We start from the raw sequence: 70260 nt of genomic DNA on the forward strand, positions 1-70260 counted from the left end.
AGGCCATGCTCACAATAAACCGACTCATGAGAGTTTCTAGGGGTCAGCCCTGTCCCCCCCAACCGCGGCCATCACGGTTCCTCTCACGTAGGTAAGTCCTCAAAGGGTACTACAAGTGTTTATTTAATACCCCCCGCAATACACGCGTTGGACTTATTAAGAGTAAAACTCAGCCTAGCCAGCTGTATCATAAGAGCATCGTCATCATAGAGAAGGGGTAGTAGCAAATGCTACATAATGATATATAAATATATCTAAGTCGATGCTCCACACGAGAGTCACTTGTCCAGCTTGTTTCTACCACATTGAACCGACATTGGGACTACGTCTCCAAATAAGGGTTGGGTTGCCGCTGTCAGTGACCTCATCTATGGGCTTAACCCCATCTCCCTCGATGAATCCAGAACCACACTCCTGGATAATCCCTTAGTCAAAGGGTCATCAAGATTCTTTTCACAGACTTTACAAAGTCTAGAATCATAACTTTGCCTAGCAGGCGTTGTATTTATTTATCAAGTTCTTATTTTGTAATTAGTCCATCATATTGTTTAAAATTGATATTAGGTCATGATCTATGATCATAAAAGATCATAGTCTATGTCTGAAGAGATTGACCTTAATATCTGAACATTTCAAACTAATGTGGAACTAAAAATTCTGCAGTTATGCATATGCACATACATGAATGAAATTAATAATAGATACATGCAGAGCATAATAGGATTTCGTATCTTAAAAAAATATTTTTGTAGCTTAAAATATATTTCATACTTCATAATTCAAATGCATAAAATTTTTAAAATTGCTTACATGATTTCCAGGATACAGCAGCACCACCAAAAAGAAATACATATCCAGATGTAGACTTTACACTGTTGGAATCTGTGACCCAATTGGCGTCACTATACCCTTCTATAGCATCAGGGTAACCAGTGTAAGTCAAGCAATAGTCAATTGTGCCTTTTAGATATTTGAATACTCTTTCTAAGGCAGACCAATGATCTTTGCTAGGGTTGCTAGTATACCGACTCAGTCTCCCTACAGCATAAGCTATATCAGGTCTGGTTCGGTTGGATATGTAAAGAAGAGATCCAATCATCTGAGAATATTTTAGTTGGGAGACAGGTTCACCTTCATTCTTCTTCAAAGGTATAGAAGAATCATAAGGTGTGGAAACAGGTTTAGAGTTATGAAAGTTGAATTTGATTAGCATTTTATCAATGCTATGGGAAAGACTCAAAGATATCCCTCTAGTGTCTCTAGAGATTTTCATTCCAAGTATCATGTCTGCAAGACCTAAGTCTTTCATATCAAAATTTTTGGAAAGATAATCCTTAACCTTTGAAATTAATTCAAGTGTTGTTCCAAAGATAAGGATATCATCAACATAGAGACAGAGAATGACATAGTCATTGTTTATCACTTTAAAATAGACACATTTATCGTGTTCATTCACAGTGAAGCCATATTGTGCAATGACGTTGTCAAATTTCTGGTGCCATTGTTTAGGAGCTTGTTTAAGACCATACAAAGATTTAACAAGCTTACAGACTTTGTTTTCCTGACCCTTGGCAATGAGGCCTTCAGGTTGGTGCATATAGATTTCTTCATCTAAATCACCATTCAGGAAAGCAGTCTTGACATCCATCTGATGTATGATAAGCTTATGGATAGCAGCAAAGGCTAGTAATACTCGGATAGTTGATATTCGGGCTACAGGAGAATATGTATCAAAATAATCAATGCCCTTTTGTTGAGTAAAGCCTTTAGCTACTAATCTAGCTTTAAATTTATCTATGGAACCATCAGCTCTGAGTTTCTTCTTGAATATCCACTTACAACCAATAGGTTTACAACCTGGAGGTAAGTCGGTGAGTATCCAAGTATGGTTTTCCATGATAGATTTAATTTCATTATCAATGGCTTCTTTCCAGAAAGGAGATTCAGGTGAATCCATTGCTTCTTGGAATGAGCTTGGATCACCTTCAACAAGAAAGGTAAGAAAGTCTTCTCCAAAATCCTTTTCGATTCTACCTCTTTTGCTTCTTCGAGGTTCAATATCAAGAGGTTGAGAAGAACTGGAAGATGGAAGATCAGAAGGAATGGATGATCTGGGATTTTCTGAGATTTTAGATTTGAAAGGAAAGATGTTTTCAAAGTAGACTGCATCTCTTGCTTCAATGATGGTATTGTTGGATATGTCACTAATTTCAGATTTGATGACTAGAAATCTGTTAACATTGCTATCTAGTGCATATCCAATAAAAGCAACATCTACAGTCTTAGAACCAATTTTTCTCTTCTTAGGTTCGGGAATAGCTACTTTAGCCAAGCAACCCCAAACCCGGAAGAAATTCAGATTAGGAGATCTCCCCTTCCAATATTCATAAGGAGTTGTATCGGAATATTTCTGGGGAATCCTATTGAGAATGAAGCAAGCAGAAAGAAGAGCTTCACCCCAGAGATTTTCAGGTGCTCCTGAACTGAGTAACATACAGTTCACCATGTCCATTAGGGTTCTATTCTTTCGTTCAGCTACCCCGTTAGACTGTGGTGTATAGGGAGCAGTAACCTCATGAATAATACCGTGTTCTTGGCAATATTCAGTCATATGATTTGAGGTATACTCCCCCCCACGATCAGATCTTAGAATCTTGATCTTCCTGTCAAGTTGGTTCTCAGATTCAGCTTTGAACACCTTAAACCTATCTAAGACTTCATCTTTAGTTTTGAGAAGATAGGTGTAACAATATCTGGAGTGATCGTCTATAAAAGTCACAAAATATCTCCTACCCCCTCGGGTGAGAACTCGGTTAGAGTCACACACATCACTATGAATTAATTCGAGGGGTTCAGAGTTTCTAGTTATAGACTTGAAGGGTTTTTTAGTGTGTTTCCCTTGAACACAGATTTCACATTTAGATGAGGGATCATGAGAAGATTTAGGAATGAGGTTTAATTTACTCATTCTCTGCAAGGTATGGAAATTAACATGTCCAAGTCGTCCATGCCAAACATCACAAGACTCAACAATTTGAATAACAGAAGACTCAGAAATTTCATTAGAACTGGAATTGATTACATTGAGTTTGAAAAGGCCATTACAGATAAAACCTTTTCCTATGAAAACATTACTCTTTGTAATCACAAATTTATTGGATTCTTTTACAATCCTATAACCAGCTCTAAGAAGAAGAGATTCACTAATCAGATTGCGACGGAGAGAAGGAACATGATAAACGCCTTGCAGATGAAGAACTTTCCTTGCAGATGAAGAGATTTTCCAGAAGTCATGGAAAGCTCTATACTTTCACTTCCTATTATTGATTTAGTGGAGTCATCTGCTAAGCTTATGCTTCCTCCACGTGATTCCTGATAATTTGAAAACCAAGAGCGGTCATTACAGACGTGGATATTTGCTCCGGAATCCAAATACCAATCAGTGGAAGAAGTTAGAGAATTTACAAGATGAGATGAAGAGGCTAACCTGAAGGAGGTTGGATTCATTTCAATCATATTAACTTTGTTGGATCCATTTCCTTTAGGGGCAGGTTTGGCCGGTTCCTTCTTCCGAAAGAAACAGTTGTGAGCCATGTGGTTGGTTCTACCACAGACAAAGCAGAACTTCTCATCAGACTTATGGCTGGAAGAATTGGGATTTGGTTTGAAGGAGGATTTGTTGAAAGATTTATTGAAAGATTGTTGATTTTTCTTGAATTTCTTCCCTTTGGGTTTGAAATTCTTAGATTTAGGCTTATCCTCTACCAAGTTTACTTTAGCTTTTGTTTCATTCTTGGTATTGGAATTTTGCCTATGCTGGTCTTCAATACGAATAGCATTGAGGGCTTCAGTTAAGGTTAGATCTCCTTGCTTGTGTCGGAGATCTCCAGCAAATCTAGACCAGGAGGGAGGAAGTTTATCAATCAAACAGGAAACTTTATAATCGTCAGTAAAAGTGTTTCCTTTTGATTGGAGATGACGGAGGAAATCTAGGAATTCATGAATTTGTTCATTAATGGGCTTGTCATCAACCATCATGAACTTATTGAAGGAGGAGGAGGTGAAACGCAGAATTCCGGCATCATCATAGCCATATTCTGCTTCAAGAGCATTCCATAGTTCTTTTGCACTTTTGAACTCATAATATATGTCATAAAGGTTGTCTGCAAGTGCACTAAGAATCCTATGACAACATGTCCGCAAGTGCACTAAGAATCCTATGACAACAATGATAGTTGATTTCTTCTGGTTTCATAGAGCTAGAAAAGGAGCTAGCACCAGAACCAGAAGTAGAAGGAACAGGTTGAGCAGGATCAGGAGTCAAAGGTTGAGAACCACTAGTAGATGACTCAGAAGTATCAATAGCAGATAAAAGACCTAATGTAGTGAGCCAGTATTTCATCTGATTAGCCCACCGTTTATAGTTAACACTGGTGAACTTCTCAGGTTTGACACTTTTTGAATGATCAGGAATTGCCAGAAGTCCAATTTAAGTTTACTAGTCTAGGTAGATGTAATCTGATTGAAAAAGAATTTTGTCAATATTACTAAGACCAGAAACTTAATTAAACCTGCTTTAAATCAAAAACTCTTAAAGTGAAAAGATAAAAGTTTTACTCGGGTAGTTTGGCCAGGTAAGGATAGTACTAGAGGTTGATCAATGATCGATTAAGTACCTCGTTTCTTGCAGAGCGCTTTACGCAACCCTTAAACCTTTCCTTAGACACCAACTAATCCAAGAAAACTTGAACCGGTTCACTTAAAGATTTTTTGTTTATTTACTATGAAAATTGACAGATGCAGAAATTGAGTATAGAAGCTACAAAGATTTTTTTTATAGCTAATTTAGATGCAACAAATTAAAACAATTAACTAATACAACAAGAAATTATTAATATATAAAATTCGGGTGAACAGTAATCCCGATGAACAATAATATTTTTTTTTATTTATTTTTTATTTTACTAATTAACTTAACAGCAAGAATTCTTAATCTTCTAGATTGCTGTCAAAACAAAGATATAAAAAAATATAAAACAAATTTAAAAGTTAGAAAATTCAGGCCTGATTGGGAGCAGTCGTGATATCACTGCCCTAGAAGATTAAGGACCCGCCTATCGCCCTGGCGCAGTTTGTCCTCTCTCCCCTAGCGGTAAAAACCCCCGGAATCGGCCGGCCTCTGCACTCGGGCGTGAGTCACAGAGCTTATGCTCAGATGAAAACGGTTGCCCAGTAAAATGTAGCCGAAATTTCTTGGAGGTAAGAGAGTAGAGAAGAGAAGAGAGTTTAGAAAGTGTTCCTCTTCGTTTGTGTGTATCTGAATGAGCTCCAAGCCTCCTTTTATAGGTGATGAAAGTTGTAACCCCCGCTGAATCCAATGGACCGTTACGCACGGTTATTGCTTCCATTACCTGCATGCAGCCGTTACAAAATGTGTAAAACGTGCAAAAATGAAGGCTTGAGAAGCAAAAAGGTGTGCGGCGGCGGCGTGGCGAGGCGTGCGCGCGCGCGTGTGTGGTAGAAATGCAAGGCCCACAAAACCCAAAATACTATTCAAAGCCCAATAAGGAGAGAACCAATATATACCCTTTACTATTCATCTCATTTTCCGATGTGGGACTATCCACAAAGGCAAAATTGCCTTTTCATGAATAAAACTTCCAACAACCACAAGCTGCTGCATATCCACATAAAGATCCTTTCAAAGCTACACCAACTCCTGTGTTTGTTCCTGTTAAACTAGAACACATGAAAAAATGTCCAATCAGAAAGCAATGATTTTCAAGAACTCCCTTGTAGTTAGGAACCTATAGCTCAATTTAAACAACTCACAAGCTTGAGGCACTTATTAAGAAAACATTTGAAGCCATAGATGAGCAACTAGCTGCTATTGATATGACAAGAAAGAGAGACATTGGAGTATAATCTCGTTATTTTGGAACTGTTTTTGTAAATGTGTGTATTCTAGTGCATGACACATGTAATTTCTTTTTTTTTTTGGCTCATAGTGTATGCTATATGCAAATGAATGCCATAGGATGTATGAAACTTTAATGTATAGAATTTTACTGAACCCAACATTAGCATATTTTTATGAACTATGAAATATGGTGATGTTTAATAATGTATTTTGGTGTTCACGTGATCTTCAATGCAACAATGGAATTTGATTACATGCATATCTGTTTGATTTGTTGGTACTCACCAATTGTGTATATATTAGCATGTTAATACACACCTTGTCACTCTAATAGTTTGTGTGTGTGTCTATATATATATATATATATATATATTGTTTGATCTTAACCTTAGTTATCCTTTTGATCCTCGTTTCCTTCAGAACCATGGTGGGTACTCGCAGTAATGGTAACCCATCCAGTGGCAATGGTCAGATGCCTGCCTCCTGCTGTGCAAAGCTGACCGAAGCCGGCTATTCCTCCTTCCCCTCTCGCTGTGTAAACCCAACCGGAAGCTCAAAATCGTCAAGTAGTGGAGCCACCACCTCCATCTCGTCACCGCCCTCCCTCTATCTCGTGGTTTCAATTCAATCCATGGATTTTTTGGACTCTATCATTTTTGATCTCGCCGGCATGCTGAAGCCGATGGTTGGCGACGACCATGGTTTTGATTGGGTTCATGCTGGAGTTCATCTTCACTCAAAAAAATGCTGGCTGGATCATTCTTGCTTACTTGTTCATGGTAAATCCTTTATCTTATTTTTGAATTGAGCTTAATTTGGCTAAAAAGAGAGAGTTTATGTACACAAGCTAGATCAATAAGCACAATGATGGTTTATGTATCTCACTCTATTCTAATTTTTATGTAGTTTATATTCAGTTCTCAACTCTCAGATTAGATTTTATTTGGTTAGGTGTTTACATGTTGATGGTTCATGTTGAGGTCTCTTTTGTTCGGTGCCATCATGATTATATGCACATGTTGAGCTCAATCATGCGTACATGCTCAGTTGAGCATATTTTTAAAATTAAATTATACCATTTGGTTTTCTGAGTCATTTAGTTTTTGAGTTCCATTTTGTTAGGTTTTTACATGATTACTAGTATTTAGACCCGTGCAAAGCACGGTTTCTAGAAGATTTTCTGTAAATACTTAACGTGTTACCAAAATAAAGAATTCTACTTTAAATATGAAGTATAGTCGTGAAAGTGAACTGAATAATTAATAAACAGTTCCGTTATTATTCATCTAGATATTCGATCAAGTTTAATTCAATAGTTCATTTAGGACTAACCAAATAATATTTAGTGTTTGACTCATAAATGAATAGAATTTGACCAAAGGTATATTCGATTCGAAGCTTTACAGATTATTCATCCCGTGCTAAGCACGACATCTTTACAGATTATTTTTGTGCGTGATTTTTCCTCATCTCATTTTTTGTTTTGTCACGATAAATTTATCTTAATTATACTTATGGTCATTATAACAACTTAATATAGATAAGTATTTATGGACATTATAACAACTTAATTCAACTTAACTCAGATGGACAAAAAAAAGAGTCATAATCCAGTATTTATGGACATTATAACAACTTAATTCAACACGATAGATTTTAGAGAATATGAATTTGCTAATAGACTTACAATGATGACCTCCTCTCGGACTCTGAGATCTTGATAGATTTTTTTCTAGAAGGCGTTTAATCAATTACATGATAGTGTTGATAAATTCGTATTCCTATCTATTGTCAACTAAGAGCCATAATCAAAATTTATGAATTAAGCAAATATCTATGAATTAATCAAATAACAAACACGAAGATTCCAAATCAAAATTTATGGACAAAGAAAAGAGAGTCATAATCCATTATTTGTGGACTTATAACAACTTAATTCAACACAAAAAAGATTCTTAGAATATGAATTTACTAATAGACTTACAATGATGACCTCCTCTCGGGCTCTGAGATCTTGGTCAGTACTTTAAAAACATGATGTTGCACCGCAGAAAATCAGAAAATGCCCCTTAAATTCAAAATATCAAAACTATCATTTCGATATTTTAGTTGAAGATAATATAGTGTGTATACTAAAGTTGCATCAGCAAGTTGAACTGAGTTTCACATTTGAGAAAAAGAACAACCTTTTAGGCTAAACAATGAGAAAAAGAACAACCTTTTAGGCTAAACAATGAGAAAAAGAACAACCTTTTAGGCTAAGCTCCACCCAAAAGACTCTGAAAAACTGAAACCCAGATGCAAAATCCAAACACTGCTCCAAAAACAGAGAAGAGGCAGCCTTACTACCTACAGAATTCTACAGTTTGATTCAGTGAAGCAGCTGAAATCTTAATTACAGTCAAATTTCCATTGGCATTCTATACCCAAGAAGAAATCTAAGGTGAAAAAGCAACTTTTTTTCTCCCAAGATCCTCTCTTTTCGCCTCTTTAATCAATTTCTTAAATTTAAAAAAGAAGAGAACTTAAGAAAATGAGCTCTGTCAGTATTTGCTCGCTATATTCACATTATAGTTTAAGAATTTAAGTTAGAGCAACTCCAAAAGAAATCATCAATGTCATAGTACAATACACATAATATGTTATAATGCCTTTTGGATAAATATAGATATAAGACAATTTGGGTAAAGAATAAAATTTTGATACCTCTACATTCTTTATTAGGTAAAATCAAGATAACCCTACAATTTTTCATTCAAACACTTCACATGCATAGATAAAGATTATATCTTTCTCCACATTTCCCCCTAATCCATTCAAAAAAATCTAATCTTTTTTCAACAGATCAATGTGCACACATCAATGGCAGCAACCAAATCAAGTAAACTCGAAATAATACCTCAAAAATAAAAAATAAAAAAATAAAAAAACACAAAAAATTTACCCGCTCGACCATCTTATGCTTGAGGACTTGACTCTTGTCAAGAATCTTAAAAGACCACTCAGGTAAAGAAAAACTTAATTAAGATGTCATAGATATCATCTCTTAACTGTGTTAGCTTACAGAATTTACCGCACATTCTACCAATATGACCATTTCACCCAATAAATTCTTTTTTGAAAAAAGAGAGAAGGAAAACACTTACCGAATATTCAAACTCCTGCAATCCGAAAGCTTCAAAATTCGAAGATTCTGAAATCCCCCCAATTAAGCCATCCACTCAGCATCCACGATGCTCTCCCCACTCAAATCAACCTCTTCAACGCAATACTGGAAAAACATGAACAAAATAAAAAAAAAATCACAAATTCTAACAAAAAAGGTCCAAAATAAAAAAGTTAGGGTTAGGGTTTTGAACGGACTTGAGGAGGGATGGGTAGAGGAGGTGGCGGTGGCGGAGGCGGCGAAAGAGGGCGTCGGCGAGGTGGGAGGGGAGGCGCTCCAGGGTTCGATGCAGAGATCTGAGTTGGATTGCATCTGGGATCTGAGGTCTCGTTGTTCTCCCCTCTTCGCTTCGCGATCAGAGATGGGAGGAAAAGATGGGATCTGTATAGAGAGAGAGGGGAGAGATCTGGTTCATTTCCCCCCTTTTTCTTTTTGCGGTTGGAAAGAAGAAGAGAAGTCGACGTGGGTTTTTATTTGAGAGTGGAGGGAGACATCGTGTGGAGTGGAAAGTGGAATGATAGGAAAATGGACGGTTGTGGTTGAACTGAGAGTGGGTGAGACGGTGGTTATTTGAACCATTTTCATATTATTTTTAAATTAAAATATTTGAGCAATCTGATTGGCCTAACATAAGGTTACTGTTCATTAGAGGATTTCTATTGTTCTCCTTTAGTTAATAAGAAGTAGATAAGCTCATGTTGAGCTCAATCAGATTGAAGGCAACTATGTTCGGCTCATGAATGCTTATGTTGATTGGTATATGCTCAGGTTGAGCTCAATCAGATGGACGGTGTTTGGTTCATGGGAGCTAACTCTGAGTTGTTGACCTCTTTGAGTTTTCTTTTATTTACGGTTTTTGTGTTTACATCCACATGTTGGATCAATAAGTACAATGGTGGTTTATAGTTGGTACTTTATGCTAATTTTGGGTAGTTTATACTCAGTTCTCAGCTCTCAAATTTGATTTTATTTGGTTTGCTATTTTCATGTTGATTTCATGTTCAGTTCTCTTTTATTTGGTGTTTTCATGATTATATGCACAAGTTGAGCTCAATCATGCATTCATGCTCAGTTTGAGAATATTATTTGATGGAGCTATGCCATTTGGTTTTCTGAGTTGTTGAGCTTTTGAGTTCTCTTTTGTTAGGGTTTTACATGATTATAAGCTCATGTAGAGCTCATTCAGATTGAAGGCAATTATGTTCCGTTCATGAGTTCTTATTTTGAGAGGTATATGCTCAGGTTGAGCTCAGTCAGATGGATGGTGGGATATGCACAGCTATGATGATGGTCTTTTTTTAATGTATGCAGCCAAAACTTATACTAGTAATCAATTGGCGAGGCAATACATGCGGCCAACATTGCTGTTTTATATTTTATGGCGAAGCATATTATGACGACATAGACCAAAACTGTGAGCATAATGGAACCATTCTCTATAGAATTCAGGGCTCATGTTATGTCTTCAAAGTTAATTTTGAGTCCCCTAAGTCTTTAAAGTTTTTTTAAATTTTCCCTAAAATGTTCATATGTGGACATTTTTGCAAATTACTACCTCAAATCTTTAAATATTTTTTAAATTACTCCCTCATGTTGTTACATGATTTGAAATTTCTTCCTCAAATATTTATACTTTTGTGTGATGGAAAGCAAGTTGACCCCTCATTTTTTGTTGCCAATGATTTTGTCTTATGTGGGTGGTAATCACACCATAGTGACCACAATCAAATTTTCTTTATTTTTGTAGTTTGAAACAAACACTAAAAAATGAGGTAATCTACCCATACATCAACTACTTTCTTTTCTTTTTAAGTTGAAACAAACAAATGAAAGCGGTGGAAAGCAATTATTCTCCATATTTCTGACAAAACAAACACAAGAAATAACTTTCCATGAAAGTAAAGGAAACACCAAAAAATGAAGAAATGTTGGACTTGGAAAATGGAGGAAAACAACCAAACAACCTCTATAACGAAACTACCCTTAGGGGGTGTTTGTTTTGATTTTTTTTTTGGGATTTCAAAATGGGATTTGAAATCCATAAATGATGTGGTTTTTAGGATTTGAAATCCATAAAGGGGGTTGTGTTTGCTTCAACAATATTTTGGGATTTGGAATGCTAAAACTTGTAATATTTTGTTTGTTTCATCAATATTTTGGGATTTGGAATACTATAAATTATATATTATAATATTATATAAAATTTTAATAACATATATTATATAATATATATATATATATATATATAATATTATAGATATATTATATATTATATATAATATATAATATATATTGTAATATATAAATTATATATTATTTTATATAATTTATATAATTTATATTATATATATATATATATATATATTATATTATTCTATATATTATTTATAATTAATATAATCATTATATTAATATATATTATATATATAATATAATTTAATTATCTAATATATATAATAGTATGCTACGCAGTAATTTACTACAACTATTAGCTAACGAGCATGCAGCATTGATATTAATATATATGTTAATATCATACTAATATATAATAATATATATATATATATATCTATATATATATATATATATATATATATATATATATATTATATATATATATTAATATATTATATATGTTTATATTATATATTATATATTATATATTTATTATATATATATATAATTATATATAATATATATATATATATTATATATATTATATTATATACTAAAATTATTATTATTATATATAGATTATATATTATTGATGTATATTTATATATATATATAATATATATAATATTATATCATACATATTAATATGTATATAAATATAATTATATATAAATAATAATATTCATATATACATAATTATATATATAAATAATTATATTATAATTATATTTATATTATATTAATATATTAACATTATAATATATATATGCTATATATATTATATATATATACTATATATCTAGTTATATATGATATATTTATTTATATATATAATAATATAATATTATATATACTATTATATATATATATATATAATTTATAATATATTATATAATATATGGCTAGCAGTAATTTAGCTACAGCAGTGAACAGTGATATATAATTATATATATATTTGTATATTATATATATATATATTATATTATATATATATATATATATAATACAATATATATATATATATATATATATTATATTATATATATATATATTAAATTATATATATATATAGATGTATTATATTAAATATTATATTATTATAATATTATATATAATATATTAATTTTATATTAATCTTATATTATAAGCATTAATACATCAATATCCAACCCACATCCTCTCTCAAGTGTAGAATTTCACAAATGCCTAAATATAATAGTTTTTAATATTTTGGGATTTGATATCCCAAAATTGGTTTTGAAACAAACAAAGTTATTGATTTCTAAAACCTTATATCCCAAAAAAAAGATGGAAACAAGAGAGAGGATTTCACAAATCCTAATAAAATATTATTGTTTTATAATTTAGGGATTCAATATCCCAAAAAAAAAAGTGAAACAAACAAAGTTATGGATTTTTAAAACCACAAAAAAGCACTTTTTACATCCCAAAACTATCATATCCCAAAAAAAAACCAAAACAAACACCCCCTTAGTTAATATTGCATATCTGCCAGCCTAGAAAAGAGAGCATAATAAATTTGGAATGAAAAATATTTCTACATCAACTATCCCATGACTGGTGCCATATTTGGGTCTAAATGGAATTATTCATTTGTAATTTAGAACACCAAGATTGCATACATTTGTAATAGTATAATCGAGAAAAATAACGTATGTAAGAAATAAAAAAAAATTATGATTTTTATATTCTTTAAAAGCGAATAAAATAGAGAAAACAACATGCTTTATATCACATGCATTTGCACAAGTCAAAATTTTATATTATTTGAAACTAAAATGTCCTCATCCAACTTTGATTGTGATCTGAGATTAGTTTAAACCATACAGATGTACCAAAAAATTTATATCTTACCCAAAAAAAAAAAAGAAAAGAAAAAAAAGAAACCCACCCAAAAAAAATTATGATTTGCATAGATCACCACATTATACTTATGATTGGCGTAGATCACCGTGTTATATGGTGGATCTTCTGATTGAATTTTCACTTCACACAAACCAAATCATCATAAATGCATGTCATCCAAATTATTTTCAAGTGCATATAATAATGTAACAAATGGCGATCCAATCTCAAGATATATATACTCTTCTAATGTTCATTCAAAAAATTTCCGAATCACACATTTCTTTTCTCATAACAGCAAAAATTAAATACGTAAGCAGGTTCAAAGAGAATAACAAAGTTCGTAGTGTCACTTTTGGGCCAAAAAGAGCTCGCTGCGGTTCAGTGACCGGTACGCAAGCGTTGTACCCGGCCCAGCCTGGCATAAAGACCGACCGCCTCCCCTCAAACGAACATAATTTTGAATTCTCCTCAAAACCCCCCCTTTTCTCTCTGTCTCACACCCTCTCTCTCTCGAGAGCCGCAGGCGAGAGAAAGAAAATGGTTTCCTTCAAGGTCAGAGAAAGATAAAACCCTAGAAATCAATCATCTTCAATTTTACTTTTCCTCTTTAAATCCTCATCAGATTCTTTTTTTTTTCCTTTTAAATTAGGGTAAAGAAACAAAAATCAGCGCTATTTCCACTCGAATCCTCGACGAGAATCGAGCTCCCAAGAACAGTAATCAAACCCTAAAACTCCCCCCTTTTTTTCTTTTTCTAACTCTTCTTTCTTAATCTTATTTATTTCTTGAAGGTTTGAAGAGGGCTGACGATCAATATGGGTATCTCATAGTTCACTTGGCTCCTTCTCTCTTCCAAATTTAAAAGCCCTAGCTTTGACGAAATTAAGTGCGATTTCTTTCCTTTATTTTGACAGACGAGCTACAGGGAAGGTTCCAATGGCGAGTTTGCGGTAATGGGGATCCTATTTTGCTGACAAATTTGTGTAAGCATGATCTCTTGTTAAAGAAATTGCTGATTTTGTTCTTTTCCGGTTGAAATTGAAGGAAATCTGGGTTTCTTAGTTCATCAGCAGCGGGGACAACTAAGATTGATTTGAATCGTGGCAAGGTTTTGGACATGACCTTGTCTTATTCTTAACATTTGAAAACTTTCCAAATTTAACTATCTAAATTTGAGAAATACGCCACCAAATATGGCTAACTGCCGTTTCTTTCTCAGGGAAAGGTGCAGGGTTTGGAGAATTCTATGGCAAAATGTGAAATTTCTGGTAAGATTCAGGGCTCTAACGTCTCCTATTTTGCTGATTGATAGATGCTTTCGTCATTTTTTTGTATGCGGTTATTGAATAGTCAAATCAAGGGCTGGAAGAAAAGCATTGGTTGACATCAGCAATTTGAAGAAAAGTAGAAGCAACCAATGTGGACATGAGCTGAGTAATAAACCCAAAATAATGTGAGTGAGCATCCTACTTACATGGATGTTTATATTTTAAAATATTCATACACTGCAAATGAGTTACCCATTTGTTTTATTTTTTTTATTGATCCAGGAAAGAAAAGTTAGTGGGAAGTAATTTATCTCAAGGGTATGCAATGCTGGTTGTGTTTACTGTTTGATTGCTATATTTGGACTCATCATGCATGATTATTTTTGTTAATTTCGTTTTATATTTGAAATGGCCATGCAGCAAGACAACTGGAATTCATCGGCCTAGGTAAATTTCTTGCTTTCGGAAGAATTACCACATTAATTCTTAAATTTCAATCAATGTATATCTTGATTGTCAAATTTAACCTCAGGGTTTCTTTGACAAAGAGCGTGGTGATAGCAAGTGTGTTGAGCAAACCCGTCAAAGTATGAATGACACCTTACTCTCAAATTTTCATTGTTCTTGAGCCTACTCTTTTGTATTTTGTGTGGTATTGTTCTGTTGCTTGTTGATATGAAGTTTGTGCAATTGCATGTATCAACAGGCGAAAGCACATGGATAATTGCCCATAAATGCAAACTGAACATGGATATTTTATGTTAGATGTGTATTTATTGTCTATATAGATATATCTGTATCAAAACACTAGAAAGAAGAATGCTCAATCATTCATGCACATACTTTTATGTGCTAACGTGTAGATATATCTGTATCAAAACACTAGAAAGAAGAATGCTCAATCATTCATGCACATACTTTTATGTGCTAACGTGTAGATATATCTGTATCAAAACACTAGAAAGAAGAATGCTCAATCATTCATGCACATACTTTTATGTGCTAACGTGCATATGGACATGTGTGCATGTGTTTCTTATATGAACAGTTGATCATTTTCAATGAATTTTGTCCAGTATTTCTTCCATGCTATAGTGATCTATAATATAGTGGACTGCATTTTAGTTCTTGTATTTTTTGTTAGTACATCTCATCGTTTGATTATGCTAAACATGTACCAAAGTACCTCGAATCAAGTACACACGGCCTGCCCATTTTGTTATCAATGTGTTCAGGGCTGATGTGTTGTGCAAGACAATGCATTTTTTTTTTGTGTTGCCCATGCTGGTATGATTTGTTTATTTAAGTTCATAAACATGATGCTTAGCCAATTGTTACCCATGTTGGTATGATTTGTTTATTGAAGTTCATTCTTAGCCTACCAAGTTTATGCTTGCATCATGTGTTAAACTATATCCCTTTCTTCCTTTTTTTATTACTAAATCTTTAGAATAGGATTTCTATTTTTTAACTCTATGATGTAAAGTCTATAGTGGTTATATTTCATTTATGAGCAATGTATTTATGTTTTATTCTATGGTTGTTTTTCTCTTTCAAGGAAAATACAAAAAGTTCAGTAAGAGCTAATGGCAGAAATACACATGGTATCTATCTTAACCACCCAATGCCTTGAACGTCTGATAAATTTTTTATTTTGAAAGCCTAAACCTAATTTTCCCTCAATATTCATGCACTAAATATTGTTCATGTTGGTGAAGTTGAGTGTAGCATGAGAAGAAAAGCACATATTGAAACCAGCAGCTGTCAGGGCCATCGGGTTAACCAGCCACTTGACAGTTCAAAACCAGTGTAAGTTTCTTGGCCCACTGTGATTTGTTGTGTTTGGTTCAAACGACAAAGTTGTCTTTCAGGCCAATTTGCTCGATACCTATTGTGATACCCCCAACTTTTAGGCCTACATCGGGTACTCAAAGAGGTTTCAGTGGGTTTATAATGTAAGTCCTAAGGATTCAAGTGCAAAAATTGCTACCATTTATGGTAGTGGATTGAGCCAATCTACATCTTGCACTTAGTGGGTCCCAAGGCTTACGATGCGCCCACGGACTGCACCTACAGGTCCCAAGGCTTCCATCAGGCCAATGGGCTCACGGATCCGGGGCATGACACCTTCCATATAAAAAGACGGTTTTACATAGTCACTTCTCAGTTTCACTCCTTTTTGCACATGCACCTTATGTTACAAAAGTTAAGATGTTGTCAGCCTAATACCTGCAATCAGCTAAACAAAAGCCCTTGTGTCTAGCATAATATGGTTCAATTATTTCCTTCTCTTTTACAGCAAAAATCAGGGTGTAAAGCTTTCACGGCCAAGGTATGAAGCTCTTAAACTTAGTTTAGCTTTGTCCTTTCAGAATGTATAGGTATCTATATTGATACTATTATTTTTGGTAATAGGCTGTCATTTGCAACTCAGAGAGCTTTGGATGCAAACATCTTATCAAGAAAACCTGTTGGGGTATGTAAGATATGTTGACTGTCATCATTTTTCTTTGATGTAAAGCTTGCAGTTGTTGTTTTATTGTTGTAGATTGTGTATTCTGTGTCTTGCCTTTTGTTTTGTGTGTTCCTTAATCTTTAAGACCTGAAACAATGGATCCTATTATTGCTAGCCAGTTTACTTTTGTATGACTCCTCTTCGATGCATCAAATTTCTTCTGTGAGCATCTTTTTGCTTATAAAACATATCAGGTAGATTTTTTTTCAACTTGTTTCCTTATAATTTCATTAGTCTTTAACTGGGAAATGAATGTTTGTTGGGGAAGGATTCTCATAATACTTGTGCGCACGCACGCATATGTGTGAAGCAGACCAGAATGAATGAATATAAGTTGCAACTTGCGCTAGTATTTCCTGTGAATATTAAAGACTTGAGATTATATTATTGGAAGTGGATAGTTACATTAGAGTAATGATATGGTTGCCTCAAGCAATCACCATTTATATGCGATGTTGTTTCAAAAGGGTATGTTCTTGAAATTATGGCGTAAGATCAATTCACTCACTATTTTCTTTTGCTAGTTTATTTGACACAATAGTTAGCATTATCGTATGGCCATATTCCTGTAAGCATGCACATCCATTGAGTTGATCTCACTATATTGGAGGATTAACAAAATGATTATCCAAAGATTGCGAGCATCAATATGGTGTTAAGCTTTTATAAGTTGGTGTCAAATTTGTTGAGGAAAATGATGTGAAAGTAAGGAGTTATAATAACCAACTAGAAGGTACCGTTAACTACTTTTAGTTGTATTATTTAAAATGGCCGGCAAAAGAACTATTTCCTAGACTTGCATTATTGACGAACTAAAGTGATAGATCCTGCCTGCAGTTTAGCAATATTCAAGGTTGTGACAATTAATTTACACTGAAGCATGGGCATTCAATAAATTTAGAAAGGAAAAGTATAATTGCTAGGTATATGGTTATATATTTGTTCCTAGTTCTTGATTTCCTATTCAAAATAAAAGTTAGCAACATGGAATGCAGTAGTCTGTTTTTGCTAATATTATATCGTTCACCTTTTCCAGATAAAAGCAACCAGCTTACAGACCAACTCAAAATTGAGAAGCACTCTTATGACCAAGTATAAATCCAATGTTGAAATATCGATCACTGATAATGCATGTGTAAATGAGATAGCAGCAGAACCAAACAGTTTCGGTCCTGGTGATAACGAATTAGTGAGCTCTCAAGATGGTCTATCAAAAGCTGAGTCTGATGGCAAAAGCTGCTCCATTGACACTGTGAAGGCCATTATTTCAAAACCAAAATGCAAGCGTCGGAGATCTTATACATCATCATTAGTGGCAAGATCAGAGGTTCATGAAATTATCTAGTTACTTTTCAAATTTCAGGTATTTTCTTATTGTTAAAATTATAATTATTTTTTTCTGTCAGACCCCAGGAAATTTTTCTGAGACTTCTAACTTTATTGGGAAGGACGTCAATATTGATGACAATATGAACCCCTTAGAGGTCACGGAATACGTTGATGATATCTATCAGTATTATTGGGCTATGGAGGTGAGTCCATTAACAGAGTACTTGTATTGTTTGATGTAGAGTTTTCTATTTATGAGAACTAGTATATTATTATCTATACTTTATAGTTTGATTTTAAAATTTCAATATATTGATGGAAAAAGTCTTAAATGATAGTAAAACTGCAAGTGTCCTATTCTTCAGGTTTTATCCAGGTGTATTCTGTAAATCATGGTATCAAATAGATTCACTAGTATATGGACTCTTGTATGAGCAAACAGAATTAATCAACTTTGACATAAATAGCAATGTAGAATAAATAACAAGATTTCATATCTTATTCTTCAAATCTAATTTTTTTGATGATCTTAATGTCATCAGGTACAGAATTTGTTACCAGCAAACTACATGACCATACAGTCAGATATTACTCCTAGAATGAGGGGCATTCTTGTCAACTGGTTAATTGAAGTATAACATGATATCTTCCTCGTTCTATTGCTTCATACCTTTTCTTACCTTTTCTTTATATTCAAACTGAGCAAGCTGTTTTGTTTTCACGAACCAGGTACACCTAAAATTTCAGCTGATGCAAGAGACCCTTTTTCTCATGGTTCAGTTGCTGGATAGAGTGCTTTCTGTTGTTCCAATAAAAAAGGATCAATTGCAGATGGTTGGCCTTGTTGCGCTTCTGCTGGCCTCTAAATATGAAGACTATTGGCATCCAAAGGTTGAGCTAGTCTAGTCCATTTAATTCTTTCATCGCCAGCATTTCTGAGATAACAGCTAGTTGAAAGATTACAACAATTAATTTATGATTAAAATCTGTTTACAGATAAATGAACTGATCAGCATATCGGCAAATTCTTACACGAGGGATCAGATGCTTGCCATGGTGTGGCTCTTATTCACTACTAATGCACAGATTTATCTGTTAGATGATAATCAATGTTTTGTTTCTTTTCCAGGAGAAGCTTGTTCTCAGACAGTTGAGTTTCCGATTAAATTTGCCTACTCCGTATGTCTTCATGTTGAGGTTTCTTAAAGCTGCACAATCCGACAAAAAGGTGCATTGTGGGATGCCTCCAAGTCAATAAATTCAGTCGTTGATGATGTTCATCATTCTGAGTATATACATTTGCTGTTGTTTCGGTTTCCTTTTTCCTTTTCCAGCTTGAACATTTGGCTTTCTACCTTATTGAATTATGTCTTGGGGAGTACGAAGCTTTGAAGTATAGGCCATCCTTGCTGTGTGCATCAGCAATCTATGTTGCACGCTGCTCCCTGCAAATTACCCCAGCTTGGACAGGACTTCTAAGGAAATATGCACGATATGAAGAATCACAACTTAGGTATCTCTCAACTGCTACTTTTAATCTGTTCTTCTTCATCATTGTATCATTTAGTTTAGCGCCTATCAGTTAGTGTTTCATTGTACACACGTGTATGAGTTACTTATCAGGCTAGATATCATTAGCAACTATCTCGTGTTCAATAGATATGTGAGTATATATACACAAATTAAAATCAAATTCATGAATGAGTTGTCATAAAATAGAAGTAAAATGGTAATGAAGCATGGCCGTAGGGGTGCATTCGGTCCGGATACGGCTCGGATATGATGCTTATCATATCCATATCCGCTTACCCATCTCGGATACAGATACGAATACAGATATACATCGGTAAGAAAAATTTATAGCCATATCCGCTAAAATCGGATACGGTTACGGATATACATGCGGATATATAAGCGGATATGCATGCAGATGCTAAAATCGGATACGGTTACGGATATACATGCGGATATATAAGCGGATATGCATGCAGATACAAAACACATAAAACAAAACTAGATAGTATTGAGAAAAACATAGTTCATGTGATATAAAAGAGTTTGTTAATATGTCCATTATAATTGAAAAGTTAAGATTAGACATCTTGATCATCAAAATTAACTACAAATCCATAATCTAAGAATCGAAACTATCGTAAGAGTATGACTAATATGTATTCGGATATTTTGGATACGGATACGGATATTTCACTACAAAACCATATCCGTAACCATATCCTATCGGTTATAGATTTGAGTAACCATATTCGTATCCTAACGGATACGGTTACGGATATTTTCTCGGATACGGATACGGTTTAGCACCCCTACATGGGGCTTCAAGAAATGGTGTGATCTTCCTAGAATTAGAACTCAATAACGACATGAAACAAAGTAGGTTGCAGTTCTCTCTGAAGTGTTGCTTTCTTACTGATTTGCAACAAAAATGGTCATTACTTTATTTATTTATTGATGAATGATGACATTTCTCTCTACAGGGTTTGTGCAGAGATGATACTGAGATTTCATAAAGCTGCTTGTTTGAAACCAACACGAATTACCTATGATAAGTACCTAAGCCCAGATCGAAGTTGTGTTGCTGCCCTAACTGCGATCAATGAGCTTCCTTGATCAAGTTAGAATGGTTAAATTTGTGAATCTGTAACGAGCCCCTTGTCTTGCACAATTTTTCTTTGGCATGTCAAATGCTAGATTGAGTCCTTACTAAGTCTTGTTGTAAATTTGTGGGCTGCTTACAGAATCTATGTTTTGTTTGAGATAAAGCTAATATGATCTATATTGAGTGATCATTCTTCTTTTTTTAAATGTACTGTTAATTAGTTTGCTGATATTGGTCTTCTATTATAATATTACCATTCTAACATCTTATACAAACTTTGGTGATTCACGTATCATAACAACCATTGTTCGTGTTTTTTATTCTTCAATCTGCCTTTTATGTACTGTTGGAATTTTATTACGTTACAGATATGTCTACTCCATCTAATTAATCGCAAGTTTCAAGCAATGGTTGTTATAATTACGTGGAGGTTGCAGCTGTTTGTTTTTACAATTACGTGAAGATTAAATTTTTTTTAATCCATTGCGTGGGGACTGTGGCACATTATTACTATCATGATTTTCATCACCGTCTAAGACCTTTTTTTTGAAGATGCTCTAAATAGTTAGGGAAGTTGACAATGTTTCATTAATGAAGCGAGGAGTTGAGGACTTGGTGTACACTGTAAAGGTCATCACCATCAGGTTGCGAAATTCGATGACATGGAAATTATATAGAGAGGCCTTGATGTTAACCTCTTGGCGGTTCAATTGGCAGGCAGAATGGAGCTAGGTTGAAAATCATGAATTAAAAGAAACTCGCATAGTACAAATTTTGAAAACAGACCCTTTGCAAAAATATTCTCAAAAAAAGACTCGTTTTCACTTTATTTTCAAAAAACGATCTAGTTTTTCACTTTATTTTCAAAAAACGATCTACTTTGTTGAAACTGGGTCGTTTTTATGTAAAAAATATTCCCAAACTTCACGGGAGTTGAACTCCCGTGAAGTTTTTTTCATAACAAAACTTTACGGGAGTTCAACTCCCGTGAAGTTTGTGAACATTTTTCACAAAAAACGACCCAGTTTCAGCATCAGGGCTGAAACTAGGTCGTTTTTTGCAAATATTTTCAAAACGAGTTTTTTTTTTGAGAATATTTTTGCAAAGGGTGTTGGAAACTTATTCATGAAAAGGCAATTTTGCCTTTGTGAATAGTCCCACATCGGAAAATGAGATGAATAGTAAAGGGTATATAATGGTTCTCTCCTTATTGGGCTTTGAATAGTGTTTTGGGTTTTGTGGGCTTTGCGGTTCTACCACACACGCGCGCGCGCGCACGCACGCCGCGCCTCGCCCCGCCCGCCACGCCGCACACTTTTGCTTCTCAAGCCTTCATTTTTGCACGTTTTACACATTTTGTAACGGCTGCATGCGGGTAACGGAAGCAATAACCGTGCGTAACGGTCCCTTGGATTCAGCGGGGGTTACACCTTTCATCACCTATAAAAGGAGGCTTGGAGCTCATTCAGAATCACACCAACGAAGAGGAACACTTTCTAAACTCTCTTCTCTTCTCTACTCTCTTACCTCCAAGAAATTTCGGCTACATTTTACTGGGCAACCGTTTTCATCTGAGCATAAGCTCTGTGTCTCACGCCCGAGTGCAGAGGCCGGCCGATTCCGGGGGTTTTTACCGCTAGGGGAGAGAGGACAAACTGCGCCAGGGCGATAGGCGGGTCCTTAATCTTCTAGGGCAGTGATATCACGACTGCTCCCAATCAGGCCTGAATTTTCTAACTCTTTAATTTGTTTTTTTATATTATTATTGTTTTGACAGCAATCTAGAAGATTAAGTAATAATTCTTGCTGTTAAGTTAATTAGAAAAAAAAGATATATATATAAAAATAAAAAAAAAATTTACTGTTCATCGGGATTACTGTTCACCCGAATTTTATATATTTGTTGTATTAGTTAATTGTTTTAACTAATATGACTGAATATTGCCAAGAACACGGTATTATTCATGAGGTTACTGCTCCCTATACACCACAGTCTAACAGGGTAGCTGAACGAAAGAATAGAACCCTAATGGACATGGTGAACTGTATGTTACTCAGTTCAGGAGCACCTGAAAATCTCTGGGGTGAAGCTCTTCTTTCTGCTTGCTTCATTCTCAATAGGATTCCCCAGAAATATTCCGATACAACTCCTTATGAATATTGGAAGGGGAGATCTCCTAATCTAAATTTCTTCCGGGTTTGGGGTTGCTTGGCTAAAGTAGCTATTCCCGAACCTAAGAAGAGAAAAATTGGTTCTAAGACTGTAGATGCTGCTTTTATTGGATATGCACTTGATAGCAATGTTAACAGATTTTTAGTCATCAAATCTGAAATCAGTGACATATCCAACAATACCATTATTGAAGCAAGAGATGCAGTCTACTTTGAAAACATCTTTCCTTTCAAATCTAAAATCTCAGAAAATCCCAGATCATCCATTCCTTCTGATCTTCCATCTTCCAGTTCTTTTCAACCTCTTGATATTGAACCTCGAAGAAGCAAAAGAGGTAGAATCGAAAAGGATTTTGGAGAAGACTTTCTTACCTTTCTTGTTGAAGGTGATCCAAGCTCATTCCAAGAAGCAATGGATTCACCTGAATCTCCTTTCTGGAAAGAAGCCATTGATAATGAAATTAAATCTATCATGGAAAATCATACTTGGATACTCACTGACTTACCTCCAGGTTGTAAACCTATTGGTTGTAAGTGGATATTCAAGAAGAAACTCAGAGCTGATGGTTCCATAGATAAATTTAAAGCTAGATTAGTAGCTAAAGGCTTTACTCAACAAAAGGGCATTGATTATTTTGATACATATTCTCCTGTAGCCCGAATATCAACTATCCGAGTATTACTAGCCTTTGCTGCTATCCATAAGCTTATCATACATCAGATGGATGTCAAGACTGCTTTCCTGAATGGTGATTTAGATGAAGAAATCTATATGCACCAACCTGAAGGCCTCATTGCCAAGGGTCAGGAAAACAAAGTCTGTAAGCTTGTTAAATCTTTGTATGGTCTTAAACAAGCTCCAAAACAATGGCACCAGAAATTTAACAACGTCATTGCACAATATGGCTTCACTGTGAATGAATACGATAAATGTGTCTATTCTAAAGTGATAAACAATGGCTATGTCATTCTCTGTCTCTATGTTGATGATATCCTTATCTTTGGAACAACACTTGAATTAATTTCAAAGGTTAAGGATTATCTTTCCAAAAATTTTGATATGAAAGACTTAGGTCTTGCAGACATGATACTTGGAATGAAAATCTCTAGAGACACTAGAGGAATATCTTTGAGTCTTTCCCATAGCATTGATAAAATGCTAATCAAATTCAACTTTCATAACTCTAAACCTGTTTCCACACCTTATGATTCTTCTATACCTTTGAAGAAGAATGAAGGTGAACCTGTCTCCCAACTAAAATATTCTCAGATGATTGGATCTCTTCTTTACATATCCAACCGAACCAGACCTGATATAGCTTATGCTGTAGGGAGACTGAGTCGGTATACTAGCAACCCTAGCAAAGATCATTGGTCTGCCTTAGAAAGAGTATTCAAATATCTAAAAGGCACAATTGACTATTGCTTGACTTACACTGGTTACCCTGATGCTATAGAAGGGTATAGTGACGCCAATTGGGTCACGGATTCCAACAGTGTAAAGTCTACATCTGGATATGTATTTCTTTTTGGTGGTGCTGCTGTATCCTGGAAATCATGTAAGCAAACAATAATTGCCAGGAGCACCATGGAATCTGAGCTAATTGCTCTTGATACTACTTGCACAGAAGCCGAATGGTTAAAAGATCTTCTATCTGAACTTCCTTTGGTCCCTAAACCCTCTCCTCCTATTTCCATTCATTCTGATTCTAGATCTACCATAGAGCTTCTAAAGCAAGTACATGTAAATAAAAAACATAACAGACATATTCAAATAAGATATAAGTCTGTACAACGCCTATTAGGCAAAGTTGTGATCTTGGACTTTGTAAAGTCTGAGAAAAATCTTGCTGACCCTTTGACTAAGGGATTATCCAGGAGTGTGGTTCTGGATTCATCGAGGGAGATGGGGTTAAGCCCATAAATGAGGTCACTGACAGCGGCAACCCAACCCTTATTTGGAGACGTAGTCCCAATGTCGGTTCAATGTGGTAGAAACAAGCTGGACAAGTGACTCTCGTGTGGAGCATCGACCTAGATATATTTATATATCATTATGTAGCATTTGCTACTACCCCTTCTCTATGGTGACGATGCTCTTATGATACAGCTGGCTAGGCTGAGTTTTACTCTTAATAAGTCCAACGCGTGTATTGTGGGGGGTATTAAATAAACAGCTGTAGTACCCTTTGAGGACTTACCTACGTGAGAGGAACCGTGATGGCCGCGGTTGGGGGGGACAGGGCTGACCCCTAGAAACTCTCATGAGTCGGTTTTTTGTGAGCATGGCCTTTAACGCTCAACCCGCTTTGCTCAATAGATGAAGCGTATTGTGTGTGTTTTCATCAATACCTGATTAAAGGGGCCTAATTCAAGGCCTAGTCCATTATGTCCATCAGGTGGCGATGAACTCACTAAGGAAAGGTTCAAAGCCGAAAGCTACCTCTCCCGAATTCACGATACGAAAGGTTGCCCAACCTATATTTATTCTGTGATTTATTTATTGATTTATTATTTTCAGTCAATATTGCCTTTTGGGGGGGGACTGTTAGATATTTTGTTAAGAAAAGACAATTTTGCCTTCATGAATAATAATAAATTTTTGTAATTAAAACATGTTTTAATTAGCAATTAAAAATATGTGTAACGGCTATATAATTATGGGGAACGTTACAAAATTTATGACGAACGTTACAGAATTAATTACGGGTTTTGTAACATCTTTTCCAACCCTATATATATCCGTATGTTGAGCTCAAAATGACAAGAAAAAATATACAACAAGTTTTCTCTTGTTTTTCTTCTCGGACAAATTGCGCCAGGGCGATAGGCGGGTCCTTAATCTTCTAGGACAGTGATATCACGACTGCTCCCAATCAGGCCTGAATTTTCTAACTTCTTAATTTGTTTTATATTATTATTGTTTTGACAGCAAAGGGGTCTGTTTTCAAAATTTGTCCTAACTCGCATAAGGATAAAAAGAAGAATGAATTCATTTCCAGTATAAACAAGCCAGAGAAAATTGATGTTAGTCGATATTTTTTTGATGGTCCGGTGCTCGAGGATGGGGAAAGGCTGAGGTAGACCTTCAAAGGGAAGCCCTTTTGTTTTGTTTTGTTTAATTATGAATCTGAAGCAAACTTATTTGAGGTTGAGGTATTAAAAGTTCTCTTGGAGCAAAAAAAACAACTGAATAGGACGAGGGATCAAAAACGAAGATAAAGCCCTTATTTGATCAGTCATCCGTTGTACCTACAGACACACATTTGTCACTAGCTTCTTTTATGCAGATCGATGATTAGTTGGATACCGTTGTTTGGTCTCCTTCAAGTCACGGTTAGACTTAGTTTAATGATCCTCTTACTTAAGCTGTATTTAATGGTCTAAAACTAGTATATACTACAGCTAAGCTATACCTAATGCTCTCCAATTGGAGTAATCGCCATTAGGCCGGCCAAACAAAAGAAAATACTTAAAAACTCTTCGCCATTATCTTACATCGCATGGACCAAAGATCTGCAGGAATCCAAGATACTACTGAACAAGCCCACCACACGCTTTTGCGATCAACGTTTTCCATAGTAATCATCGAGCAGTACTATTTCTGTTGATCTCAATACATACATAAACTGTAAAATCATTAACAGGCAGAAACTTCTGCAACTTGATTCATGGCGCCTCAAAATCCAGATCCTCTCTTCTTCTTCATCCTTCTCCTTCCCTTCACGAGCTCACTCTCTTTCAACTTCTCATCGTTCAGTCAGAACACTCTGAATTCGATAGAATTTCAAGGTGATGCATTCTTGAACCAAGTCATTCAGCTGACAAAGAATGAGCTCGGTGTAAATATCACCCAGAGTACAGGAAGAGTTTTGTATCGTGAGCCACTTCTTCTTTGGGATTCAAACACCGGTGTGGTAACTGACTTCACGACACACTTTTCATTCATCATCAACGCCTTTGATAATCCGATATATGGTGATGGGCTCACATTTTTCCTTGCACCTTATCCTTCTCTCCTTCCTAGTAACTCGTCTGGAGGTAACCTTGGTCTTTTTAGCGAAAATTCATCTTATCAAGCAAATAATAGTTTCGTGGCGGTCGAGTTTGATACTTTTCAGAATGAATGGGATGCGAGTACTGATCATGTAGGAATTGATGTCAATTCGATCAAATCTGTTGCTGCGATCAAATGGAGTACTAGTATGAAGGATGGGAGAATTGGGAATGCTTGGATTAGTTACAAGGCCAGTTCTAAAAACTTGAGTGTGTTTTTGACCTACGAAAACAGCCCAGCTTTCAGAGGGAATTGGAGCCTTTCTACTGTTGTTGATCTGAGGGAAAAATTACCTGATAAAGTAGCAATTGGCTTCTCAGCATCAACAGGTCATGCTACTGAGATCCATAACCTTTTATCATGGGAATTTGACTCAAATCTGGCGGTTAAAAAGAAAAAAAAGATAGGGAAGGTTATGGGAGTGGTTGTCTCAATAGGAGTTACAATGTTTGCCTTGGGCTTAGTCTGGTTTATTTTGCGGAGAAGAAAACCGAGAAAGCAAGCGCAGAATGAGGAGTTTGAGTATGATGCAAGCCTTGACAATGAATTTGAGAAAGGGAGGGGGCCGAAAAGATTTTCCTTTACTCAATTGGTTGAAGCTACAAAGAACTTTGCCAAAGAGTTGAAGCTCGGAGAAGGAGGATTTGGAGAGGTCTACAAGGGTGTTCTAAATGATTCGAAGCTTGAAGTTGCAATTAAAAGAGTCTCTGCAGGTTCAAAGCAAGGTAAAAAGGAGTACATGGCTGAAGTTAAGATTATAAGCCAATTAAGGCATCGAAACTTAGTTCAACTCATTGGTTGGTGTCATGGGCAGGGAGAATTCCTACTGGTATATGAGTTCATGCCTAATGGAAGCCTCGATTCTCATATCTACAACAAAAACCACTTCTTGGCTTGGCCTCTAAGATACAAAATTGTGCTAGGTTTAGCATCTTCCTTGCTCTATTTACATGAAGAATGGGAGCAATGTGTAGTTCATCGAGACATCAAACCAAGTAATGTGATGCTTGATTCTATGTTTAATGCAAAATTGGGGGATTTTGGGCTTGCAAGGCTCGTTAATCACGAAATTGGATCACAGACTACTGTTCTAGCTGGAACAATGGGATACTTAGCACCTGAAATTGTAACCACTGGTAGAGCTAGTAAAGAATCTGATGTCTATAGTTTTGGAGTTGTTGCTCTAGAAATTGCTTGTGGTAGAAGACCAGTTGATCCAAAGGAGAGTTTAGGTAAAGTGAAATTGGTAGAGTATGTTTGGGATCTCTATGGCAAAAGAATGATGCTTGAAGCCGCAGATACAAGATTGAAGATGGATTTTGAAGAGAAGGAAATGGAGAGGTTGATGATTGTAGGATTGTGGTGTGCACATCCTGATCATAATTTGAGACCCTCCATTAGGCAAGCGATCAATGTCCTGAAATTTGAAGCTCCATTGCCAGAGCTTCCGAGCAAAATGCCCGTGCCTGTGTTTTATGCGCCTCCTATTGATATAACTAAGTTTGGATTTATGTCGTCCACTGGAGTTTTGAGTAGTTTGGATTCTGTGTCAACTGGGTATACTTCGAATTCTTCGAGGTTAACTATGTCTTCGAATTCATCTTCTTCTGCTTGCTTGCTGAAATCACACAAAACAGAATTGTAACATTAGATTGCAATAGGTTGGAGGACTTCTTTTGTAATTTCTTTTGTGCTGTAATGATAAGATGAATTTGTTTATGATAATTACCAGTACTGGTGTGAATGTTAGTGTCATTGACTTAGGGGCTGGTACATGGAAGTAGTCTCACGAAGATTCTTAGTAGATTATTGATCATATGGTTAATGGATAACCTTAATGTGCATATAGACGTTCGCATCATATCAGAGTTATTTATATTTTGCATCTTGAATGGGGTTGATCTGTTACTTGTATCGCTTTCAAAGTAAACATTTTTGAAATTGTCAAATGTTGAGTAATATTATACTACTAGAGAGGCATGAAGCATCTACACACAATACGCATTTTTATAAAATTTAAATATATAGATTAACTTTTGCTTCTGTACTTCGACATATTCAACCTCCAAATCTAATGGCTAAAAAAATACAGATGCAAGTATAGAATGAGTCCTAGCGACGCTGCATGAAATGTTTAAGGGGGGAAAATTAACAAAAGTACACAATATGTATTTTAATAAAATTTAAATATATAGATTAACTTGTGCTTCTGTACTTCGACAGATTCAACCTCCAAATCTAATGCCTAAAAAAATACAGATGCAAGTATAGAATGAGTCCTAGCGACGCTGCATGAATTGGCAAAAGCTGATTGAAACGGTTGAAATTATCGAAGAAGCTGATGGAAACTCGGGCAAGAAGGAAGCAGACAAGAGAGGCTTTTTTAGTCGTGCAGCTCTGTTTTGAAAATTCTCTCTGTTTTAGTCTTTGTTAGACTCTGTGGTTTTGTTTCGTAAACTTTAATTATTAAGAATAGTGGCTGCTATTGAGCTGGGCTCGTCAGCTCATATTTTGAACTTTGCTCTCCCCTCCCAGCTTTATGCTCTACTAAAGAATGGTGCAAAGAATGAAACCTCTTTTAGTTATTTAAGTTACCAATCCTTATACTGTTAAGCTATGGGAGACCGTTCTGTAGATATCAAATAGACTTCAGATGTCGTAAACTGTGTGAAATCTGAATGGGTAAACCATCATGTACAAGTTCACGAGTTCAACCTAGTGCTGTATTATATCAACAATTTCAGATTATTCTTCCATCGTGAAATACATACTCCAATGCTTTGGTACAGGAATTTCTCCTGGATTAGCATAATTAAAAGTGATGGTCTCCGTATAACATCATAGAGACGTTTGATTCAAAACTGGTAGTTAGATGCCAAGACTTTGAAACCTTGATTTGATCAATTCTCAGCTCCTGGAATTTGGTTTAATTACCTCCACTTTTGTACTTGTTGCGTATAATGTTTTCTATTTGTCAATGCCAAATTATGTCACTTGGTGACACATCGTCTGATATATTACCTTGATTGACTTTTCAATGTCAGAAGACCCCTTTTAACTTTAAGGTTTTATCATAAAACCGCCTAACGTCCTAACCCCTCGTTATCCCAAATTTTCAGTGGACAAAAATACCCTCCAGAAGGGATTTCACCAGCACGTGACAAAAAAATAGGCTAACACATTAATCTAATTTCTCGCAGAAAAATCCACCCACTGAAATTCCCTAATGGGGGTTATTTTTGTCTACGAAAGATTTGGGATAATGAGCGGTAATGTCATTAGGAGGTTTTATGATAATACCTTAAAGACAAAGGGGTTTTCTGATAACCCCTAAAGTTAAGGGTTTTTATTTGATATTTTAAAAGTTAAGGGGGGTTTTCTGATAATCATCCAAAGTTAAGGGGGCTTTCCTAATTTAAAGTTTTTTTCATACTGTTTAGACTTCATTAGCTGTTTCTGAGAAGACCCCAACATACTATAAGTATCCAATAAACCAAGCTCTGGACAAGTTTTTGCTAAAGTTTCAGTCATGCCTCACTGCAACTTAAAAAATTTTCTCATCTTTGTCTCTTTGTTCCTGCCCTCTGCAAATCCCCTCTCCTTCAACTTCTCAGGTTTCAATCAGACATCGGTATCCTCTTCGATATTACTCCAAGATGATGCTTTCTTCAACCAGAACATCATGCTCAGCAAGAACAGCTTGGCCTCTAACATCACAAACAGCAAAGGGAGAGCAGTATACAATCAACCACTCTTATTATGGAACTCAAAAACTGGCGAGCTCACCGACTTCATCACCCATTTCTCTTTCAGGATCAATTCCTTAGACAAAGAATTCTATGGTGATGGCTTAACTTTCTTCCTCTCATCTTATCCTTCAATTATTCCTAAATTTTCAGCAGGTGGCTATCTTGGCCTATTCAGCAATAATACAGCTTTCAACAAGTCGAAAAATAATCTTGTAGCGGTGGAGTTTGATACTTATCGGAATTCTTGGGATCCAAGCGCTGATCACGTAGGAATAAATGTCAATTCTATCGTATCGGTTACTAACGTTACTTGGAATAGTAGTATCAAAGATGGGCGACTTGCGAATGCTTGGGTCAGTTACAATTCTAGTACTAAAAACTTGAGTGTGTTCTTGACTTATGCTAAAGATCCAGTCTTCAGTGGCAATTCTAGCCTTACTTATCATGTTGATTTGAGTAAAATTCTTCCAGAAAAGGTAGCTATGGGATTCTCAGCTTCTACAGGTAAAGTAGCTGAGCTACATGAACTCTTATCTTGGGATTTCAGTTCCAATCTTGAAGAAGAAACGGAGGGAGCTAAGAGCAAGGTTGGACTTATTGCAGGCTTGACAGTCTCTATTGTAGTTTTAATGACTGTTTTTGTTGCTGTCTGGTTTGTTCATTGGAGGAAGGCAAAGCAAGAAGATTCTGACGGTGAAAATGAGTCCATTGACGATGAATTTGAGAAGGACAAAGGACCTATGAGATTCACCTTCAATGAGCTCGCATCTGCAACGGACAATTTTGCCGGAGAGAGAAAACTTGGGCAAGGTGGCTTTGGAGAGGTCTATAAAGGATTATTGAACAATGAGGATGTTGCAATAAAGAGGGTCTCTGCGGGGTCTAAACAAGGCAAGAAAGAATACATATCTGAAGTCAAGATTATTAGCCGTGTAAGGCACCGAAATTTGGTACAACTCGTAGGTTGGTGCCATAAACAAAGCGAATTCCTCCTCGTTTACAAGTTTATGCCTAATGGAAGCCTCGACGCTCATCTTTACAATCAGGAAAAGTTCTTACCTTGGCCGGAGAGATACAAAATTGCTCTCGGTTTAGCTTCATGTTTGCTCTATCTTCATGAAGAATGGGAGCAATGTGTAGTGCACCGAGATATCAAACCAAGCAATGTGATGCTGGATTCAGAATTTGAAGCTAAGTTAGGTGATTTTGGATTAGCTAGACTTGTTGACCATGAAATTGGCTCTCAGACTACTATGCTTGCAGGCACAATGGGATACTTAGCTCCTGAGAGTATCGAAACTGGCAGAGCGAGAAAAGAATCTGATGTTTATAGCTTTGGGATAGTTGCACTTGAAATTGCTTGTGGGAGAAAACCTGTAGAATTTGGTAAGATAAAGCTATTAGAGTGGGTATGGGAACTATATGGGAAAAGGATGATTTTTGAAGCTGCAGATGAGAGATTAAAGATGGATTTCGATGAGAAAGAAATGGAGCAGTTGATGGTTGTAGGATTATGGTGTGCACATCCTGATCATATTCTAAGACCATCGATCAGACAAGCGATAAGTGCTCTTAAGTTTGAATCTCCTTTGCCAAATCTTCCACCTTCGATGCCAGTTCCAAGATTTGTGGCGCCTTTGATGCAAGATATTTTGAGCGGATCGTCTGTTGCAGGTTCAAGTGGTATGAGTTCTGGTGTCACTGGTTATACTACAAATTCTTCGAATATGACACAGTCTTCAGGTTCACCATCCACTTTCTTGTTGCAATCACACAAATCAGAGACCTGATACTTCTGTGAAGTGTGTGTGGGTTTTTTTTTTGGGTATGTTTGTTCTCTCTTTGTTGTGCATGTATACAGTTTAGTTTTGAACAGTAATTGAACCACTTGATATTTAGCAATTTGTATCGCCTGTATTATTTCATATGATACACACTTTCTGGGTTTGTCGTAGTTCCAGTGTATGAAGAAAAGGATGTAAAATTAGATATTGGGAATGTTAATGAGCGTATAATATTGATAAATATGTGATGAACCATCTTCACTAGATGTTAAGTTGATTTCCAGCTTGCAAGGGGAAAGCATGACTACAATGCTTTGATAACATATCAAGGATCATTTCAAAAACTTTTAACCTATTGATTTGCAGGCTAACAATATATAGAAAAAAGTTCACACTAATTTTGGATGATGCAAATCATGATTAAATTAGGGAGTAAAAAAAAATCTGCCGATTGAGATGATGATCTAGACCTTACAGAGAATACTTCAAATAATAAGATATGAGGCAAACCACCCTATAAATTATTTTGGATGGAGGAAAGTAGTAGTTGAACTAACCCCCACCAAAGTAATGAACAGCCTTATACATGGGTGAGGTGTTTCATATATGTTTGTATTTGCTCTTTACGTTTTTAGCTTTCACATACATCTTGCTTATATTTTCGCCAAGTGTTGCCGTCTTGTTACCTTAGAGGCTTTAAATAAAATAATGATCATCTAATAGGGGACACCGGAGGTATTCTACAATTATTAATGAATAAGGTGGGTGAATGAAACATGAAAACAAGCTTCATGGGCTACTTTTCTTTTGCCTTCCTCACACTTGTCCCTGCTGTTTTTGCAGTTTATCATTTTATATATTTATTATTATTGTTATTTTATTATGAGTGGTGTGGGTAAGTGAGGTTGATGCAGCCTCTAAACCCTATGAACCTTAAAAAAAATCAGGATTTGTATAGTCAAACCAAACATAACCCAAAACATACTGTACGAAGAATGCAATATTAAGCGGCAAAATGCTGCAGAATACACGATCAGAGTAAGCCAAAACGGAAAACTTAACATAGCAGCATACGAATGTTACATTGCTTAATTAACATTCCAGTTTTACAACTTAATGAAATACCTAAAACTAAGCATGCATACACAAATAAACAATGCTATCTGACAAGCCTTGTCCCATATGTAATCTATATACAGCTACATAATCACGTCAACTGACAGAAAATTGTAGGGTTGATAAGTGAATCCAGAATATAATCCCTTGAACCTAAGCCCAGGATCCGATAAGTTGCAAACTTCGGAAAACAACAATGCTAAACCCATCATGAAACTTGATTCAATGAAAATTTGCAGCCAAAGCCAATTATAATCTCAATTAAATAGGTTTGTAGTCTTGCACATACCACTTACATGGCAAATGGCAACTTGTTAGTAATCTAGCATTCTCCAATACGGGATTAATTGAAAGTAACTGCTTGCAACAATGTTCTTGCCAATGGGAAGTGATAACGTGCAATCCTGGAGAAATGACCACGTGTATTAAGATCCCGCATTTTTCAATGCGGGGTCAGGATATATTGAATTTACCTGAACCAATAGCTTACTATGAGTTCTTAGATGATGAAGAGAAATAGTGAGCAATGGTTGATCCTCGTTTAGTGGTATTAGAACGCTTAGAAGGCCGAAGCCAGCCCCGGACTTCCTTTTGGATTTCCAGAGGCAGCTCATCAATAACAGAAGGGTCAATGTCCTCAACATTTAGAGCCCATGTGTTACTTCTCTGAAAATTTTGATGCACATTCTTGCCCTCTGCCAATGTACCTCCTTTATGCACAGTTTGATTCAACATTGAACAACTCTCACTTCCTGAGATAACACTTGTCTTATGGCAATACTGAAACTGGAGATCTAGAAAATAGAATTAAGAAATGAATGTGCCCTGATCATACCAGAAGATGGAGGTGCATGATCTTGAGTGAACGCATTGTATGCTTGATCTGTTGAATGAGAGTTGGTCCCTTGAAAGTACCTCAATATGGAACATGATCCCTAAAAAAATAATTGACCAGCATAGAACGCACTAATATTAATATAAAACTACTACTTATGACAAGTTCACGCAGTTATATGAGAAGCACCTATCTAAAAAAAGATTTGAGATTTCCTGTATGTTTGCTGAAAGCAATTATTATATATTTAAACCGAAGATCAAGTCATAAAAAGTTTTAGTATGCCTTCTAGCAAGTCAAAAATGAACCTACAACAATGTAGATGCATCAAAAAATATTTCAGACATTTTTTTTAGACCTTCAGTGGTTAGCATTGTTGAAGTAGCTTACAGTAACCTTCAGGCATTGCATGGGATGTTAAACAAGTCAATAAGTATGAAAACATTTTGCTACAAAAACAAGACCATCTGAAACATTCATCAGATGGTGGATGCCCTCAGATAATGGAATAAGAAAGAAGAGTACCTTATCTTTTGCCTTTCTGTCACTAGTTGGAAGTGTTCTATCTTGATTTATTGTGCAATTAGTTTTGCTAGTCACTTCACAATCAAACCTTATTTGTTGCTCATCGTCATTGCTTTCCGTAGTGTAACTTTTGATCCCTGAATGACACCTAAAGTCACATGTGGGGATGGAAAAACATGAAACAAATATGTAATGTGTGAAGAATAAAAGAGAGACCTAAGGCAATAGGGGAGAACTCATCTTGGACGAACACATCAGATCCATTTAATGGAGTGGAAGAAACACTTTTGCCTGGGAAGAACTTCAAAATTGAGCATGTTCCCTAAGAAAAGAAGATGGTCATACGAACCACACAACAGGTGTTAGATCTAGCATACTAATAAAAATTATATGTGCATACAAGTGTATCGATATTTCTGCAGGCACCCTGATCAAGCCATTATAAGAGGAACGGTTTGGTTGCCTTGCGTCTGATACAGATTAATAGTTCATTGTGTAAGTCGCTATATTTATGTGCACCAAAGCTCCGTATGTAAATATTCTACCTAAATCAAAGTCACTGGAAAATGTAAAAATGGAAGGAAAAAACTTATGAATTTCGTTAAGCTTGTGCGTCATTATAGTTTAATATATGAGGTGATGCCCAAGTTAAGGCAGAGAACAGTTGTAATTTTTTGTACGAAAGGCATTTTCATTGACAAAACATGTCATAAAGATTAAAATAAAGAAAATCAGCATCAGGTTAGGGAGAGAACAATCATAGACCTGTATTATACTAAAATTTGACAAATCTTGAAATAATGTTTCACAGCACAACTTACTGATGGTGTGTCTAATATTTTGCTTGCTGCAATAGATAGTGATGTGATGCCCCATCTGCTGTTCTGAGAACCTAAGAAATCCTTAAGGGCAGAATCAAATAGTTTTTTAGCATCTTCTTGAATTTTCACAATACCATAGCGCAATGGGCAGGACTTTGATGGGAATTTCCTCTGGGACTCCATATCATTTGCCTGAAAAAGAAAATGCAATTTCCATATTTTTGTATGTGGCAATGTACATTAAGCATTCAATACCAACAAAACTAGAGGAAAGAGACAGTATCAGCTAGACAATTACAGCCCATACTTTATATGCACTGGCATGTAGGGTCAGTGTATGTGCCACTCGTTTATGATGGTCGAAATCAGACTGAATGCGTTCACTTAGTTCTTCGGACAGTTGATTGAGCCAGTGTTCAACCTGAGACACTCCAAAATTTTGGATAAAACAAATAAGATAGTGACAATTTTCAAAAATGCTCGAGTACCAGGAAGCTTTCATGACATAAGATAATGAAGTTTAAATTATTCACAGAAATGCTTTAGTATCCGATAACTGTCTTCAGCAAAGGTAAATTATCATATTTGCTCATGTATTCTCAGCAATGCTAAAGTATCAGCACCGCGAAATCCAAAGTTGTTCCCAGCAACCAAAAAGTATCGGATAATAACAAACATTTGTAAATTTAGGAAAAAAATATGGTGGCTTGCGCCGAGGACAGTGCATTCAAATGGTAATGGGGTAGAACATATTGATTAAATAATTAATCATCAGAGTTCACAGACTAACACCTGAGGGCTCAAGTTAGAGCAAGCAAATTAACGGTACATAAGTATGGTAGCATGGGACTCTAAAAAAAAGATTGATGTAAAGCCTGCAATTGCATCATAATGCAGGAAATAATCACCAGAAAAAAAAAAGAAAAGAAAAACTGCACAAAATGGGTCATAAACAAACATTATAAGTGCAAAATGAAGGCAAAGATATAAAATAGAGGTCAAAGGCAACATCCAGACTGTGTTTGATTGAAGAGGAGGTGAGAGAAATATGGTAAAACGCAAAGAGAAGAAAGGAAAGAAAAATTAAGGAATCTTATTTACAATATTCAGGACTGAGAAAGTTGGGGAATTAATTGAAGAAAAAGCAAATCTTACAGTACAGGAGACTTGGTCTTGACAGATTTGATTAAGATTTGGTCAAGTTGTAAAACTAGAATATTAATTAAGCAATGTAACACTTGTTAGGGATAAGAAAAAGCATATAAGTTTTACATTTGCTTACAACTTGAGAAAGACCTAGTGAGGCCTTCACTAGACTTTATCTTTCTTTCACAAGTTAGGGATAAAAGAAATCAGAAAGGAAATCCTTGCTTCCATCTATCCTCTATTGCGTGCAAAACATGGAAACTAATTTTCTTCTCATTTTCTTTTTCATCCCCTCATGGTACTTCAGAGCTGTGCACAGTCTAGGGATAGCCCATATTAATGTGAACATGAAGTGTATTAGTGGATAATCAGATAAAATGAATAGATACAAATCTGTTATGCAATAAATTTGGTAGAAAACTCAAAGCAGATTCTTACAGAAGCAGTAGTTTTCAATGCCTGTGGTCCACGAAATGTTTTTCCACAAGCATGGCTCTTTGGTAGAACACGGCCCTCAACTTCTTCTCCATGTGGTCCACGAAATGTTTTTCCACAAGCATGGCTCTTTGGTAGAACACGGCCCTCAACTTCTTCTCCACTAATACCTCTTGCAATAGTCCATAGCCATGTGCTATAAGTAAATCAAATAAGAGAAAAATGAAATTGAAAATATTAGAAGGAAAAAGATAGTCAAAGGACATACACAATAATTGATACGGCATCACAAACTCATACATCGCTGTAAAAAAACAGTAGTTTGTTACATATGATGCAAATATTAAAATTGTTATACTCTCAATTCAGTAAGGAGGTACAAGATGACAAATTTCATAAAAGATATGCAAAAGAATTGCAATTACATCTAGCATCAAATTAAGAAACATATATGAAATAGTTCAATCCGAGCAAATAGGTACCATATAGTTCACCAAAAGGTCCATCTTCTGAGTAACTTGACGTAAAGTGAAACAAAAAGTAGATGGTGGATATAGTTACAGAGGCAAAAAAAAAGAGGTTCATAACCTTCTCCAGCACATCTTAATTGTGTTTATAATTTCACCGAAGTACTTAATTAAGTAGCCTACAGAGAAAAAAAAACATAAGTTCATGTCAGTTTGACCCTCATTCTTCTTGAAAAGTGTGACAGTCTGCAGTATTTCAAATGACACATAAGTTCATGTCAGTTTGACCCTCATTCTTCTTGAAAAGTGTGACAGTCTGCAGTATTTCAAATGACATTCATGAGTACTATGAGTGTACTTTCATTCTTCTTGAAAAGTGTGACAGTCTGCAGTATTTCAAATGACATTCATGAGTACTATGAGTGTACTTTTTTCAAGCAGCGCTCCACTTATAATACTATAATAACTGTATGTGTTTGTATCAAGCATAAGAAGATTTTTGGAAGAAATTCTTTCTTCACAAAGATTACTTAGTCGATGATCTCACAGTAAGGTTTCCCTAGGCAGCAGTTTTCAAGCATTTGGAGCCATAACTTTCTAAGTTACAAGTAGTCAATATTTCAACACCAGACTTCATTCTCTAGTACCACAAAACTTGACAACACAAGTTCTCAATATCATGCATTCTATTTTGAAATAGTTTTTAAAATTAATTATTTTCAAGTAGAAACTTTTAACTAGCTAGCTTATGAACGGAGGTTACAACATCACAAGTTTTCCGGCTTCTTCGTAGCAGTCAATTGTTGTTGATTTAATCATTTAACTTGCTAAATACTTAATTCTATAACTTTTGGTATATAAGTAAAATTGGTTGTAACATATGTCATCCCAGCTTGGCAATTTGACTTTAGTCCTTAATAAACCCATGAAAGACTGAACATACAGGTCATACAAGCATATCCTTATCCTTCAATCATGGTAACTAAACCAAGTCACCCACCCTGTGTTAATGCCATAAAGCTCTTGTAACTTTTCTTCAGAGAAATGTAGAAGATCACCAACAGTATTCACTCCGAGATCACTTTGCAAAGAGCTTCCAAGTTTTCCTCCAAGCTGTTTCCTATGAGGTACACAAACAGCCAGCTGCAATTAAGTGAATACTAATTTTGCAGGTGAAGAAAAATACTGTTAAAATGTCATATGCCAGAAGCATCGCAACATTTAAAAGAATGGCTGGTAGGTATAATTTTCACTAAATGATACCATGGTAATTAGCACTTGTATTATTACATTTTCTTCACAGGCAAGGTAGCTAGCAGGTCCTTTACTGATGAAGATGGTACAACTGTTTGCTGTGCAGGTTTATTCATCGCGCTTGCTAGTTTTGCTAACATCTGTCATATGCCACATTCAGAAGCACATGTAAGTGATTGGACCAAAACAGAAAACCCGACAGCAAAGATATAGCAATAAACTAACAACGAAAAAAAACTAAACTGCTGATTTTTACAACCAAAATGACGAATAAGACAACATTTTGTAATTTGGTCTTCTGTATAAGGCTATAAGCTACGAAACTGAAGCTTAAAGCAAACAAGGGTGTAGAACTCGCATTTTAGTCAAGCTACCTTATTGTGCGCAATGCCAGCTGAACATGTGAATTTGGTTTCCTCCAACACTTTCATGCGAAGATGTGCCACTATAATGGCCCCGCAAGCTAATAGCTTATCCCGATGATCGGCATCACTTTGATAGAACCACTCTCTCACTTTAGTTGCCCTGTCATCTTCATCCTGAAAAGTGCCAAGTTCAGTATAGACTTCAAGAATCAAGACTGCCGAGGAACTTTTCCTTGAACAGTACTAAGTTGCCAAAAAAGAGCCCTATGCATTATGAAGGATCCATCTAGAGGAACAATCTTATTTAAGTTTCAATTATTTCAAGTGATATTTAAGATATGCAGAAATATACTAAAGATATGCATATACTTGCAGAAAATAGATAATAAAGGTTTATGACTTACAGCAGTCACACCCAGAACATGTGATTTCAACACCTCCTCATCTATCTCCTCCAACACCTCAGGAGGAGTTTCTAATAACATTGATTCAGCAGCCTCAGTTAAGTCAAGATAAACTTCATCAATTGATGCTCGTTCACATCTTCCTTTTGAAGACAGTATGCTGACGACCTGTGACACAGACACCACCGAAAAATTTGTCGAGAAAAATCACAAACATCAAAATTTTCGAAAAAACTGTTAAGTTTATCAAAACATCAAAGTTCAAACCTCAGAGCCAGCATTTCGATATAAATTCAAATCGGCTTTACCACGGGCAACCGGAACCTGAACTAAATTGATATCTGGGCAGACCTCCTTCGCCTCGTCTCCTCGCATAGAGCTGAGGGTCTTGGGTTAGTAACACAATTGAGCCTCTCTGAATGTGAAAATGTTACTGCTAGAAAAATAATCTCACCGTTTAACGCCAAATTTACGAGCTTCGTAGCTTACTGCAATCAAGCCTCCACCTTTCCAAGAGTTATACTGCACTACAGCAGTAGGCAAACCCCTAAGTTCAGGTTGCCTTCGTTGCTCCACTACAATATGAAAAATACACAGACCAAATTAGTATACTCTATTATAGGAAATGAGTAAATTATCCAAGATTAGAACTTTAATTTTCCCTATTTTAGTAAAAGAGGATTAGTAATTGGTCATAGATCGATTTAGGGTTCAATTAAATTTACACGAAACACTGCTTTATGAAATTAAAGAGAAGTGGAATGTATTTAGTAGGAAGAACCGAAACCCTAAAAAATAACAGAATTGGGGGTTTAGAGAAGGATACCTTGGACGTAGAAGCAATCCATGTCGACGTGAGCGATTACACGAGCATCTAGAGGCTCCGGGCGCGCGATCGGCATTTTTTTCCCCTTCTCTGTTCCCTCCTAAAATGGGAGTCCGGGGTTTTCGTTGAGAATGGAATTTACCATCTCTGCAATATTCAGTGGGCTTGAATTGGCGAGACTACTGGCCCAACCAAGTGTAACTATTAACAGTGTTTAGGTGGTTTCTTTTCTTTTTTTTTGGTTAATTTCACATAAACGCCCTGATCTTTAGGGGTGTTGCACATAATACCCTTAAACTTTATTCATCTCACATAACACATCTAAACTTTGGGGTGTTTCACAAATATCCCTTGAACTTTAACCTTACACCGTGTGACCCTTTTGCCAGTAAGATGAAAATAACTAAAATGTTTTTGAGAGAAAAGTTCCAAAAGTTATCACTCGTCATTTATACAGACAACATACCCCCTCCCTTAAATTTTGGGTTTTTTGCTCTTGAGAAAATTTTATTTATTTGCAAATTATTTGTAGGTCGGTCCGGTGAAAAAGGTTGAAGTTTAGGGAGAGTTATGTGAGACACCCTAGATCATGGGGGTTATGTGAGATAAATAAATTTTACTGGGTTACGGCCTACACCCCCAAGGTTAAGAAAGATTTGTGGAATTAACCCCTTTTTACTCTCTTTTCTCCTTTCTTTCTTTTCTTTTTCTTTTTCTAATAAAGTGCTTGGGATATAAAACTGGCTTTTACACTGGAAAATGTATATTCAAAAAGATTTTTTTTCCTCTTAAATTTTGTTTTTTCTTTAGTTCAAGGATAAAGAAGACTTGATGCGGCAATGATAAGTTCGGTAAGAGAACAAGCTATATTGAAAGCGTAAATACTTTCTTAGGAGGTCTCTTCTTATATCCTTAAAGTTCGAGGTCCTTAAAGTTTGAGGAGATAAATGAAACTGATTGAACTTTAATTCATGTGGAAAATTTGATTTTCATGGGTATGACAAGTTGAATTCATATATATTAATTACCAGAGCTTATTTCCGATATTTCAATTTCCATCATATTGAATTGTTGGAAGTCTGATTGTGATCTCCGTTCCGTTAAGAAAGTATCTAGTGAGAACGACCCATGACATTAAATATGCATCTGAAGGATGTCAACTGTTGAATCCGAACACAAATTTCAAAATCTAATGATCCAACGGTTGACATCATTTGGATACACATTTGATACCGTGAACCCAGTTGCACTTAATATTTTTCCCTGCTCCAAAACAAGTTATAGCTTTTAGAGGGAAACAAGAAAATAATTAATTAAATTTGACAAGATTTATGGGCCTTATGGCGACAAAGTATCATAAAGAGGCAAATGAACTGACTGTAGCATATTATCAAAATTAGACACTCGCTGGGCTTATACACAAACGTGCATCCCAGTCTCTTCTCCTCACTAATTAACCCAAGCATTGCCATTTACAAACACAACCCCCTCTTCTTTTAACCATTCGTCCCACCCCTCAACCATTAACCACGCCCAAAATCTCGGTAGGCGGGATAAAACAATCAACAGACAACCCAGGGACATTAAACACCACATCCTCAATCCTCCACTCCTCCTCCATCCTCGTCCTACTCCTACTCCCCGACCCCTCTCCAAACCGAAACACCGTCGCCACCGTCTTCCCTCTATGTGCAACAAGCACTCCGTCGACCCCTCGGTAGTCCTCGATCGTGGTCCCGATGGTCGTCTCCCAGTAACTGGCGTCGGATCCCGGGGTCTGGACTCGAGTCAGGTGCGAGTCCTCGATGTAGATGAGTAGACCGCTTCGCTGGCTGAAGTAGCCGTAGAGGACGTGACGGATGACTTCGGCGTGGGCATCGCTGCGCTCCGCGACGGCTGCTCGGTCCGCGGATACTTTGAGGACGAAGCAGTTGTCGTTGTTGACGCGTTTCTCCCCTAGGCACTGGGCTTTTGTGAACATGCTCGCCGTGCTCTTTGGATCCAAGCCCTGTGTTTTCATTTGCAAAATTGTAAACCTCGAGTACTATTGAATGGTGAAAAATTACATGATCATATGAGTAATCATCATAAGTACTTCAAAATGGAAAACGTCTGCAGTTTAGTGGATATAATCATAAACTGGGTTATTTCGATATTAGTCCCTTCAATCAATCCTCAAATCATTGAATTGCTATTAGGTCCCCCAGTTTTAAATTTATTTTAAAATTAGTCCCTAAAATCATTGAAATTGCTATTACATCCCCATTCCGAATATGTTGTTTCAAATTAATCTCTCCAATTGCTACTCTACTTTTGATCGCAGGGACTAATTTGAACCATTTATGAGAATTTGGGGACTGGATAACAATTTCAATGATTCGAGGAATCAATTTAGAAATACTAAGCTTTAAGGGACTACTATTGAAATAACCCTTATAAATTTTTGCAGTGTTTTTGTAAATTTAACTTAACTGTCAACATATACTATAATAATGGACTCTACCTTATTGTTTATAGAGTTAGTCCAATATGTAGATACTGTTTTCACACGACTGACTGAATCTAGGTTAGGCCTGGTCCAAGTTGCAATTTGGAGGGACCATGAGTACTTTTATTTTGAGGATGAGTTGTTACTTGTTAGGTTTGTCTCAACCCCAAGAATGTTCTTCATTCTGTCCTGACCCTTCACCTAACATATTTGGCATATTATTGGTTCTCAGACTTTGAAATACACAATGAAAACCGCAAATAAAATAGTAAAAATACTATCACAACTTTGAGTGATTCAGTAATGCCAGATCGAGAAAAGTATGAAGCTTTAACAAATTACATTCGAGAGTTTCAAGGTTTTTTCAATGGTCATATTGCAGACGTCCTTTTTCGTGTTGAGGGTTATGTAGATGCTTTATGTAGGTTGGGCGGTCTTTTTTCAGCTCAAACGCGAGTATGAACATGGATGTGCAAGAACGGCGGGTATAAGCTTAGCAAGGCCGCCGAAAAAGATGTTAAACGATGAAGCAGAATACACCCTTTATGTTAGCCTGACTACAAGCCAATAAAAAGGCTCAAGTCAATCGTCAACGGAGAATCTTATAAATCCGGCAGTTGATTCTTTTCAAGAGTGGAGAATTTTTTTCAATATTTTAGTTGTTACAGACCAGTTGTAATTCTTATAGTTGGTTGGAAGCCGTGATCCGGTAGATGGGTCCTGTTGTGAATGTTGGCTAAAATGACGAAGAGAGCTTTGGCCGGACCATATCGGAAATGTTTGTTATGGTTACTATCGATGAGCAATACGCAAGAAGAACCGTTTCTTTAACGTTTCTGACCGAAAAATGGAAATTACCCAAAGCCGCCGGCTGTTTAAATGTCTGTTTGTGGAGGATAAGAAGCCCCTAAACTCTAGGTATATGTCACATTAACTAGAGTTGAGATTACGCCGTGGATGGATGGTCTTGCAGAGGGGTCGGCTGGGCGGGGCGCCTCTAGCAGCAGTTCATTACCCGAGGCCCGGTAATAACCCCCGCAACTATTAGGACTGTGCGTCTTCCTCGTCCAAACGCACTGGCACCACACCATTTTTTTGCCGCGGGTGCTCACCGACGCAAGCCACTTGTACCCTCATCCACCATCTCCCATCTCATGCACAGTAAGCCACTCCTGCGACATCTGTCCACTCAACGGCGAAGCAGAGCCGTTTCCTCCCCAACCACTACATTTTCCAGGCGGCTCAGATCTCCTCTGATCGACCCTCCCCGACCCGTTCTCTGTCTCGCACCGAACCATTTTCACGCTTCCAGCCGCATACATACTCTTTTTAAACTGCAGTTTCATGCAACTGGTAGCTGCTAGGTACTGATGAATTATGTACCTAGCCGATAAAGTTTCCTACAGAATAACAAAAAAGTTTAGTTAATGCTTTTCCTAATGTACCAAAATTTCGAAGATTTAATATAGGGCTAATTGCCGATAGACCCCCCTGTAGCTCGTGCCTTTGCTTTGAACTTATTGCCTCTCTAGTTTTTTTTTTTTTTGTTGAAAATAGCTATTCATATCCTGAGCGAAATTTTTTTTTTACCACTCACCCTCAGGGTTCTGTTTGTCAAAAACAAAACGGTTCTCTCTTTCTCTCTTAGGGTAAACGAGTCAAAAAAATTGCTAAGGGGTCTATCTAATAAAAATAAACCAGAGAGGCAGTAAGCTCAAAGCAGCGATACTACGAGGGTCTATCCGCAATTAACCCTGTAATGCAAGTTAATACTCGTACTATTGGGCTGTCATTGAGGGTGTTTCCCAGAGTAAAGGGGTGAGTCGGCTGATCAGAAGGCCAGGGAACTGGAGCAAGTGGAGATCCGAGAACTCCGAGAACCAGCCTCAAATCCAATCCCTTCAACGAATGTAAGTGACTTCCAGATTGCGACCGAACCCAAGTTCGGATCACTTCCCAGGATTTCTCCTTCTTGGCTCTGGATTCACCCTGTGCTCCAGGGTCGGGACCCTCCATTAACGGTGTTAGAGGCTGCACACACCAAACCTGACTCTGTTTCTGGCTCTTTGGACCCATGAACTTCAATGGCAATGATGGCACAGGAGAAAATTTTTGAGGGAGGAGAATTAAGCACAAGACAAACCGAAAAGCCTTGAAGGGATTGGTTTTTGTTGGATCTGGTGACAGATATAGTAACTGGATTTTGAAGGGAAGGTCTTGGGAAGAGACAAAAAGAGACAGCTTATCTGTCCAACGGCAAAGAATGAAAATTTAAATTGATGGAAGCTCTCCCTTTAACTTTAGTCCCTGAAAACAAAGCTTCTTTTGAGGCACTCTCTTCTTTGCTTTATTGTTGGTGGTGATGGTTTCGCACGTGACGTGCCCATGGCCTTGTAGATTTCAAGTTTTGCTTTTGGTTAAGGATGAAGTGGTTCCTTGAAGGGATGTTAAGTGTGGATTAATTAAGCTAATTATGCCTACTAGTAGAGCTGAATTGAGTATGCTTCATAGAGTACATATTAACTGTGGATTAACTTAAGTTAATTATGCGTACTTAAAGAGCTGAATTAGTTGAGTGTGCTTCTTAGAGTACATACTAGGATTCTTCAAACTAGTTTTATTTTAATAGGATGCATTCTTCTAATAGACTTGATGTTTTCTAAATTAGGATTTATGTAGTCTATAATCCATTTAAGTGTATGCATAGAAGTTAATGAGTAGAATTTTGGACGATTTGGATCTTACGTATTGCTACTATTTAGACAGCGGAGAAACCATATATATATCTTTAATCATAACCACTCAATAATACTTAGATGGCTGTGATTCATTCTTAGCATTATATTTCTGGTGAATTGTCGAATCGTAGTGTTCATTAAATTTGCGAACGGTTATGTTGCATGTATTTTGTCATCCCATATAAATTAGTTAAAAACAGCAATTATTTATATCTGAATTGATATGCTTGATTTCAGATTGTGCTATTTGAACTGCCTATATCCATGCCCCTTCCAAATCTAATCAATCTGCAATATATAGATCTCAAACATATATTTCAATAGTTTTCTGATGTACAACGTGCAAATGTATCATCACTCGGATGCCCCATCTATGATAAGAACAATTAGGGGTTTTTTTTTCACATAAACCACCTTTAAGGTAGGTGATTCTACTAAAACCACCAATCTATGATAAGAACAATTAGATTTTTTTTTTCATGTAAACCACCTTTATGACATGTGATTCTAATAAAACCACCTTCAAAGTTCAATTTACACAGAGAGCACCATTAAACGGGGGCCTGATTGCAATCAACCACATTGACCTATTTTTTGATGAAATTTTGACTAAAATTCCCAAAATACTCTTCAAAAAACACACGTGTCAGACGTATGACATGCATTCTTAACCAAGCGGTTAACACGCATTTTCTTGACACACCTTCTTAACCAAGTGCTTAACACGTGTTTTTAAAGATATTTCAGTAATTGTAGTGAAAATTTCATCACAAAAATATGTCAAGACAGTTGATTGCAATCGAACCCTCTTTATTGGTGGTTTATATATAAATTAAATTTTGAAGGCGGTTTTCATACAACCACCCTATTTTAAAGGTGGCTTTTATGGAAAAACCATTTTATACCAGAAGATCATAGAAACTTAACAACATCACATTTTCAATATAAATGAGTAGATCAAACTACAGACAAAACTCGCGTTTGCACATCATGTGATGCAATGGAGAAGTTAGCAGAGAGACATCAGCCCCCCTGTGCAAAATTGTGCTGGACTGGGTAAACAGTCAGCATCTAGCAATGGTGATCTTGGAAGCTAAGGTAAGTCTCAATTGTAACTGTTTTAGTAAGGTTAACAGCATCTATCAATGGTGGGCTTTGTTCAAAAATTAGTGAGATCAGGACCCTTGAACAATGGGAAAGAGGAAAAGGAAAGGAGTTGGCAACGATATTGTTTAATTAGTTTTGATCTCTTTGTTCCCTAAAGATGTGCTCATTACTTCATTAACCACTTGGTTTAAGGGTGTTTGATTTGAATAATTAATGAGAAGATTATGAAGTGGTGTTGTGTTATTGGATAATAAACTATTGCCATGTCAGATTGTTGGTGATCATATACAAGTTCTGATTTGGCATCTTTCATTTGAAAATTAGAAAGAGAACAAAAGGAGAAATTTTTGGTGGACCGATTACTGGAAAGATGGACGAGGGGCAGAGATTGTTCTTGAGGGGCGGAAGTTGGAAGGTGCATAAGTCATTCATTATTCTATGCAAAGGAATAATTTAGTTTGACGTGCAAGTGATTGCCTATGATTTATGCAACATCAGGGCATTATATGGCTTTGTTTGGTGTTTTGCGGCTGGCTTGATTGCCTCTTTAGGCCTCCCCTTGATCTAGGGAAGTTTGTAAATTTGTACAAAGTACGACAAGACAAGTTGTCTGCATGATTTGTATTATTAATAATGGAACAAGTAGTTATAGAGAAATTTGTGAATTAGATAAAGTATGTACGTGATTTTATACCGAGCGAGGGGGGAAGAAAGAAGTGCAATACAAGCTATAAGAATAATTATTAAAAGATGAAACAGCCTAATATCTATTTGTGGATAAAGTATCACACCATTAAGGCTCCTATTAGAACCAATCCGCAAAGAAGTGGGGTGGCTTGTAGAAGAGTTAATTTTTACAAATTAATTTTTTTTATCAATCATGAATAGTGTAGATCACCCCATTCTATAGGATTGTTCCGATAGAATCTGCACTCGTTCACGCCACTTAATATGGTCATCTACTACAATATGGGGTAATATTGTCATACCAAAATTGTGAACGAGGGGAGCGTGGGGGCCACACACCCATTCACGCAGGCCGCACACCCATTCACGCGAAAATCAAAACAGCAGAGGCCCACCCATTCACGCGAATATCAACCCATATCTGATTTTTCATTTGTCGCTTCTATATAATCCCGTTGCTTCCTAGGTTTTCGTGCAGAGGGAGAAAAACGCAGACAACAGAGGGTATTTGGCGGTTGTTTTTGAGAAAAAAACAGAGAGATCTTGAGGAGAAGAAAAATAGATTTTACAAGAGAGAGGTCAATTTCTTTTGGGTAAAAATTAGATCTTCTTATTTGAGACGAGCTTGTGGATTGTACAAGTCGTTGATATTCTCCTCATAGTGGAATCTCCCCTCACCCCTCCTGTGGACGTAGGCAAGTTTGCCGAACCACGTAAATCCCGTGTCTTTATTGTTTTCTAGATTTTGGCTATTGCTTGTAGGTTCCATCGATAAGTCAGTCCTAGAACTGATGAGAGGAAGAGTGTATATTTTACTTTATTGAGATATTTCACTTTATATTCTTGTTTCCTTTGTGAAACGGAAATATAGAGGTTGGCTTGAGTTTTTTGTGAAAACAAAAGCGAGGGCTTTCTCTTAGGTTATATCGCTTTCGCGGCGTGAGGGTGTGACTCTCTCCCCCCAACAATTGGTATTAGAGCCCTTTTATTCAGATTGGAGGTGGTAAAATTTCTGATCTGAGGTGGTGCTTGATTATTGTGTGGTGAACACAATGTATTTGTTGGAATTTCTGAGAGAAGCGAATTTATTAATACAAGCAGAAAATAGCGTCAACAAGTAAAACAGTTAAAATTAGAAAGTACGAGATCGAAAAGTTCAATGGGAAGAATGATTTTTTCCTATTGGAGGATACAGATGAAAAACTCGTTGATTTCGCAGAAATTGCATAAGGCTTTGGCTGGAAAAGAGAAGAAGCACAAGGATATGTCTGATGAGGATTGGGAGGAGCTGGATATGAAAGCACGGGCGTCGATTATCCTTTGCCTTGAAAGGGATGTAGCTTTCTTGGTAGATGGAGAGAAAACGGCTGCGAGCGTGTGGTCAAAGTTAGAAAGCACATTCATGACGAAGAGTCTAACGAACCAGATCTATTTAAAATCCAAATTGCATACTTGTAAGATGGAGGATGGCTCATCAATCCGGGAATACATCAACAAGTTCGATAGGATAATATCGAATTTGAAGGACATTGATGTGACTATAGTAGACGAGGATCAGGCTCTTCTACTACTTCTATCTCTACTGAAGTCTTATGAGAACCTGGTGCAAACACTAATGCTTGTGGGAGATAATTTAACGATGGATGAGACTAGAACGATGCTTCCAACGGATGATATTCGAAAGATTGCAACCAGTGACATGACTACAGGTGGTAGCAAAGAACAAGCGCATGGATTGTTTTCTAGAGGAAGGAGCAATGAGCGAGGAAAAGGTAAGGGAAGAAAGTCTAGATCTAAATCAAGACCTCTTACGGGAAGAGCAAGTTTCAAATACGGTGCCAAATAAGAGAGTAGGTGGGAAGAAGAATAATAATAAGACTGAGAGGAGAGAAGGCAAGGAAGAAGCGAGCTATGTTTCAGAGGAAGGGAGCGAGAAGGAATGTTATGCCGTCACGGGTGGTGAGGATATCTCCGGAAAGTGGATTTTTGATTCAGGTTGCTCTTACCACATGTGCCCAAATAGGAAGTGGTTTACTACCTACAGAAGCAGTGATGATGGAAACGTATTGCTGGTAAACAACCATGTTTGTAAAACGATGGGGCTAGGTAATATCAAGATCAAGATGCATGATGGAGTGGTCCGAACTTTGACGAAAGTGAGGCACGTTCCCGACTTGTGGAAGAATCTTATCTTAGTTGGTGCATTGGGCTCTGGTGGTTGCAGGATTGTTATAGAGAACGGAGTGAAGAGGGTTGTTCGGGGTTCTCTTGTAGTAATGAAGAGCGTTCTTCATAGTAATTTATATACTCTCTCAGGTACGACGGTGACGGGAGATGCAACTGTTGGAACTGAAGGAAGTGGTGCAGACCCATGTGAGCACACACGGTTATGACATATGCGACTTGGGCACATGTCAGAGAAGGTTCTGGATCTGCTTGGTAAGGAGGGTTTGCTGAAGAATCTGAAGAAATATTGCATGGATTTTTATAAGGATTGTGTGTGTGAGAAGGCGCACAGGGTTCAGTTTTAAGGAGCAAGCACAAGAGCAGAGGTATTCTAGATTATGTACACATGGATGTTTGGGGTCCGGCTCAGACTACTTCCAAGGGAGGCTCTAGATATTTTATCTCATTCATAGATGATCATTCGATGTATGCTTGAGTTTATTTTCTGAAGCATAAGAATAAGGTATTCGAGACATTCAAGAAGTGGAAGGTGATGGTTGAGAACAGGACTGGGAAGAAGTTAAAGACACTGAGATCTAACAACGGTACAGAGTATACAAATGGTGCCTTCAAGGAGTTCTGTGGCCAGGAGGGCATTGCCATACACTGGACAGTTAGATCTATACCATAGTAGAATAGGACCGCAGAGAGGCTGAACCGAACACTGCGGGAGAAAGCAGTGAGTATGCGATCTTATGCTGGTTTGGGCAAAGAATGGTGTAGGCATCGAAAATTGCCTATAGGTCTCCGTGAACAGCTCAAAGCTAAGAGGAGGTGAGGAACGTCACTATCCAAGTCACAGAATCTTTATTGACGTCGATGAACGCTTGAAGTGAATCGACGAACTACGTGAAGTAACGGAATTTCAGAATAACGAAGACACGAACTGATCGGGAGTCCCGCGTCGCTTACAAAAGACGAAACGACGCTCCTATCTCAGCTTAATCCACAATGATATAATCACCAGAGCTTATAGAACTCCTCGTCGGCTTTCCAACGCACTTTGAATCACTCAAATCCGAGTTCAGATGAAGAAATTACGGCGGAAACGGACAAATGCACGGAAAAGAACGTCTCAGCCTGAGTTGAGACACCCAAGGGTGTCTCCAGGCCTAAAAACGGGCTTTTGTGTAGTTTCAACCACCCGAATGCTCCCCGAGCCTATAAATACAGCCTCATGCCCTCATTTTTCGAGATCTGGAATTCTCGAGTGTTGGCGAAGCCCTGCCGGATTGAAGATCAAAAGGCACACGAATTTCAGAGAGGAGGAGGAGAAATCGGATCGAGTTCGTCGGCATAAAGAAGAGGAGCTCGTCAGATCTGCAGTTCTCGTGTTCGTCCCTTAAGATTACCCCGTTGTGGTGATCTTAAGAAGAGCAATTATCTCGCTGTTGCCGAGATAAACGCTACGGCTTCTTGATTCCTTCGCGAATCGACGAAGCTCTGCCCAATTTTTCAGCAATCAGATCTGATCGACGGTGGTCCACGGATATCAACGTGCCCATCACAGGCCAAGTTCCCACGCAAGCAGAAGACCGATAAACGATCTCTGCGTTTGTTTGATAAAGTTGTAAACTTTTTTTTATTTTCATTGTGTAAGGAGATCTTATAAAAGATCAACCTTTTATTTTATTCGAGTTTATCGTAACGACTAAAGTTGTAATAGATTCGATAGCAATGAAAACAGCAACTTTCGACGCAAACAAGCTGGTGACCACAGTGAGAGCCAACAGCCTCGCTGCCGAGGCTGTCGTGACGCAGCCGACGATCAAGATCCCGGTGTTCGAAGATGTCGAATACGAATTCCAGCAGAAATTTGAAGAGTACATCTCCTCCTCCTCCTCCAGATCTGCTCCTCCTCATAAGCGCAAGAAGATCTCCTCCTCCCAGAAGATCCGCCGGTCTCCAGATCTGAAGACCCAAGAAGTCGATCACCACGTCGTCGTTGCCACAGTTGCACCTTGCAACGATCCGCCGGCATCCAATGAGACCAGATCTGCAGATCTGAACTCCTTCGCGATCAAGGAGCCGACCGCTGAAGGCGCGCCAACTCTATCAAAGAGAGCATGTCAAAGGAAACGCCAACGCCTCGCGCGCCAATTCGCCAAGGCTTTGGATCAGGTGGATGAACTCCATTACCAAGCAGATCTGGAGTTCAGAAAGCGCCAAGTGGCTAATCTGTCGCCACGACCAGCATCAGAATCCTCCTCTCGATCTCCAATTAACGAATGGGTTCGTGTCAAACGGACCCGCTCTACTCTCGAAGAGCGAATCCAGAAGCGCCGCGCCTCGCTTGCGCATGCCCGGACCCTTGTACGAAAAGCACAGGAAATGCAAAAGGAAGAGGCAGTTAAGAGATCACCAAGATTTAAACAAGTTTGGATGCCAAAGGCCAAATCAGCGCCTAAGGCAAAAGCATCCGAGGCTGCTTTCCGGCCTTTGTCAACTCCAGATCCTGCTCCTATTGCTCCCGCACCTCCGGTGAAGCCCTATGACAGCGTGAATCTTCCCAAATCTAAAGTCCCATTGAAGGATCGCATCGGTTCTCTACCCGAGGATCGAGGAAAAGCGCCTGTTAAGGAAAGCTTAAGACCGTTGAAGGAGCTTCGAGCAAACATCCGGACTGGGGGTTGTTTTCGTCAAAAGTTGCCTTCATCATTGATTTCATTAAAAACTTCAAACGTTACAAATGAATTCAAATAACAAAAATAAAAATTATAACTTTCTTGAAAATAAACACAAGATCCGTTTATCGTCTCTTGCTTGCGTGGGTCTTTAGCCTGTGACGGGGACGTCGATATCCGTGGACTACCTGGCAATCAGATCTGATCCAGAAAAATCAGGCAGAGCTTCGTCGATCCACGAGGAGATCTCGAAACTTGAAGCGCCTATCTCGGATAAAGCGAGATATTTGCTCTTCTTAGGATTACCGACGAGGGGTAATGCTAAGGAACGGATGCGGGTGATGTAGATCTGATGAAGAACTCTCTTGTGTTGAAGTGCTCGATCACTCTTCACTCCAGCAGGGCTTCGCCAATTCTCCAAAAATCCAGATCCCCAAAAAGTGAGGCCTAAGACTTCTATTTATAGGCGACACCCCTGGGGTGTCCTCAAAAATCTAGGACACCCCTGGGGCGTCCCCAAAAATCTAGGACCCCCCTGGGGCGTCCCCAAAAATCTAGGACACCCCTGGGGTATCTCCAAAAATCTAGGACACCCCTGGGGCGTCCTCAAAAATCTAGGACACCCCTGGGACGTCCCCAAAAATCTAGGACACCCCTGGGGCGTCTCCAAAAATCTAGGACACCCCTGGAGCGTCCCCAAAAATCTAGGACACCCCTGGGGTGTCTCTAAAAATCTAGGACACTCCTGGGGCGTCCCCAAAAATCTAGGACACCCCTGGGGCATCCCCAAAAATCTAGAACACCCCTGGGGCGTCCCCAAAAATCTAGGACACCCCTGGGGTGTCTCCAAAAATCCGAGACACTCCGCTGTAAATTCTTCGTCCGAACTCGGATTTTAGTGATTCGAATTGTGTTGGAATTCTGACGAAGAGTTCTATCAGCCCCGATGGTTGGATTATCTGTAGAACGAACGAGACACGAAAGGCGTTGTTCTTTTTGTAAACATCGCGGGGCTCTCGATTAGCCCGTGCCTTCGTTATCCCGAAATTCTGTCAGCTCATGTAGTTCGTCGGTTTACTTCAATCGTCAGTCAAACTCCTGTGAACCAGATAGTGACGTTCATCGTCGCTCTTTAACACTGAACTGTTCGTGGAGACCTATTTTTCGAACGTCGAATGTTGACTTTTTGTTGCAACGCGTTGACTGGCGTTGACCTAGGGTTACGCGTTGACCGGCGTTGACCCTGGGGTTTCGAATGTTGCAACGCGTTGACTGGCGTTGACCTAGGGTTACGCGTTGACCGGCGTTGACTCTAGGGTTTCGAATGTCACAACACGTTGAAGGGCGTTGACCTAGGGTTACGCGTTGACCGGCGTTGACCCTGGGGTTTCGAATGTCGCAACGCGTTGAAGGGCGTTGACCTAGGGTTACGCGTTGACCGGCGTTGACCCTGGGGTTTCGAATGTCGCAACGCGTTGAAGGGCGTTGACCTAGGGTTACGCGTTGACCGACGTTGACCCTAGGGTTTTGAATCGTCGAATGTTGACTTTTTGTTGCAACGCGTTGACTGGCGTTGACCTAGGGTTACGCGTTGACCGGCGTTGACCCTAGGGTTTCGAATCAACCTGAGGAGAACCAGTTTATACTCATGTACTCCTGGGAGTTTCGGGAATTAGTTTAGCCTCGTGTACCCGTCGGAGGTTGACGGGTTATCCTTAAGAATATTATACATAATATTTTCCAGGAACTTTCCCGTCAATTGTGAGAAATAGTTTAAACTCGTATTCTCATTGGAGTATAAATACGAGTGTCGAATATATCGAAAAAATATCCGAAAAGAGGTTCGAAATGCATATGAATTATCCCCGGACCTTTCCACACGAGCGAGCCCACATTTCGCGGCCCACACTCGTGTGAATCAACAAGATAGGATGAGTCCAGTTCACTTAAAACTTGGTTTGAGTTGGTTCGGGGCAGATGGGTTCGGTCCAACTTGGGTCCGGTTCACTTAAAACTCCCCCAAAACCCGATCTCCCCTCTTCTCTTCCTTCTTTTCTTTCTTTCGGTTCCAGGCCTTCTTCCTCAAAAGAAAATTTTTGGTTTCTTCACTTTCCAAGCTCTGCTCATTCCAGAGTTCTTCTAGATCAAGACTTCCAACTGGAATCAAAGTCTTCCTCTCTAAATTCCCCTCTCCTTCTTCTGACTTGGGTCCGAGCAAGGGGGAAATTCGAGTTTAGGGTTTCGGCGATTTAAGGTCTTCTTTCCCCTTCAAACTTCAAGAACTTTGGGTAAATCTTTTCTCATTGCTTTGATCCCCTTACATTGATTTTTTAGTTAATTCCCCAAGATTTAATTCAATGATTGAAAACCCTAGTTCTTCAAATTGGGGAAAAACCGAATTTTGATTGATGGCAGAAACTCTTGGTTGGCCGAATTTTTTTACTGTTCATGGCCGAATTTTGAATGATGGCCGAATTCTGTCTTCAATTGTGTTCCTGGCTTGATGTTTGAGAGCCTAAATCTTCAAATTTTGGGGGAAACCGAATTTTTTGAGCTTTGAGGGTTGATGGTGGCCAAAGAACTTGATTTGTTTGAGCCCTTAACTGTACATGGCCGAAATTCTGGACTGTTCATGGCTTGTGTTGGCCGAAATTTCTTGGTTGAGGGTGGCCGAACCTTGATTGCCTATAGCCGAAATTTTGTTGAGATTTTGGTTGATGACTTGATGACTTAAATCCATAGTTCTTTGAATCCGTACATGGTCAAAACAAAATTCGTTGAGCTGTTTGAACTGTACATGGACGAAATTTCGTCTTCGTGGTTGATGATTATGGATTTGAGTCTCGAACTTATACATAACCCGACTCTTGACCGAATTTTTGTATGGTTTGAACTTGCATGTGATTTGATTTCGAATTTGCATGTAGTCGAAAATTTTTGTATGCTTCGAATTCACTCTTGTATATGGCCGAAACTTGAGGGGGCTTTTGTGTAAAAAGATGGACTAAACTTTGAAGGGGTTATGCGCAAAAGAGGGACTGAACTTTGAAGGGGTTATGTGCAAAAGAGAGCTGAAATTTGAAGGTTTTTTTTTTTTGCAAAATTGGCTAAATTTTACAAAAGGGTGTTATGTGTAAGATTAACCAAAATTGTGGGGTGCTGGGGGTGCTATGTGATCAGGTATGATGACCATGACCCAACTCGAGCGTGTCCTTGACCCGAATTTAGCCTTGAACACGAAGGGTATTTTGGGTATTTCACCAAAATTTACTGCGAAAATGACAATCATTGTTCCGCATGCACGAAATTTGTAGGTTTAATTAGACTTCAACTATAAAATCCTATTTATACACAGGATTTTAATTAAAGTTCTTAATTTCCCTTTTAAATTTCGCGTATTCATACTTTAGATTGTATCTGACTTGCTGCTTTTCATTGCAGGTTTCCGATGCCTCCACGCCGATCTCGACTTCCTAGGAGTCGATCCCATTCGCAGCCTAGCGAGGAAGAAGTTCCCGCATCATCCTCCCCTCCAGCGGCTTCCTTTTTTGGGGGTGGGAATTTTTTTATTTTTGTATCCCCGATTGATCTCTTCGCGGGTCATGCAGGAAGAACCGACACCCTCCTTCGCGGGGGTCGAGGTTTCGGACTTGGTGGTTCTGTTATGCCCTCGTTTGGCCCCTTCGCGGGTCATTCGGGAAGGGCCGACACCCTCCTTCGCGGGGGTCGAGGTTTCGGACTTGGTGGTTTTGTCATACCCTCGTTTGGCCCCTTCGCGGGTCATTCGGGAAGGGCCAACACTCTCCTTCGCGGGGGTCGAGGTTTCGGACTTGCCTTGCTTGGCTAATTCAAGTCTTCTGGTATATTGGGGCGATTTTGTGTCGTCCTACACCTTATAGGTCGGTGTATGTTACCACGTTATTTACGTGATGATGCATACCGTTCTTCCAGTGTAGGACACTCAAAATCGTCTCTCCAATTATCCCATGACTGATCTTATCTCGCTTTTTATGAACTTTCTGACTCTATCCTTGTAGTCGAGTTCCCCGCGGGCAGCCTTCCTCCTCATGCTAATACTGGTTGTAGCCGGGAGGTCTTCTCTTCAGCTTCCATCAGGCAGGCCGTTAGTCCACTCCCTCAGTTTGGTTTTAGCCGGGAGGTCTTCTCTTCAGCTTCCATCAGGCAGGCCGTTAGTCCACTCCCTCAGTTTGACAGAGATCGCTCCGACGAATCCTGTCGTTTGATACGGGATGGAGGGCGTCATTGCTTACGCCAGCTGATTACGGACGCCTCCTTCACTGCAGATTCTACTTCCACTCAGGCTTTAAAGAAGCCCGGTTTCCTGTTCGGGGATCACACGGAGGATCCTGCTACGTTGACTCTTACTGAGGAGCATTGGCTGAATCTTCATGAGGGAGCTCTCCTGTATATTCCCTCCATTCCTCGTCAATATTCTTTCACCCATTTGGAGGGACAGGCCGTGGAGCGACATATGTCTTGGCCTCTTACCTATGATGCTGAGCGAGTTCAGTGTGGATATACCTCTCATCATAAGATTCCTGGTTCTACTGGGTATCATGATATCCGCGGTCTTCGACCAGGGATTATGGGTCTTGACACTGCACCCCCAGGCGAGGTATCAGCAGCTGCTCCTACTGTGAAGAATCGTCTGGCTCATCTTGGGAGAAGGTTACCTCCACCAGATTACAGATGCTATGGTTGGGCTTTCTCACAAGCCAAGGGATGGTGGACACGCATGACCAGTTACGTCTTGGGGCGCTGGGAGAAGGATTTGAAGAGCAGAGGATTGTATGCACCTATACGGGCCACCATGTACGGACTTCCGGTCAGCTGCCGCCATTTCTTGGCGTTGTTGGAGACATACATGCCCGACAGTAACACGTTCATGACCAGCGGCGGAGAGTTAGGGTTGGCCTTACATGAGATGTATCAGGTTTCTGGTCTTCCAATGGGGGATTGTCCATATCAGGAGTACTTTCCCTCGAACCAGCAGTTGGGGTGGTTGAAGAAGGATACTCCCGACATGCATGATACTCTTTGGGACATCACTTGTCATTATTATACCTCCTTGATCAAGATTTCTCCTCCAGCGAAGAAGAAAAGGCAAATCAGCTTGAAACAGTTTGCTGTCTATCTGTTCCCTAATTTGGAGGGTGACTCCGGCGAGCCCCTTCGTGAGTTAGATGTCCTGACCCCTACCGCCATTAATGAGTTGATGGAGAAGGCTGAGGCTCATTCTTACACCATTGCCCGTGCTGAGGGAGCTTTTCCTGCAGGAACCAAGTTTCGTTCGTTCCTCCGCCGTGCACAGAAGTCCATCGAGCCCCGGACTCTGCTAGCAGGCTACATTGCCCTCTGGTTGAAGAAGTGTGTTGTTCCGTACCGGTCTTTAGACGCCTTACCTCTCGAGGTGCTCTTCCCCGCAGTTCAGCTAGCTTATGGGAGGGAGCTTTCACTGCTCCCAGCGATGGTTGCCGGCATCCATTGCGGGCTTAGGTATCTGGTCAGTGGTTTTACACGGGTGGGTTCTAAACCATCGACCGAGCTTACTTGTCCGAAGGTCGAGCTTCCTTATGCGTATCTGATGGCGTGGCTCGTTCTTCACCGTCCTGACTTGATGTCGGCGCCCAGCGTTGTTGATGTCCCCGTTCCTTTCGTGCAGCTGTTGGAGAGGAGCAGATGGCTCGGGAAGAAATTCGGCGATGCACAACGAGAGCTTCAAGTTCGCAAGAGCTGGGAGTTCTTCAAGTGTTTTCCCCACTTTTCGGGTCGCTATGGTGATGTGCTGACTGATGAGGAGAAACCCAGAACTAATCGGACTGCTCTCGACGTTGGTTGTTTCCGCTGGTTAGTGAACATCCGTGTTGGGTATCTCGTTCTCCGGGTGAAGAATCATTGCCACATAGAGCCTTACCTTCCCTGCTGTTTTGCTCGTCAGTTCGGCTATGACCAATTATATGTTGGGAATCCGAGCCGTGGTTTGAAGGTTGAGGGGGGGCTTATTGATGGCGTACGGGCATGGCTATGGACTATGGTGGGCTGCACCGGAGCCCACTTTGCTCTTCCTTCATATAGGCGCAAGCCGATGATTACTTTCCTCAGTTGTAAGTGGTTCCTCTCCGCCAATGAATCCATAGGTGTGAGGAGTCTTTCAGAGTTAGAGTCTGAGCACTCGGTCCAGGTCGCTATGATGGCTGCTCGTAAAGCCGAGCTTGCTCAGAAACAGAAGAAGAATTCTGCCAAACCTCCTCTCTCAAGCAAAGACGATGAAGAGCTCCTTCCTACTGACGATGATGACGAGACTTCTGAGGAGGAGTATGTGGATATAGATATCGACCAAGAAGAACTTGATGCAGGTTTGTCATACTCTTTGATCCTCTTTCTCAACTTCAATTGATATCAACGAAAGATCTGGTTCATTTAATGAAATAATCCTTATCATTTCAGGTAGGACAGCCGACGACCATGAGTCGCTCGCTTCCCGTCGTGCGAGATTCAGGCCTGGTGGCCAAGCTCCTACCCAGGTTGATACACGTGGCCAGTCCACGCACGAACGACCCGTTGGTTCTATGAGGGGTGATATTCCGAAAAAGAAAAAGATCGCTCATAAACCACACGTTGGTCAGCGCTCCTATGAAGTGGATTTAGGAGACTTCGCCGACAGGGAGGAAGGTAATACTTCGTCGTTTTCATTGCTTTAAGATGACTTACCTTCTGGGATTCGTAATCATGTTTTATGTTCCAGGGTTCTTTGAAGAGGGCGAACTCCCATTGTCTCCTGTATTCACTGGTTCTGATAACATGGATAGCTTCATGGAGCAGATGTGCGACGCCCTTCGTGACGGTTCTCTGGGTATCGATCTAAACATTGATCTTGGATAGGTGAATAGTGTTGAGCCCACCGTTCCATATTCAGGTATATCTACATCCGATGATACCCTCCTCAAACACGGGGAAAGAGAATCTTCTGTTCTTGCTGCAGGTATTTCTGAGCTTTCCCTTCTTCCTTATCTTCTTATACATACCTCCGACATTTAGGTTGTCCTGCAGATGTCGCGATGGAAAAGCCAGCTGAGGATCAGATCTTTCACGATGTGGGCTTCGAGGAACAGAGGTGTGCCTCTGTACCAGGTTCCTCGGGACCCGACGCTGGATTATTAGCCGATATGTTGGCTGAGCAGGCCACCAGAAGAACCATGGGACCACCCTTTGAGAATGATTCATTCACAGGTATATATCTGATTCCCTTCATCTTGCCTGATCTTTTGTCTGACTAACGAAGGATTAATATTACAGCGCCAGTCATTGGGATTAACCCAATATCGATTCCCGGCATATCTAGCTTACCTCGGAGTGACGGACTTGCAGGTACGCATACGATTTAGGGACATCGTACTCCTCTTTCATTTATCTGATTTTTTTTTGACTAATAAAGGGGTGTAATCATAGGACCAGCCACTGGGACTGATACCTTTATGACTCCTGGTATCCCTCTTGCATCTGAGGACGATGGACTTACAGGTATGCATACGATTTCGTCATCCCGATTTTCCTTATTTGTCTAAATTTTCATTTTGACTAATAAAGAAGTGTAACTATAGGACCAGCCGTTGTGCCTGATGCCACTACAGTTTCTGGGACTGATAGTTTGCCTGAGAGCGGTGTCTCTCCGCCACAGCCGAGAGGTATGGTCGATTTGCCTACAGGGGTTGATGCACCCTCCATGACTACTCCTGCAGTTACTTCGGAACCTGTCGGATCTCAGCCCGAGGGGACCTCCGTTGGCATTGGTATGCTCGGAATTTGCCCTTAAGTTTTCTTATCATATTTGATAATTTCTTAGACTTCCACACTGTTACTTGCAGGATCTCGATCATCTCTATATGAGCATGTTCACGCCCTCCTGGCCGATACCGATCCAGACAGAGACATTTTCCGTACAGACCTCGGCTTTTTTACCGCCTTTTTTAACGGCATGATCGAGAAACTGCTTCATCGAGGATATTGTTTTGATCAGTTCAGGCATTCCTTTTCTCGTCACATGATGATGTTTAGAGAAGAAGGGTATCCAGAGTTGGCCGATTCCTTCACCGTCGATCTTGCTGTTCTGGAGTCGGAGATCCGAGAGTTGAAGGAGCTAAAGGCCAGTGGGGTTTCTTCCTTCGTGTCCTCTCAGATGGAGCATAGGCTGACACAGTGGCGCGACCTGAGATCTTCCATCGGCAGCGAGCTTCAGTCACATGAGCGTTCAGTTGCGCAGCTGATGGCTACCGTGGCGAGGAGGGATACAGATAGGGCCGAGCTACTCCGCTCTATGGATTCCGGGCGCGAGGAAGTGGCTAGGTTGAAGGAGGCTTTGAAGCGCGTCGAGGAGTCCCTTACTGTCATTGCAGAAGACCTGTCTGGAGTAGAGTATTCTCGTGGACAAGCTCTCGAGAAGCTAGGATCTACACAGGAGAGACTGATGAAGCTGAAGGATGAAGCCGAGAAGATCTTAAGCAGTTCCGAAGACTCTGTCCGAGCTAGTCTGCAGGCAGAACTTGAGCAGAGCTATGTTCTTAAGCAGTTCCGAAGACTCTGTCCGAGCTAGTCTGCAGGCAGAACTTGAGCAGAGCTATGTAGACATGCTTTCTAGTTTAGAGTCCCATGTTCTTAGCCGTCAGTTGCCTTCGGGCTAACGAGCTTTTCATCATATGCTTTTGACTTGATCTATTACTAGAGACTCCGCATTTGCTTCTTTCATGATATTTCTTTATTTACTTTGAACCCAGCAATGATAAAATTTATAGGATTTTTGGCAAACCCCCAGCCCTCAACGGGTTTGATATGCCTTTAACCGTTTAAATCGGACTAGCATGTGATTTATTAAAACCCGCCTCACATGTAACGTTGTGCTAAGAGAATTGCTTTTCTTAGGCTTGATGCTATGATTTTGAATACATAGACTTAACCATTTCTTATAGGGAAAAGGTACCCCGCGCCGCGTATTAGACGACGACTTATCCCTTCTTAGGCTTCGGGATAAAATTCCCCAGTTTTAGACCCTGGTGTCTTTTTCAATCGGCGAAAGACTAAACCGGCAATGTGTGTTAGACATAGACTTTGGGATTTTTGGCAAACCCCCAGCCTTCAACGGGTTTGATGTGCCTTTACCGATTACCGTTTGAGTCGGGCTAGCATGCGGATTGTCTAAATCCGTTCCGCATGTAACGTTGTGTTTAGAGAGTGAATTCTCTGAGGCTTTGTGCTATGATGCTGAATACATAGGCTTCGCCTTTGTTACGGGAACAGACTACCCGGCAACACGTGTTAGGTGTTGACTCGTCCCTTCTTAGGCTTCGGGATAAAATTCCCCAAGTTTAGACCTTGGTGTATTTTTCAATCAGTGAAAGACTAAACCGGCAACGCGGGTTAGGCGTAGACTTATCTCTATTTAGGAGTTGAGATAAAATTCCCCGTGCATCAAGTGCTCGGATTGGAAGTTGGGAATTGTGTCTTTTGTCAGAATAAAGACGGATTGGGAAACGGGAGAGGAAGAATTTTATATTCTATCTCCCGGGACTGAAGAGGAAGAATTTTATATTCTATCTACAGTCGGAAAGGAAACTCAAGGTGGGATCTCCACCCCCAGAATCCAAAAAGATGAAACTAAGAGTGGGATCTCCACTCCGAGAATCGGAAAAGTTCAAACGGCCCTAACTTTTATAGGATTGGTCATTTGAATCAAAAAAATCCCTCATTCATTGAGGAGAAAGCCCAATTTCGACCCTAACTTTTATAGGTTTGGTGGAAAAAAGGAACAAAGGCGGATTTTCGTTTATCGAAAAGGAATGACTCGGTCTTAGCCCTAACTACTTATAGACTTGACTAAGTGAGCTCGGGAACAATCCTAACTTTTACAGGTTTGATTGTTCAGATTGAAAGTGGATCTCTCGTTCATGGAAAGAATCGAGAGAGGAATTTGGCTCTGGCCCTAACTTTTATAGGTTTGACCTGAAAGCAAAGAAAGTGGAATACAGGCAGCGATGGAAATGCCAACTCGTATTATCACTTAAAGGAGGACTTTAATGCTAGGTGATTAGGACCTAACATATTGAGTCTGAGAAATGCCAATGACTGGCAGATAAAAAATTTTGGTGAATCCACCGACGATTAATTTGATCAGCAGATGGTTTGGTGAGGAAAGATCAACCTATCAGAGGATTGGATCTCATCTCACAAACATAACTCATAAGAGTTAGAGAATTTTGATAATAATAAGAAGAAACATTCTGACATTCGGAGTTCGAACGTGGATTTCTTATTCATCAATACTACAATGGTTGGGTTATCCCTAAGAATACCCCATGTGGTATTCTTCTGGGAACTTCCCGATACATTGGTTATCCTGAAGATACTAAGGATAGTATTTTTTCAGGAACTTGCCGTTTATCGGCATCATAAGCCGGTCGCCGTCCTTGGTGACTAGGCGATATGCGCCACTCGAGTAAACTGTCTCTACTACGATTGGCCCTTCCCATTTGGGTTCAAATTTACCTTTCTTCTTGGAGTTAAGGATCATCGGCCGTCTTTCAGTTAAGACCAAATCCCCTTCCTTAAAACTCCTTTGTCGAACCTTTTTGTCGAAGGCTCGAGAAATTCTAGCTTGGTAAAACTCAATATGCTGTTGAGCTTCCAGGCGCTTTTCATCGAGCCTCTCGAGTTCTTCGAGGCGTTTCTGATGTTGTTCTTCGATCGTCATCTGGGTTACAAGGGCGATCCGAAGAGACGGGATTTGAATCTCCAATGGAAGAACAGCTTCACATCCGAATGAATATGGGGTTGCGCCGGTCGGTGTACGCACCGTGGTACGATAGGCCCATAGAGCAGCGCCGAGCTTGTCATCCCAATCCCGCTTGTTATTCTTCACGATTTTTGACAAGAGCTTTATGATAGTCTTGTTGAAGGCTTCAGCTAATCCATTTGCTGTGGGATTATAAGCCGTTGACGAGATATCCTGAATTTTAAACTTTTCGCAGAACCTTATGAAGGCGTTGCTGACAAACTGAGGACCGTTGTCATGTATGATTCGTCTTGGAACACCATACCTATAGATGATATGGTGCTTGATGAATGCAATGACGTTACTCATTTTAACTTCTCTGAGTGGAACTGCTTCAGCCCATTTGGAGAAGTAATCGGTAATTGCCAGGATGAACCGGTCACCTTTGACTGATGGGGGATTTATAGGGCCAACAATGTCCATTCCCCAAGTCTCGAACGGCCATGACGTAATCGAAGGATGCAGATGCTCCGGAGGTTGGTGCATATAATTCGCATGTACTTGACACGCATGACACTTCCGGGCATATGTGATTGCTTCGCTCATCATGTGAGGCCAGAAATATCCCATTCTTCTGATGCGATCATAAAGCTTGGGGCCAGGCTCGTGCGCGCCACACTCCCCTTCATGTGCCTCTCTAAGCACTTCTTGGGCTTCTTTGGTTGATAGGCAACGCAATATCAGCCCATCGTACCCCCTGCGGTATAGCGTTCGACTCTCCGTACTATAGTAGAATCTTGGTGCTCTTCGTCTGATTGACTCTCTTTCCTTCACATCTTCTGGCAAGATTCCATGCAAGACGTAGTCGATGATGGGGAAACGCCAATCTCGTGGTTCGAACTCGATTTGAGTAGCGTGTACCTCTTGAACTTCTTCTTCCTCGGCATCTTCACTGTAAAGCGGCACTAGGAGTTGGTGAGTTCTTACCGTAACAAATTGCTCTGTTTCGGGAGGCTGCGCTAGTGACACGGCCAATGCGGCCAACGCATCTGCATAGGTATTCTGTAGCCGTGGAATATGTTCGATGAAGAATCCTTCAAATGATTCCGCTATCTCCACTGCCATCTTATGGTATGGAATGAGATCTTGGCTTCGAACTTCATATTCTCCTTGAACCTGCTTGACTATCAGTTGAGAATCGCCGAAGGCTTCGAGATACTCAACCCCCAGCTCCTTAGCGAAGTTGAGTCCGATAATCAATGCGTTATACTCTGCCACATTATTCGAGCACGGCTTGGTTAGTGAGTAGGCTCGGGGCATCACATGTTTTCCTGGGGAAACTAAGACCACTCCAACCCCGGAGGAGACCTTAGAACGTCCAGGAGTATCTGTGACAAGAGCTGCTCGAGAGGCGCCATCGAAGTACAAACGCCACACTTGTTGGTGCGAACACCAAGGCGAGGCATTCTCTCTCAATCATAGGATATCAAGATTCAGCGCCTACCATGGTTCGGCTTAAATAATAAACAGCCTGCTCATGACCGTTATCGGCATCTTGTGCAAGTAATGCACTTAATGAGTGGCTCGTCGCCTTGACATAAATCAAGAACGGTTTGCCCGACTTCGGTGCGACGAGTACGGGAGGTTTTGAGAGATATTCTTTAATACTCTCGAATGCTTTTTGACAAGCGTCGTCCCACACGAATGATACGCCCTTCTTTGTGAGCTTGGAGAACGGTTGGCATTTTCCTGAAAGGTTCGATATGAACCGACGGATATAAGCTAATCGTCCTTGCAATCCTCTGAGCTCCTTGAGGTTTCTTGGCGGTTGCAATTCATTAATCGCCTTTACTTTATCAGGATCGATGTGAATATCTTTGGTGGTGACGACGAATCCCAGGAATTTACCACTAGACATTCCGAGGAAAGACTTAGTAGGATTCATCTTCAATTGATGGGCTCGCATCAAGTCGAACATGGTCTTCAAGTCCTTAATGTGATCTTTTTTATCACGACTTTTCACGACCAAATCATCTACGTAGCATTCGACAGTCTTTCGGAGATGCTCCTGAAAGATCTTTGACATGGCTCGCTGATATGTAGCACCTGCATTCTTCAAGCCGAAGGGCATAACCGTGTAGCAGAAGACGCCGAGAGGCGTTCTAAATGCGGTATGCTTTTCATCATCTGGATGCATCTTTATTTGGTTATAACCAGAGAAACCATCCATAAAAGACATTCTCTCGAATCCGCACGTATTGTCGATGATAACATCCGTGATGGGAAGGGGAAAATCATCTTTTGGGCAAGCAGCGTTGAGGTCTCTAAAGTCAATACAAACCCTGATCTTCCCGTTCTTCTTAAGGACCGGGACAATATTGGCAAGCCATTCTGGATGTTGCTCTTCCCTAATGAAGCCCGAGTCGACAAGCTTTTTAACCTCAGCTTCGATCGCCTCCATCATTTGCGGACGAAACCGTATTTGTTGTTGTTTGATAGGTTTGACATCCGACTTAATATTGAGACGATGCATTGCTATATTTGGATCGAGCCCTGGCATGTCTTCATAATTCCAGGCAAACACATCGATGTATTCCCTAATAAGAGAGATTAACTCTTCTTTCTCCTCGGGTAGGAGACTGTCGCTAATGAATATCGGCTTCGGATTATCTTCACTTCCCATATTCACTTGGACTACTTGATCTTCGGTAGGAGGTTCTCTTTGTTCGAACCTATCACCATACTGCATGTTTAGGTGATGAACCCAAGGATCTTCCCATGTCGGCATCTGGTCGTCTTCCTCTATTGCGGTAGGATCGACCGTGACCATTACTAGTGTCGGAATCCCAAGCCGAAGAATCAGAAGAGTATTCGTTTCTAGCTTTGTTAGCAATTCGATCGATGATTTGCCAGCAGCACTCATCATCGGATGAGGAGACATAACCCAAACCTCTTTTGTAGCGATAATAATCATCGGGTTTTCCCTTTGGTACATAGGCCATCCGAGGTGGAACTCGCGGACCTCGACCAAAGCAAAGACCCTCTCCGAGTGTGAAGTCATATCCATACTTCTCCATTAGACCGCGCGCTTTTGTGTCATACCTGAATAAGTGAGGAACAGGTTTATCATCATCATCTTCCTCTTCTAAGAAGTGATCGGGTATTGGAGCTTCTTTTCCTTTGCCGTAGACGACTTCTTTTCCACCCCCTATTCCCGCGGGGATGACAAGTGTCGCTCCGCATGGATCTTGTACCTGCTTTTTCGTCATGCAAAATGATTGAAGAGGCATGTACAAATCAGGATTATCATAAAGCTTTTTAGTGACATTATCAAGACACATCGAGTACTCTAAATCATCGTTTATTGATAGTTCTTCGGCAAGTTGCCAATTACAACTACTTTCCGATGATTCATCATCGTCAAGATTGATTACAATGGGTATAATGTCATTAAGTACAAAACCACCATCATAATCAAACCCAGCTTCGGTGTCAACTTCATCCCCGCTGTCCATTCCTTGGGCCGATGGTTCAGTATCGGATTCGGCGCCGTATAGAAGGGAATCAGTGAAATAGTTCTCTAATCCCTTAAACGGTTGCTTATCCGCGACCACCGTCTTGACTTCATTATTTGTGTCCACGTACTTGAGGCATTGGTGCAGAGTTGACGGGACTATAAGATTACCGTGGATCCAAGGTCGACCCAACAGCGTCAATCACATAGCAAGTAACTTCTGATTTTAAATCCCCAATCTGGCATTTGATTCGAATCTTCCCCAAGGGTCTGGACCCGCTGGTGTTGAATCCGTAAATCGTAGTACCGGTGGAGGCTAGTTTGCTAGTCGGGATTTCGAGATGATGCATCAGTCGGAATGGCATGATGCTAAGAGCAGAACCCGGATCAACTTGGATCCGGTTGACCATGCTGGAGCCAATGTGCCCTGTGAAATACAAAGGCCGATCAGGCTTTGAGTTCTTCGTCTGCATGTCCTCTTTGGTAAAAGAGATGCATGGAAAATGATGCGCCGCGAGATTGCAGTGTTGAGCTGACGGCTCTGGTCCTTCAGGAGATGGCTTGATTCGAGTTAGAAAAGCTTCAGAGTCACTCAAGGCCTCTTGTAATGCTTTCCTTGTATCCTTGGAAAGACGCAACAGCTCGTATAGGGTTATCCTAGCCGGGATATTGGCCAACTGCGCCATGATATCAAAATGGGGCGGAGAGCTTGCATTTCCCGGTTTGTCTCTCCCAATCGGGTGATTGAATCGAGACTGCCTCGGGTTTTGGGCTTCTTGACGTAAAGGCTCTTTCCCCTTCTCCTTCTGCTGGACTTTCTCTGTAGCTATGGGCGTTGGGGGAATTGCTGCTTCTTTCCCCTTCTCCTTCTGCTGGACCTTCTCCGCAGCTACAGGCGTTGGGGGAATTGCGGCTATTCCCAGTTCTGCCAACGTCTTGGACGGAGGGGTTTTGGTGCCTAATTGTTCGGAAGCATCCGGGTACTTGTAGTGATACTCATTCCCACTTCGGGTTGCAAAGGCCTCCTGTTCATCTTCAGAAAGCGGGAAGGCGGGAATTTCTTCGTCATCTTCTCCTGGAATAGCAGAAGCTCCATAACAAGACTTACCCTTTCCTTTTGACTTTTTCTTGGAAGAGGTTCCAGTCCATTGCTCATCTCCAATCAAATCTGGATGAACCCAAAGAATCTCACCATTAGGGGCTATGTGTGGCACAAGTCCTTTCTGGCGCTGTTTGTGTGGATCATCATTCACCGTCTTTACTGCTGCATTTATCACTGGTTCATGTTGGAACCAGTTCAAGGGAACAGAGCCGAAGCTAATCGACACTGCATTCGCACCCACTTTCTTCTCCTTGGGTTGCTTCATAGTGATGACCCCAACATCGATTAGAGCTTGGATCTTGTCTTTAAGGGCATAGCACGCCTTGGTAGGATGGTGCACCGCTCTATGAAATGCGCAGTATTTTGGATCATTGATTCTCTTGGCATCTTCCTGATCCTGGACTGGAGGCAATTTGATCTTGTTATTCTCAATGAGGTACTTGAAGATACCGGGAACTTTATCCTCTTTGAACGAATAGACTTTTGGGAACTTCGGCTCCGAGGCTTTTGGCTTCTGGGTCTGTTGTTGCCACCTTGATTGTTGAGGCGCCTTTTGCTGTGCTGTTGTGACCTTGATTGTTGAGGCGCCTTTTGTTGCTGCTGTTGCGGTTGCGCTTGCACCTCGAACGTTTGATTTGCGTTCACGGCGTTTGCGTGTGCCTTTCCTCTTCCTTTAGGGGCGAAGTTTGGTTGTGGAGCATTATTAGCTATTTGACCCCTTTCCGCCTTCTTCCTTTTGAGGAATCGTTCAGCTCGTTCTCCTCACACCTTTAGATCCTTCCAGGTCTTTGGTGGCGCCATTCCCATAGCTTCGAGGATGTCCAAGGAAAGATTGTTGTGACAGATTCATTGCTTTGTTTCGGAATCTCTTCACGAAGTTTTCAACTGTTTCACCATTTTTCTGCTTCTCGTCAAATAGTGTGCCAATTGAAATCTCGGTGTCGTCGTCGAAGAAGTTCGTTAGAAACATATCCTCCATGTCGTCCCAACTGCTGATACTTCCCGGCTTGAGGCGACGATACCAATCGAAGGCCGCTCCGCGAAGAGTGCCAACGAATGACCGTACCATTAAGGGTTCATTCCCGGAGATTATTCCTAAGTGGGATTTAAAATATATTAAGTGTTGGGTAGGGGAACCCTTTCCATCAAATGGCGTAAAGTTGATTAAATTGAACTTTGCCGGATATGGAATTGATTCCCACTCCCTTGGGTACGGACATGGTATGCCGGACCTCTTCACTTCTTGAGCATTCATCAACGCGTTGATTTTGCTCTCCAAGTCCTTCATTTTCTTGTCTTCACTCGTATCTGTCTTCGAGTGGTTTCGGGGAGAAGTAACGTGATCCTCCTTCGCATTATCATCCGGGGGACCGCCTCCGTTATTGTTGTTGACGGAAGGGATATTTATGTTGACATTATCCTCTTCCCGTTCATTCTCCTCTTGATTCGGATTATTGCGACGACTGGCTCTTGATTCGGATTATTGCGATGACTGGGTTCTCCTTGGTGAGTTGTCAGTGCCGCGATTTGCTGGTCATGCATCTCTCTCATCTGCTGCATAGACATCTCCATCTCGAACTTGAAAGCTTCCTTCTGCTTAGTCAGGGCATCTTCAAGCATCTTGCTTACTTGCTCGGCGCTGATCATAAGTGATTCGTAAGGCTGTCCCGCACTAGACGCCGTGTCATCGGATGCTATAGCCGAGTAGGAGTCTGAATCAGCATCTGACGCCTCCTCTTCCAAAGGAAGTCCCTTTTGCATCCTTCGGTAATTCTTTCGCCTATTGATCCCTGACCGCAATCGAGTCATGCGTTGGGCTGCTTCGGCAAGTTGATCTGAGCTAGAGAGTCGTGTCGATTTCCCTCTGCCGGTCATATTAGCAGACACTTCTAGGTATTCGTCCTCTTGTCGAACGAACTTCTTCCCACGAAAACGCCTTGGCTTAGAAATTCTCTCGAACACCGAGACTCTCTTTGGGGTTTTAGTACAGCAGCATTCTGATAGCACCGCCTTGATTATGTTGGCACACGGACAGTGAGAATCCGTGTCTCTGGCGTTTCTCTTCCGAGACTTATCCATACCCCCGGCTCTATAGTACAACTCGTCAGTTTGATAACTGGAGCAACCTATAGAGTGCTGGCATGACTTCCCAGGTATAACACTATCATCATCGGAC

The 70260-nt window shown here is 39.4% G+C and overlaps 7 protein-coding genes and 1 long non-coding RNA gene across 12 annotated transcripts; 5 read left to right on the forward strand and 3 right to left on the reverse strand.

The window, feature by feature from the left end:
• LOC109832156 lies at nucleotides 5142-9537 on the reverse strand. 3 transcript variants are annotated; one of them, XR_002244649.1, is made up of 6 exons: nucleotides 9284-9537; nucleotides 9067-9191; nucleotides 8171-8279; nucleotides 7905-7988; nucleotides 5587-5739; nucleotides 5142-5411 (listed from the first exon to the last, which is right to left on the reverse strand). It is a non-coding gene; the product is annotated as an uncharacterized LOC109832156 (long non-coding RNA). The 3 variants fall into 3 exon arrangements; XR_002244647.1 differs by lacking the exon at nucleotides 8171-8279 and having other exon boundaries at nucleotides 9284-9536; XR_002244648.1 differs by lacking the exons at nucleotides 7905-7988; nucleotides 8171-8279 and having other exon boundaries at nucleotides 9284-9535.
• On the forward strand, nucleotides 13582-21059 carry LOC109833414 (putative cyclin-B3-1). The gene is made up of 22 exons (XM_020401067.1): nucleotides 13582-13682; nucleotides 13780-13846; nucleotides 13922-13949; nucleotides 14045-14080; nucleotides 14175-14238; nucleotides 14350-14398; nucleotides 14481-14583; nucleotides 14681-14716; nucleotides 14819-14845; nucleotides 14931-14985; nucleotides 15957-16002; nucleotides 16117-16207; nucleotides 16698-16730; nucleotides 16814-16874; nucleotides 17950-18240; nucleotides 18320-18445; nucleotides 18785-18874; nucleotides 18972-19133; nucleotides 19239-19298; nucleotides 19372-19470; nucleotides 19577-19755; nucleotides 20738-21059. The coding sequence occupies exons 1-22, from the start codon at nucleotides 13668-13670 to the stop codon at nucleotides 20868-20870; spliced, it is 1851 nt and encodes a 616-aa protein (XP_020256656.1). The 5' UTR covers nucleotides 13582-13667; the 3' UTR covers nucleotides 20871-21059.
• Nucleotides 26591-28785, forward strand: LOC109833415 (L-type lectin-domain containing receptor kinase IX.1-like). Its single transcript, XM_020401068.1, has one exon. The coding sequence runs from the start codon at nucleotides 26703-26705 to the stop codon at nucleotides 28731-28733; it is 2031 nt and encodes a 676-aa protein (XP_020256657.1). The 5' UTR covers nucleotides 26591-26702; the 3' UTR covers nucleotides 28734-28785.
• On the forward strand, nucleotides 30615-32839 carry LOC109833416 (L-type lectin-domain containing receptor kinase IX.1-like). Its single transcript, XM_020401069.1, has one exon. It carries the CDS (start codon nucleotides 30618-30620, stop codon nucleotides 32625-32627), a length of 2010 nt encoding a protein of 669 aa, XP_020256658.1. The 5' UTR covers nucleotides 30615-30617; the 3' UTR covers nucleotides 32628-32839.
• LOC109833417 (DNA polymerase eta) lies at nucleotides 33661-40993 on the reverse strand. Of its 3 annotated transcripts, none has more exons than XM_020401072.1 (16): nucleotides 40816-40993; nucleotides 40444-40564; nucleotides 40257-40368; nucleotides 39990-40157; nucleotides 39595-39759; nucleotides 39257-39360; nucleotides 38967-39086; nucleotides 37647-37695; nucleotides 37503-37577; nucleotides 36226-36339; nucleotides 35919-36110; nucleotides 35314-35419; nucleotides 35098-35234; nucleotides 34573-34672; nucleotides 34228-34489; nucleotides 33661-34141 (listed from the first exon to the last, which is right to left on the reverse strand). In XM_020401072.1, coding segments are annotated over exons 1-16 (1902 nt in total). In that variant the 5' UTR covers nucleotides 40892-40993; the 3' UTR covers nucleotides 33661-34140. The 3 variants fall into 3 exon arrangements, with proteins under 3 accessions (XP_020256661.1, XP_020256662.1, XP_020256660.1); XM_020401071.1 differs by having other exon boundaries at nucleotides 33662-34141; nucleotides 34211-34489; XM_020401073.1 differs by lacking the exon at nucleotides 40816-40993 and having other exon boundaries at nucleotides 33661-34489; nucleotides 40257-40404; nucleotides 40479-40564.
• LOC109834791 lies at nucleotides 42173-45539 on the reverse strand. Its single transcript, XM_020402806.1, has 3 exons — nucleotides 45083-45539; nucleotides 44464-44703; nucleotides 42173-42859 (listed from the first exon to the last, which is right to left on the reverse strand). Exons 1-3 carry the CDS (start codon nucleotides 45377-45379, stop codon nucleotides 42332-42334), a joined length of 1065 nt encoding a protein of 354 aa, XP_020258395.1. The 5' UTR covers nucleotides 45380-45539; the 3' UTR covers nucleotides 42173-42331.
• LOC109834792 lies at nucleotides 49932-58520 on the forward strand. Its single transcript, XM_020402807.1, has 4 exons — nucleotides 49932-50208; nucleotides 56990-58227; nucleotides 58369-58428; nucleotides 58515-58520. Exons 1-4 carry the CDS (start codon nucleotides 49932-49934, stop codon nucleotides 58518-58520), a joined length of 1581 nt encoding a protein of 526 aa, XP_020258396.1.
• LOC109832157 lies at nucleotides 58669-59600 on the forward strand. The gene is made up of 3 exons (XM_020399595.1): nucleotides 58669-59062; nucleotides 59154-59378; nucleotides 59452-59600. Exons 1-3 carry the CDS (start codon nucleotides 58738-58740, stop codon nucleotides 59586-59588), a joined length of 687 nt encoding a protein of 228 aa, XP_020255184.1. The 5' UTR covers nucleotides 58669-58737; the 3' UTR covers nucleotides 59589-59600.

Source organism: Asparagus officinalis, chromosome 3, assembly GCF_001876935.1.
Source record: "Asparagus officinalis chromosome 3, Aspof.V1, whole genome shotgun sequence".
Lineage (NCBI taxonomy): Eukaryota > Viridiplantae > Streptophyta > Magnoliopsida > Asparagales > Asparagaceae > Asparagus > Asparagus officinalis.

Excerpts from the sequence above, each read along its gene's own strand:
- LOC109834792 (XM_020402807.1), top strand. The coding sequence starts at position 49,932 with ATGGGGCTAGGTAATATCAAGATCAAGATGCATGATGGAGTGGTCCGA. Across the intron at positions 50,209-56,989 it reads AGGAAGTGGTGCAGACCCAT|ATTCTACTTCCACTCAGGCT; the intron begins GTGAGCACACAC and ends CCTTCACTGCAG. Across the intron at positions 58,228-58,368 it reads TGGTCAGTGGTTTTACACGG|CTGTTGGAGAGGAGCAGATG; the intron begins GTGGGTTCTAAA and ends CCTTTCGTGCAG.
- LOC109834791 (XM_020402806.1), bottom strand. The coding sequence starts at position 45,379 with ATGGGTCCAAAGAGCCAGAAACAGAGTCAGGTTTGGTGTGTGCAGCCT. Across the intron at positions 44,704-45,082 it reads CCCTCAATGACAGCCCAATA|GAAACTTTATCGGCTAGGTA; the intron begins GTACGAGTATTA and ends GTTATTCTGTAG. Across the intron at positions 42,860-44,463 it reads TGTCGCAGGAGTGGCTTACT|TACTCGAGGTTTACAATTTT; the intron begins GTGCATGAGATG and ends ACCATTCAATAG.
- LOC109833414 (XM_020401067.1), top strand. Across the intron at positions 14,399-14,480 it reads GGCAAAATGTGAAATTTCTG|TCAAATCAAGGGCTGGAAGA; the intron begins GTAAGATTCAGG and ends GTTATTGAATAG. Across the intron at positions 18,875-18,971 it reads TTGTCAACTGGTTAATTGAA|GTACACCTAAAATTTCAGCT; the intron begins GTATAACATGAT and ends TTCACGAACCAG.
- LOC109833415 (XM_020401068.1), top strand. The coding sequence starts at position 26,703 with ATGGCGCCTCAAAATCCAGATCCTCTCTTCTTCTTCATCCTTCTCCTT.
- LOC109833416 (XM_020401069.1), top strand. The coding sequence starts at position 30,618 with ATGCCTCACTGCAACTTAAAAAATTTTCTCATCTTTGTCTCTTTGTTC.
- LOC109832157 (XM_020399595.1), top strand. The coding sequence starts at position 58,738 with ATGGTGGGCTGCACCGGAGCCCACTTTGCTCTTCCTTCATATAGGCGC. Across the intron at positions 59,063-59,153 it reads CCAAGAAGAACTTGATGCAG|GTAGGACAGCCGACGACCAT; the intron begins GTTTGTCATACT and ends TTATCATTTCAG. Across the intron at positions 59,379-59,451 it reads CTTCGCCGACAGGGAGGAAG|GGTTCTTTGAAGAGGGCGAA; the intron begins GTAATACTTCGT and ends TTTATGTTCCAG.
- LOC109833417 (XM_020401072.1), bottom strand. The coding sequence starts at position 40,891 with ATGCCGATCGCGCGCCCGGAGCCTCTAGATGCTCGTGTAATCGCTCAC. Across the intron at positions 39,087-39,256 it reads ACCTTGCCTGTGAAGAAAAT|GAAACAGCTTGGAGGAAAAC; the intron begins GTAATAATACAA and ends TGTACCTCATAG. Across the intron at positions 35,235-35,313 it reads GTTCTCCCCTATTGCCTTAG|GGATCAAAAGTTACACTACG; the intron begins GTCTCTCTTTTA and ends GGTGTCATTCAG.